This window comes from Cornus florida, unplaced genomic scaffold (assembly GCF_030987335.1).
Source record: "Cornus florida cultivar Cherokee Brave unplaced genomic scaffold, ASM3098733v1 CherokeeBrave_3.0.0_Hap2_Chr11, whole genome shotgun sequence".
Lineage (NCBI taxonomy): Eukaryota > Viridiplantae > Streptophyta > Magnoliopsida > Cornales > Cornaceae > Cornus > Cornus florida.
In genome coordinates this window covers 137,153,891-137,213,769 of record NW_026775581.1, presented here as the reverse complement: position 1 = coordinate 137,213,769, position 59,879 = coordinate 137,153,891, and the positions used below count along the sequence as shown (strand labels likewise).

Sequence of the window (59,879 nt, the reverse complement as noted above, 5' to 3'; positions counted from 1 at the left end):
TTTTTTTCCCTCCACAGGTGGGTTTCTGTTTTGAATTTCTAGATCCAATATAATATAGTTTTGGGCTGGGTTGCTTCTAAGTTCTAAGAAATTCCAGTTTTGCATTCTTCTTGTCTGGAAAATTGGATTTTAATGAATCTAGTTGTGCTATTCTTGATTCTACAACATCAGTCGTTGGATCAATGAAGGCCCACAGATCCAATGGCTGATATTGTGCAATTTAGCATTTCCTAATCCATTTTCACTTGTTTATTGTGTGGGCCATCCTCCATGGATCTAGTTGTATGGACTTTTGGGTATCAAAGGGCTTGGCTCTGATTTGGATATGGTGGGCTTGGGCCATTTTCTAAGGCCATCAACAAAGGAAGGCAGATGAGAAGGGCAATTCTGTCAACTAATTCAAAATACACCTACATAAACACCATGTCTCCCACACATCTACGGTACTATTCCTTATCCTATCTTCTCGCACCCCTTTCCCTTCCCTCCCTCCCTCCCTCCGTCTCTCAAGATGGCCTCAACAACTCTCAGTCTCACTACGCTCACCCTTCGTTCACCGTCTTATCCTACATCCTCCTCTGCTTATCCTGCGTGCCCCACTGTCACTTTCCCCAAACAAACCCTAGAATTCCCACTCCGAACCACCAAACTCTCCGGCCGAGCCACCTTCCTCCGCCCTGTCGCCGCCGTCGACGCGCCGGAGAAGGTTGTTGAGCTCGGGGATCAAATCTCTAACCTAACCCTCTCAGACGCCCAAAAACTTGTCGAATACCTTCAAGACAAGCTCGGTGTCTCCGCTGCCTCCTTCGCTCCCGTCGCCGCAGCAGCCGCGCCTGGTGCGGTCGCGGACGCTCCGGCGGCCCCCGAGGAGAAGACGGAGTTCGACGTCATGATAGAGGACGTGCCGAGCAATGCGAGGATTGCGACGATTAAGGCGGTTAGGGCATTGACGAGCTTGGCTTTGAAGGAGGCCAAAGAGTTGATTGAGGGTTTGCCGAAGAAATTTAAGGAGGGAGTGTCCAAGGAGGAGGCCGAAGACGCCAAGAAGCAACTGGAAGCAGCCGGAGCAAAATGTGCCATTGTTTAGAAACTGCTAATGATTGAATTGTGGTAAATTATTTTTCTGATTTTTGTTTTTGTTTTTGTTTTTTTTTTTGTTTTTTTGTTTTTGGGAGAAAATGAATGTATCTGTTGTGTTGGTAGTTCAACTGTTAGTTCAGTATAGCTTGTACTTATGCTTTGAATTATAATGATTTGAAACCAAAAAGTCTTTTTGAATCTCAATTCTCAATGTTCTGTTCATACATATTGTGTGCATGATAAATTTGGGAAATTAGTCTGGCAATTAGTGAATCATTTTGAATACATGTTTGGCGATGAAATCTATAAAATTAGTACTTAAGTTTTGTTTTATCCTTTTTTTTTTTTTTTTTTACTACATGTGTTTTGCAACCTTTGTGATCAAATATGTAAGCCTTATCATTACTGTGATTAGAAGTGGATTATATACTCTCTAGGCATGAAAAGGGAAGGTCAAAATTTCTAATGGTCTCAATTAATTAGTATGGCTTTAAACTTAACAAGATGAGTTGAATTGTGGGTTGCTCACGTTCAGCTCAAAAAAGGAGCTACGAAATGAACCTTGGTTCATTCATCTCACTAGCAAGCTCAAACATGTTTCTGCTTGAGCTGATCATATTTGAGCCATAGTTGTTTGGTTATCTTTAGTCCTAGACTGTTTCTCTGCTTTCGAAGCTAAGCTCAACTAATTTAAATGAGCTTCAAATGTAATTGAATTCTGCTCATGATATCGGATAATATTTCCTAGCCAATCTCAAGCAAAAATATGAGTAGCTTTGTTTGTCTTACTTCCCTATTGACCAGAACTTGTTCTGGATCATTGCGTTTATCTCAAACAAAATTTGTTCCATTATCCTGTGTACCTTGTATTTTATTTTATTTTACCAGGATAAACTGATGGTAGTTGTATTAGGATAAACTGAGTCATGTTTGAGCTTGTTTGGTATGTTTTCTTTCACAATGTAAGTATCAATTGATAACTGCACAATGACAATTGGGAACCTGAAAACTTCCATCTCTATTTCTTTGGCATGTGTTCATCTTGTTTAAACTAAAATATTTGTTCGTTCTATGTTACTTATAAAATTTATATATACATTATTTGTTCTATGTTATTTTGATGTTATGAAAATGGAAATGTAATTGCAGTCGTGATAAAATATTTTTTGAAAATATCAAATGGTATTTCTCATTCTTCCTGGTGAAGTTTATTCCTTTTTGGGCCCTTTCCGTGGCACTCGAAATTGATTGCACTTATCAAGGATTTTGAGTTGCAAGTAAGAGGTAAGTTGAATTAGGATTTGTTCATGAACCTGCTGAGTTTGTTATATAGACCATGTAAGACATAATTCTACATCAAGTCTTAAAACTTTCTAAAACAACCATTGTAACTTAGTGATATAAAAATGTAATGCACTAAAAATTCTTGCTTAATTACTCTCGCATACAGGTTTTATGTAGGATTGCATAACTGTAATTATGTGATACGTACTCGAATTAGTTAAGAGCCTAATCGAGCTTAGCCTAGTATTGTTGAAATTTGATTATTTAAGCAAATGAGATGGTATTGTATGTTCAAACTTGGTTCATGGGATTGGTAATTGAATTTGATAAGAGTGCCTTAATGAGCTGACCCTGAGACATTCATCAATGGATGAGTTAGTTTGTAGCCACAACAATATGGACTTGATGAAAGGTACTGTTCAAAATGGTAATTGAATTTTCTTTCTTTTTTGAGACCTTGTTCCTTTTATACCTTTAAATTTAGAGACACGAAAAGCCAGTGGAACTGAAAAAACTGGAGGTTTCGGTTCCAAAATCATGGAACAGTTACATTACTTGTGTGTGCATAATGTGTGTGTGTGTGTGTGTGTGTATATATATATATTATAATTCCCCTAGAAATTTCTTCTCATTTCTAATTTCAGTTCTCACGCAACTTCTCAATATTCAACAACAGATTCATCATCATTCAGAGTTTCAGTGAGATTCAAGACTTCTCAATATTTCAGCTCTTTCCCCTCTTTCCTCATCCTCTCTCTTTCTTTATCTTTCTCTGTGTGTGTGTGTGTATAAACATAGTCTCAGCTCTCTCTCTCTCTCTCTCTCTCTCTCGAAAATCTGAGCCCAAAGTTGCACATTATTTATTTGCTTTGTTTCCTTAATTTACATAATCTGCGAGTAATGAGTATAAATCTTTTTCTTTTTTGTCTTCATTGTTGCTTTATGTGTACTTCTTTGTTATTTGTGTTGGGATTTATATGCCCTAGCATAGCAAATTCCTGTTTGGATTAAAGTGATATATGTTCCTGATGTTTCTGAAATATTTATGTTTTATACAATTGGTGAATTCAATGTATTATATTTCGATTCATTATAGAATTGATAGTGTTCATTTGATTACAAGATATATATATATATATATATATATATATATGTACGTGATGGCAATCAATGCAAGATATATAAATAGTAATCATAAATGGTTCATAGTCGGTAATTATGGATGGACTCATAATTAATTAAGATTTGAACTGGATCCGCGTTAGGTTGAGATATATTGCGAGAGCCGTCGTATGCAATTGCTCCCTATCACCGTCATGGCATTTGACTCTTAAGCATGAGAAAATTATAGACTTTTTTATTAATTAATAATTACTTTGATTTGTTCGGCGGATTCTTCGGAATCCTTATACCGACACTTTGGGTAGTTATGTAATTAATAATTAGAGGGTTATATTTTCAATATTTGCATCATTGCTATTTGTATTGATTATGGTTGATCACAAAGTAAATTTGAAGGCCTATGTTTTTAGACAAAATGATTTATTATATATTTATTTATTTAAATTATTATTTTTTGTCAAACAAATGTTTTATTGTGATCAAGGCAGAAATAATCAAAGGTACCAAAATAAATATATTAATTAAGTAGTCAGATTGATGGCATTATTTATCCAATAACTAATTATGCATAGAGGGGTCAAAGTGCAATATTGACTTATAAGTTATTTATTATTTAATTGGAGTTCAATTAATTTCTTTTAGTGGAGTAGAAATTAATTTATGAATTAATTTAATTGGGTCCATGGACCGGGCCAATTATTAATTCATTGTAGCCAATAAAAATAATAAACCCAAAGTATTCTCACTCATAGCCCAACTTGATATTGGAATCATATTAGATTTGAAATATGTGAATTAGAGATTGAGAAGGATTTATAGTTTCCTTTTCCTTATCTTTATGTTGCCTATATATATACATGGTCTATGTATATTTTGGGGGTGATTTTTATGAGAAGGAAAAAGGAATAAATTTTCTCTCTCTAGAAAATTAGGGTTAGTGTTCTCATCTAATGGAGGCTCCCACAAGTCTAGTTTTCCAAGGTCATTCATGGAGGCTTATGAGTGATTCCTAAAGGCAAAACAATTACCAAGAAGATGGAGATCCAAGGAGAAGGCATCTTGTTAAGGGATCTACAATAAGTGAGAACATTCACTTTATAGGAAAGATTTAAAGGTTTACTCAGACCTTTGATGTAAGTAGTCAATCCATTAATTGAATGATACATCATATTTTTATTTTTGCATAAAACTTATATCTATGTGATGAATCAAGATTTATGAATCAAAATCCCTCGAAAAGTTTTTAAAACTTGCACGTTTCCCAACAGTGGTATCAGAGCATGGTTTGATTCATTATTAGAGATCATGATTTTATGAAAATCATCATTCATGGATCCAAATTTTTATATGCATATGTATATATTTTTATATGATCATGATGTATGTATATTTGTGATTGGATGTATGTTGATGAATGTTTGGGCCATGGATGAAGCTCATAGGTTATTGGAATGTAATTTTATCTTTGGATGAATGTAATTAAGGCTTTGATTTAGCCGTTTGAAAGTTCAATGATGTAATTTAATTTTTTCCATTGTATTTCAAATTGTAAATTTATTTAAAGCCATGTAATCTTCATCAAAGGATGCTATGAAGCTTCAAGAAGGTCCAAGAGGGTTAAATTAGGCTTCAGGAATTTTCTGGAATTTTTCAGAATTTTTCTGAAATTTTTTTGGTTTAATTTATATTTTCTGGAATTTTTAAAATATTTTCTTGAATTTTCGGCGTTTTTCCGGTGACCGGAAAATTGCCGGCGGCGAGGTATTGGCCGGAGATAGAAGGACTGATGATCACATGCTTCGCGGAACACAATTATATGGTGCAACTGGGATCTGAGCTTTTGGATGATGGGAAGTTATCCCATGCGGCACAAGGAAGTGCACCTGGCACGTGTGGAACACGCGCCAGGAGGTGGACATGGGCTGGCGCGTGGATCTCACGCGCCAGCCAAGGGAAATTGTTTCCACGCGCCTGGAGGCGCGTGGGGGCTCGTCCCACGCGCTACAGGCGTGTCCCAGCGCGTGGGGGCGTGTGGGAGCGCGTGCCATTACCTGGTGCATGCCCCAGGCGCATGTGAGCACGTGTGGGGCCCTCCGGGCGCATTCCAAGTACTGTTTTGCCTCCGTAAGCGCGTACCAGCTCCCTACAGGTGTTTACAAGCTGTTGGAGGACACCTGTACAATACTTAGAGTAATTAAATGTTAAAAGTTGAATCCATTGGCCATTTAAATTGCTTCTGTCTGTAGTTTGATTATTTATGTGATGCATGGGATAGATAATTGTTGATTAATTACTATTCATGCATTGGATCTATGATATTTAATTAAATGACTTGATTTATATTAATTAAATTATGAAAATTAATTGGATTTGATTACTAATAAATTTGAGGGCACTTATTGGGAAATGAAAATTTATTTTTGTAAATTATTTTTAAAGTGTGCCTCAAATTAAATATTAGTGAATCATTTAAGTCCAAATATTTTCTAAATTTAATTGGATTAAAATCAAGACGTTTTGTATGCATTATATCATGTAAATAAATAAATTCAAAACCCTAATTAGGAATGATTAAAAATTGAGTGGGAGCGGAGATTTTTATACATTGCCCCATGGCCTTCGTTATTAACACCATTGTAATTAGATCTTCAAAAATAAGGCCCCACGCATGATTTGAAAAGTCTTAATATTACAAGAATGGTTATCTCATGAAAATAATAATATTAAATGTTCATTGTAATTAGATCTTTAAAAATAAGGCCCTACGCATGATTTAAAGAGTCTAGATTATAATGACAAGATATTTAATATTTAATTTTTTATTAGAGCTTTAATAACGTTATACACTCAATCTAAAATCAATAGTGTTAGCTCCCTAACGGAGTGATTTACACTAGGTGATTTTAGAAAGGTTAAACATAATCGGGAATCATTTCATATAGATAGACAAGGCATTGTCTTAAGAGATATGGAGATGATGGGATTTGCCCGCCAATAGCAATAATGAATTTCGCCAACCGAATAAGTTATTGGCGTATTGGTTATCCGATTTTTCATGCAGTGGTTAAGGGACCCACATACTATTTTAATGGAAGTGCTCACCTAATAGTAAATGAATATCAACAATAGTAATAATGAACTCCTCCAACAGGATAAGTTATTGACATATTAATTGGTTGATTTATTATGCTACAGAGTTGAGGGACCCACATTAATTAAAAGGGATTGTTCACCAATAATAATAATGATCTTTTGTTCGATTGAGATTTATTATATTATGTGGTTAACAAACTCATTTTAATTTTAAATATACATGACATTATTAATAATTCATCTTGCATATTGTATGAATGCATTTATATTCAGACTAATTATGTCTAATCCATTTTATCCGCTTGCTAATTTCAATGTATGTGGACCTCATTTATAATGACTAGAAAAGGAATTTAGATATTTTATTCACAACGTGGTGGTACAAATGTATTTACTACTCCTAAAAGCTAATCCTTTTACTTTAAGATACCCAAGAGAACATTAATACTTTGAATAAGTGAAATAAGGCAAATGAGATGAATTAGTGCAATATTCTAGAGTTTACCTCGAATACGCTCCAAAGCTAACATTTACATTATTTTATTTTCTTCAAGCATCATGTTAAATGTCAATAAGATATTTTGGTGAGATTAGATAGAGAGTATGCCAAAGTACTATATCAGACTTGAATAGCATCAAGATAGCCTAAGGAACTCCAGTATGAAATCGAATTTTGGAAAATAATTGTTTATTATTTAAAAATTAACTGGAAATCAATAGGGCTGACTTAGGTGGTAAGTTTCAAGGTAAGTTTCAAGTTGACATGATTATTGCCTTGTTACCAAACTCGTTTGACTCTTTTAGAGTGAACTAAATAAGGAATCAGTTTGAGTTCATACTCGCTAATATTCTTATAGAATTGGTAACAGATGAAGGGATAATCAAGAGTATGGCCGTTCCTATCAATCTAACCTAGTCTATACCATCTTCTTCTAGGCCCAAGTGGACGGGCAAAACAAAGAAGAAGGATGATCATAGGACTAGGCTAGCACAAAATATGGGTATCCAAAAGGTTAAAGGGAATAAGGCAGTGTATGTTGAGGGCAAATTAAATAGTTTCTTTTGCTGCTAACGAAGACACTAAAGGACGAACTGTCTAAGCAATGACGTGGCATAGGAAAATATATATTTAATCATTGAGCCATGTTATGTGATTGTATCTATTAATTCCTGATGGATAGATTCTGGAGCCACTAAACATTTTGTGATTCGTTGTAAGGATTTCAGGAATCCAGAAGTCTCGATGATATGGAATATATTTGTACTTGACCTGATGTCAAGGTTGTAGCTAAGTTAGTGGGAGTATTACATCTGAAATTAGAGAGTATGAGGATATTAGTATTAGAGAACTATCTTTATGCACAGAAGTTAGACGCTATCTAATTCTTGTTTCACTTGTGGTTCATAAAAACTGTGTTGTTATTTTGTAAAATTGAATAGATATGCGATTGCTTCTGGTGCATTGAAAGATGGTTAATATACTATAATCACAAACTCTTAAGATTTGCAGGATGTAGAAATTAATGTTGCATCTTCTAGATTGAATGTTAAGAGAAAAATTGTTATTCTTGACTCATTGTATTTTTAATGTCTATTTTTGGGTTGTTATCAATCAAAATGAGATTCAAAGATTGGTCAAAGAAGGTTAATTACCTAGTGAGGCAGGGGAGCCTAAACCAAACTTGTGAACCCTGTTTTGAAGGATAGATAACTCTTAGGGCTTAATCAACCAGATGAAATAGACATAAAGGACAATTGGAGTAGGTACACACAGACACGTGTGGTCTTATGAACATCCAAGCAAGATTACTCACGTTTTGGATAAATTTACTTGTTACGACACAAGTCTTATACTTTTGGTATATTCCGAGAGTGTCAAGATTGATGTGAAGCACAAATTAGGTAAACTTATCAAAACACTTCGATCTGATCGTGTATATGAGTATTTCTTGGGAAAGTGCAAAGACTATATGGTCAATGAGGGTGTTGTGTACCAGTTTTCCGCAATTGACGCTCAATGGATTGAGGTGTCAAATAGGAATAACAGAATTCCACTTAACATGGTTAGATCTATGAATAGTTATGCTACATTATCTCTTTCATTTAAGAGTTTAGCGTTAATGATGTCGATGTGTATTATGAACTGCATTCCATCTTAGTCTGTCTCAAGGATACTGTTTGAGCTGTGTTTTTGACTAAATATTAGTTTGAATCATATGCACATATGGGGTAGTCTTGCATATGTGCGCTTGATATAGACAAGTAAGTTGGAAGCAGATTATAGGCATGCTAGATTTGATAGCTACTCAAAAGTCACTAGGATGGATTATTTTATGATCTCAAAGACAAAAGTTGATTGTTTACACTCACTGTTTATCTATAGGAGAATCATATTATGAATCACTTACCTAGTAGCATAATGTTAGAGAATTTGGTATGAGTACCAGATGTACCACATGTGAACACACTTATTATAGAGATTGAGAATAATATATGAATTCCCTATTGATGCGTTAGCATCATCTACTACACAGATTCTTGCATCGGTACATTAATGTAGTGGGAGGATTATCATCCAACCAACAGAATCATGTTTTTAGGTGAAACCATTATGGACATCCATGTTAAACATGAGTTGGACCCAGTAAGCTACACGGAAGCGTGAACCGATATGGATACAGATTGTTTTGGCGAGTTACTATGAAATCAGAGTTGGAATCTATGTATTCTAATAAATTCTAGGATCTTGTAGAACTTTCTAGTAAGGTGATACCTATGGAAGGCAAGTTAATCTACAAAAAGATACCAGAAGATTTCTTAGCGAATAAATCATGAGTGTACAAGAGAATGTCATTATTTTTCTTAATTCTATATATTGATGACAGCCTACTCATTTATAATGACGTGGAAGTTTTGTCATCAATAAAAAGGTAGTTGTTCAATTACTTTTAAATGAAGGATTTTCAAGATATAAGCTATATTCCTAGGATCAAGCTTTTGCAAGATTAGGTTAAAAGGAAAATAGGCTTATCTTAATAATCCTACATTGATAAAATTTTGACCAGGTTTGGTATGCATAACTCAAAGAATGAGTTCTTACTTTATTGATATGGATTGCTCTCTCTAGTAAGTAGTTTTTCAAGACTATCAAAGGAGATTGAGCAAATGAGACTGGAACAATATGCTTCGGCATATGAGAGTCTCATATATGCTATAGTTTATACCAAACAGGACATCCGCTACATTGTAGGGATAGTCGGATGATATCAGTCCAATCCTGGACTTAATAACTGGTCTGTTGTGAAAAATATCATAAAGTACCTAAGGAGAATCAATGATATCATACTCATTTATGGATGTGATGATATGGTTCTAGTCAGGTATGCTAGTTCTGATTTTCAATCAGAAGTAGATACTATGAGGTTCATGACTTAGTATATGTTCACTTAATGGAAGGGAAATCAGTTGGTAGATTGTTAAGCAGATTTCAACTGCTGACTCAAACCTGCAGGTGGAATACATTGCAGCCTTAAAGGCGGCAAAGGAAGCCTATTGGTTTGATCTCACTGATTTAGAGGTTGTGGAGTATACTAGCCTACCTATTGAACTATGTTGCGACAATAGTGCAGAAGTAGTTCAAACCAATGACCCAAGGTTCTATAGAGAAACAAGATACACTGAGAGGAAGTATCATGTTCTACATGATATTGTCTGGCAAGAAAATGTACTTGTAGCTAGAACATTGCATTGGAATATAACTTTGTTGATTCATTATCAAAGGTGTCATTGATCAATAGTTTTGATCGTCATCTGGATAACATTGGAGTTAGGTGCAATTTGAATTGGCTATGAGGGCAAGTGGGAGCTGTTGGGATTTATATGCCCTAGCATAGCAAATTCTTGTTTGGATTAAAGTGATATATGTTCCTGATGTTTCTGAAATATTTATGTTTTATACAATTGGTGAATTCAATGTATTATATTTCGATTCATTATAGAATTGATAGTGTCCATTTGATTACAAGAGATATTTATATATATGTACGTGATGGCAATCAATACAAGATATATAAATAGTAATCATAAATGGTTCATAGTCGGTAATTATGGATGGACTCATAATTAATTAAGATTTGAACTGGATCCGCGTTAGGTTGAGATATATTGCGAGAGCCGTCGTATGCAATTGCTCCCTATCACCGTCATGGCATTTGACTCTTAAGCATGAGAAAATTATAGACTCTTTTATTAATTAATAATTACTTTGATTTGTTCGGCGGATTCTTCGGAATCCTTATACCGACACTTTGGGTAATTATGTAATTAATAATTAGAGGGTTATATTTTCAATATTTGCATCATTGCTATTTGTATTTATTTTGTATTGATTATGGTTGATCACAAAGTAAATTTGAAGGCCTTCGTATGTTTTTAGACAAAATGATTTATTATATATTTATTTATTTAAATTATTATTTTTTGTCAAACAAATGTTTTATTGTGATCAAGGCAGAAATAATCAAAGGTACCAAAATAAATATATTAATTAAGTAGTCGGATTGATGGCATTATTTATCCAATAACTAATTATGCATAGAGGGGTCAAAGTGCAATATTGACTTAGAGGTTATTTATTATTTAATTGGAGTTCAATTAATTTCTTTTAGTGGAGTAGAAATTAATTTATGAATTAATTTAATTGGGTCCATGGATCGGGCCAATTATTAATTCATTGTAGCCAATAAAAATAATAAGCCCAAAACATTCTCACTCATAGCCCAACTTGATATTGGAATCATATTAGATTTGAGATATGTGAATTAGAGATTGAGAAGGATTTATAGTTTCCTTTTCCTTATCTTTATGTTACCTATATATATACATGGTCTATGTATATTTTGGGGGTGATTTTTATGAGAAGGGAAAAGGAATAAATTTTCTCTCTCTAGAAAATTAGGGTTAGTGTTCTCATCTAATGGAGGCTCTCCCACAAGCCTAGTTTTCCAAGGTCATTCATGGAGGCTTATGAGTGATTCCTAAAGGCAAAACAATTACCAAGAAGATGGAGATCCAAGGAGAAGGCATCTTGTTAAGGGATCTACAATAAGTGAGAACATTCACTTTAGAGGAAAGATTTAAAGGTTTACTCAGACCTTTGATGTAAGTATTCAATCCATTAATTGAATGATACATCATATTTTTATTTTTATATAAAACTTGTCTCTATGTGATGAATCAAGATTTATGAATCAAAATCCCTCGAAAAGTTTTTAAAACTTGCACGTTTCCCAACAATTTGTTGCCTTCCTAATATATTATGGAGTTAGGGTTAAGCTTGTGTGACATTTGGTTTGAAAGCAGGTAATAATAGTTTTTGGACTCAATTATCTTCGCATGTTCCTAAGAGTTCAGTTTGGTTCGATTGGTCCTCACGGTCCTATTTGGTTCTAATTTTTGTGAATCAGTTCGGAATGATTTGGTTTTAAAATACTTTCAAACCTGTCCGAACTGAAGGGTGTGTACAAAGGATAATTTATTGATAATGTTCTTTGTAGTATTGCATGGACTATAACATACTATATCCTTCACAAATAACTCAAGAAAGTTGAGAAATCATTCACAAATTTATTTTGAAATAATTATACTTACCTCACAAATTTTAGCTTTACTGTACATCCATCTCAACATTTGCATTTTTGGCATACTCACTCAAGTTGTTTCCAACCCATCTAACAATCGATACCATAAACCATGATTGGTCTAATAGAATTCTCCTTTTAAATAACTCAAATTCTTTTTTGTTCGTATGGAGTTGAACCTTTAATCTTTTTCTTTAAATATAGATGACCATTTTCAAAAGAAAAGGTCCATAATTACGATGTTAAGAAATCAACTAAAAGATAGTGGAGTATGAGATGATGAACAATACTCTCTCCTTCTCTTTCGTTGTGATAAAGTTAGACAATTGGAGCACCTCTCTTTTGAAAATTAACTATGCAAGTTTTTTTTTTTTTTTTTACACTAAACTTGAGAATTATGAGAGTATTACCTATTTCAGTTCATTTTTTGGTCAAGATGTTGGGTTGGGGTTCAACAATTAGAAGAATGGCATGAAACTCTTTTAATAATTTTATTTTATTTTATCGGCAATGGTGATGGGTTGAGAGTAAAAAAAACTTAATTCTCACCGTCTGTTTGAAGCAATGATACGTATCATTAACTTATTAAATATTTCTATATAATACTGTAATACTTTAACTTATGTTACATTACATGATATAATTGGTTGATAACATATATAATAAAGTCTTACAGTAAAATGCAACCGTTAAGCTTTTGAAGATTAAGCGACAACCAACATGAATTAAAGGTAATGGATATATTAACTTAATTGAAATTTCTTGCATAATCTTTCAAAATTATGTCTCTATCGCTGGAAGGGTATCCTTGGACACGTGTTTACGCCTTATATACACAAACCTGTAAAAGGCTTGTTTGGTTGGTAATAAGCGGTAGCTAAACACACAAAGTTTATTGGACTTCGCTTTACAAATTGCAAATCATTTTGCACTTCTAAGAATTTTCCCTCAACCCAAAATGACTTCATTAAGTTAAAAAATTAACTGAAATAAAAATGAAATACTATCAAAAAAAAAAAAAAAAATTCCCTCACTTCCTTTCTACAACCAAAGAGAGTAAAATTTACACGGTAAATGTTTGTGGGGGTATTTTTTTTACTAACAGGGTACAAAAAGCAGGATGGTGGTATATGGTTGAGCAAGTGCAGGACAGCTGTGGACCACCATGACGTATCCGTTTCTTTTCGGCAAATTGTATTATTATTAATTTATTTATTATGGAATTATCCGCTTCGATTTCTGTATCAACAATAAATATCTCAAATCAGCGGTCTTCACAAGTCGCAGGTCTTGCCCAGTAAATTCACAGTCGCGCTGGACAACACTAAAAAGCCAACACGCACACGTGGCAATTAAATGAAGCGAGTATGTCATTTGTCCACACTATAGCCGTATCGGGAGACCGATTTGACAAGCAGTATCACGGACAATTAAATTACCAACAGGTGGTCACCGACTGTTAATCTCCGTCCTACTGTAGTAATTTTTTTTTTCAAATTTCCGAATCTCGCACAGCCAAATTCGGTACTAAACTACTACTCTCTCTCTCTCTCTCTCTCTCTCTCTCTCTCTAAAGATCATACACACAAGAACTGTTTACAGAAAATGGTGTATTATATAGTGGAGAATATTGTTCTTCAGGTATTCCTTCTATTTTATGTTTTTCATTTTGATTTATGTATATAGATATGTATGATTTGTTTTCTCTCTGTTGCTTTTTTTTTTTAAGAATTAATTTTATTTTTTGTTGTTGTTAATTGTTCTTTTATTATAGTTTCAATCTCTTACACGAACAGGAGGATAGGCAAAAACCCTAGAAGGTGTTGTTTGACGTGTACTTACTTTCCTTTGTTTTTATATACTATTTCTGTTACAGTTATGAAATCTTGAAGTAGTTGGGAAATTTGCGTTGAAATTTTTACTAGTGTCTGCCGAAAAAGGGTTGTTTGAAACGATGGCAACCAAAACACTAGCTGAGGATGATGCTTCTCTCTCATCCGAACCACCTAAATCTCAAACCCTAATGCCCGGTTCAAGGTCCGAACATCAAGATTCAACTGTTGGAGCTCAAGAAAATGGGGTAAGGGTTTGTGCTACCGACAACGATCGTCTTGTACTTGTTTCAAATCAAGTTGCTGAGACCGAAATTTTGGGGGTGACGAATTTTGGGAACCCAAATAATAGAGGTGTTTGGGGTGGGTTTGCTGAAGTAGGAGGGGGTTTATCTTCCTCAGAAAATGGAAAACAAGATGGGGCTGTTGACCATGGTGGTGGAAATGAGACTGTAAAAGATTTGGACTCTGTTTTTGGAGTTGAGAATAATGGGGAAAATGGCGGTGAGAAGATTGGTTCTGGAGTTAATTCAACTGTGTTGATTGAGGATGGGTCGTCTCGTAAGGAGGGGCTGTTTGATGAGAATGGTATTTCACTTGTTGTTGAAGTTCATGGTTGTTTGGATGTGAGTGAGGAGAAGAAAGATGGTCATGAAGTCCAGAAAGTTTCTTTGGCTGAATATGGGGGAAAGAAAGAAATGGGAAAAAATGGTACTGCAGAAGAGAATGGGGAGGATATAGAAGCTGTTGGTGAGGATAACAGGGATGTGGATGGTCCAGAATATGAGTATTCTGTTGGTGACTTTGTGTGGGGTAAGATTAGGAGTCATCCTTGGTGGCCAGGACAGGTATATGATGTTTCAGATGCATCTGAGCAAGCAATAACGATGTATAAGGAGAGGGACCGCTTCCTCGTGGCATACTTCGGTGACGGCTCTTTTTCTTGGTGTTCTCCATCTCAATTGCAACATTTTGTGGAGAATTTTGAAGAAAAGTCAAAGCAAAGTAGTGCTAAGAGCTTTGTTAATGCTGTACAGAATGCTCTGGGTGAGATTGGTAGACTTGTTGAGTTGCAGATGACTTGCCTTTGTATACCTGAAGATAATCGGATTGGGCTCGCTAGACCTTTGGCAATGAATGCTGGAATTAAGGAAGGTGTCCTTGTGCCTGAAGGAGGGATTCGAGAACTTGCAATTACTCAGCAAGAATCGACAGAAATACTTGCAACTTTGAGAGAGATTGCGCGGGTGGTTTCTATTAGCAGTATGCTTGAGCTCACTGTGTTGAAGAGTTGGCTGTCAGCTTTCTGTCGTGCAAAAGGGGGCTATCAATTAGCTATGTTCCGGGAACCGCAGCAAATTGAAGGCCTAGAAGACAAGAAGAGAAGCGGGTTAGTGGACATAACTGATGTCATTGATCAGGTGGAGGTCCCAATCGAAGGTTCATATGAAGAAGACTGGCTTTCTTCACCAGTGGCAGTAGGTGTTGGATTTGACACAACCACTCGATCACAGTTGCAGAAGTGCCCAGTGATCTCTCCGGACAAGCTGTATCAAAGAAGGAAACAGAAAAGTGTGGCTGAACTTATGGGAGAGGACATGGATGTTGAGCCCCCCCAAAGTCCAAATGGGGGTACAGTCGAAGTAACACTTTCTGGCAAATTGGCATCCACGTCTGGGAAGAAAAAGATGAAGAGCATTGATAAAGCTGACAGTCAGGGTGCTAGTGATTTGGTTTCTCCATCAACTAGGAAGAGAGGGAGGAGGAAGAAGGATGAGATTTTAGGATCTCCTTCATCCGCTGAGAACAAGGCTATGAGTGTTGACAATGGTTACAAAGAGGGAAAAGTAGAAACTAACAAGGGCACTGCATCAAGGGAAGGGAAGAAGAAGAAGAATAACAGTTTTTCTAGCATTGAAGATGATGTTAGTAAGGCCAACGAAGGTAACAGAAAGGTCTCTACGTCAAGGGAAAGGAAGAAGAGCAAATACTTGTCTCCTCCCTTCACAAGTCCAAAATGGAAGGGGAAAGATTCAAGTCCTAAGTACATGGAAACAGATTTTGTGAAAGTTGCCAAGGTTGCTCGGATGGGGGAACGAATGACCAGAGCTGCCGGCCTGCTTATTGGTTCACCTCCAATTGTGAAGTGTAGTGGTGAAACGTTTAAGAAGAAGCACTCTAAACAACATGATACTGGAGATAAGGCATCTGCTATCTCAAGTCTTCAGACACCAAAAGAAGATCAGAAGATTATTGACCCCGTGAAAATCCATGCATCTGCAAATGAAGTGCTTAATGAAGTCAGGTTGGCAGCTCTTAATCCTTTATATCTGAGGGAGAACAAAACTCTTGATACGGTCAGGGGATTTGTCTCCGTGTTCAGAAGTTCAATCTATTTAACCGGCTCTAATTACAAAATGTACCACAAACGTAAACCTGGTAGGAAGAGGAAGTCTTTGAACTCTGACCCAGTGTCCCTAGGCAAGGACCTGTATCAAACTGACCTTGAGTCGCCAGAATATAAATTGCGGGCAAAAAAAGAGAAGAGTGGACATGCAAAGTCGAATATGCCAAAACTTCAGTCTTCTGCTAGTGGTAATGCATCTTCACCTGTAGCCCTTATTGTGACGTTTCCCCCTGAGTTCTCTTTGCCAACTAAGCATGATCTTATTACAATATTCAGCAAGTTTGGGGCTATAAATGAGGTGGAAACAGATGTGTTATTCAATTCTTACAGTGCTCGGGTTGTCTTTCTAAGGAGTTCTGATGCGGAACAAGCCTTCAGCGTATCAGTAGGCAATAGCCCCTTCAGCGCATCCAATGTTAATTACCAGCTCCAATATTCTTCATCTGCTTCCAAGACTCGCAAAGTTAATGGGAAAGTTTCCGCTTCACCCAAGGAGGGAAGCAAGACCTTGAAGAATCTTTCTTCTTCAAATTCATCAGTGGATGAACTCCTCTTCATAAGGCAGAAACTTGAGATGATGACATCGATGCTTGAAAAGTCCGAAATGTCACCTGAAATGAAATCGGACTTGGAGGCTGAGATGAAAGGACTCTTGGAAAAGGTAAGCACAATGGCGGAGTCTGCTTCGTCTTAAATGGTTTTATTAAAGACATAGAGCTTCTTGTTTGACAGGTTTCACAATTACTTTTTTGCAAAGAGCTAGATGTGGATGCTTTGTATTTAGAACGTCTATGAATGTAGGAAGAGTTAATTTGATTAATATACTACTTGTAGCCAATTTGGAATTGCTCTCTTTATTATACTGATCAGTAACTCTCTCTCTATCTCCCCCCTTCAGTTCTTATTATTGCTCAGTGGGAACAATAGAAAAGTGCAAATTTTATTGACAGGTTCTATCCGACCAATATCATAGTTCTGCAGTTTTCAGAATCTTAAAACATAGAATTTTACTAATTTTCTACACATCTTTTCCCATTTTTAAGACATTAATCTTATCCGTGTCCATTATTCCGTGTCACTTTGATTGTTAATGCTGAATTTTATTGAAGTAGTCCAAATTAGCATTATTCTGGAAATGGGGCAACTGGGTTTTTGCCTAAATGTTTTGTATTTGAATATCACCTGGTTGTGCTGTGTTTGATTAATCTTTTGGTTTTTTTATAACCTTGCAGAGCGTCCACCTCCGGGTGCTGAGGCGGCCAGCCTTGTGTTATTGCAGGGTTGATTTTCTTCTGCAGTTTTGCGGAATAAGTGTTTTTAACTTTTGAGTTACCATTGCATTTGAAATGCCAACTAATTTCAAATGAAAGTAAATTTTTAGAATGCATGCATTACAGCCGAGATCCCATAAGGGCTGCAAATCGGATAAGCTGATTGCACTGTGTTGAGTGTGTCTCTGCTTTTGTCTCTTTACAAATAGTGACAGATGAGAAAGGTACGACACTTGTTTTAACGATAGAGGGAAAAACCTAGTGGTGAGATTGAGAAAGATGGATCGTGCTTGGGCTACATAGGCTACATATTTATTATATATATGTGTGTGTATTATATAATCTGGCAATAAGATCAAATTGTGGCTATATAGTTGTGGTGGGGATGGCTAACAGTAGTGACAAGTAGCCATGTTGGGTGTTGGTGGTGATGCTGACTTGTGGATTGGGTGTGGGACATGGTAAGATGGGTTAGGCAGCATTCACATCACATGGGAACGTATTATATATTGCTTATACAACAATAATTTCTCTCTTTTTTTTAATGTATCAATTGAAGCGCGTTGCACCAACAATTTACTCGTAAGTAAGTCGTATCATATCACGTATGTAAGGACAAATAAGCCCTTCACAAGCTAACGGGTATTGTAAGCCAGCATTCTCAGCCAATACCATCATTCTTATCACATTGTTAATTTGAGAAAAAGCTTCTGCAAACTACATTATGTTTTGAGTCTTTGGTTACTATATCTCTCTTGCAAATGTCACTTATTGTATAATCACTGAACTTTTTACATAAAAAAACACTTTGTCAGGAAGGGTCGGCTTCAAATTTCAATCAAATGAATGAGTTATCAGCACTTTAACCAAAAAAATCCATAAAAAACAAAGAAAATGAAGATAAATTAAACAAGAGAAAAAAAGAAGGTAAATTTAACCACATGAAATCTAAAGAAGGGAGTAATATATAATGTAAAAGTGTAAAAGACTGATTAATTAACTTCATAAACAACAACATTCCCTAATTGCCCTTACCTTTGAGATTGAATTCCAGTGAAGGACACCCTCCCAAAACCCAAATGACCCAACTGATACAACTCCAACCAAACCCTATCTGCCTCAAAATTGTCCTCTTGCTCTTCATCTACTTCCAACCCTCTTAAAATTTCCCATGTTCCATCCTCTACCCTTCCCTTCCTACAATTTCCATATCTATCCTCCTCGCACTCACTATCACTTCTCTCTTCACATTTTCTCTTCCTTTCCATCCCCTGACGTTTCTTTTTCCCGAGACCCAAACACCTCCTCCCCATCATCCACGGAGCCTTGATGAATGCAAGAGCCAAAAAGTTGACAACAGCGAAGGGACAGCAACAGATAGCCACACAGTCAGCAACCATCCCGGCGGTGCATGATCGGCAACACTTGCCGGAACACTTGATAGAATCTCCGGTTTCGTCCACTGGGCAATGGTGGTGCTTTCTTGATGAGGCTTTGTGGGGTCCATCATTATGTTGAACTCCAGATGGGTTTTGCTCCATTTGATCTCCTCCTAATGATGATGATCAGTGAAACCTGCAAAAGATCAAACACCATAACACTTTTTATTTCTCTCCAACCATATATATATATATATATATATGTATATATATATATCTTTCAATCTATATGTATTCGAAACATATACTAGCTTTGGAGTAAGGTTCTCATTGTCATCACTTTCAAAATTTGAAGTAGTAGAGTTTTAGTCCATAATATTTGGAGTGCTATAAATTCCATATATATATATATATATATATATATTAGAGTGGTCAATGCATATACCAGAAATGAAGTAGAAAGAAACCAGAACTTCCCTATTTTTGACAATTTGACAGCAAATGAAGGAACTTAATGACAAGAATACCCTTGATGTCATGTGCCTGATTAAGATGTAAAGCAATTTTTACCTTCTCTATCATGCTGCTTTAATGTGAAAATCTAGAACTTTTCTTTAGTTTAGAAAAGTGAATATTTCGAAATAAATCATCTCCAATAATATTTCTCTCCAATTGTGATCGCATCTACTATTTCATGTACTGATATATATGGAACCAAATATTATCTAATTTTGAATTCATAAACTAAAATAGTTTAAGTTGCACGAAAAACAGTGAATAGTTTTTAATCTAGTAGAATCACACTCAATTTATAAAAAAAATAATAATAATAAAAAAATAAAAATCAAACACTAAGATAACATTTATGGAGTAGAAAATTATTAATCCAAGGATCTGGAGATTTGATATTGGTTAGTACCTAGGTTTTATCGTCCCCACATTCCTGTACTTAACACCTAATTAATTATGTAACATCTTTAAAATTGTAAGATAAAACTAATTGTTTAGCTGTAATAAACAGGGGATGAGTTTTTTAAAATCCTATGCGATCAGCATTCATGAACAAACTATGTCACATCCACTTTATAGATTTGCAGATTAGGAAAATACGACTTAAGCTTTTGAGATGATAAATTGGTTAATTACAAATAACATACATGTACATGCAACACATTATCAATGCATATAAAGAATCAGAGTGATTCTTACAAAAATTTAAAAAATTTCGAAATGCCAGTTCAATTTGACAATGAACAATGTATGTAATAACACAATCAGATATAAATATATGGAAGTAATGGAAATATGAAACTTTGATTATTGATTTGTAATGAAAAGGAAAAGAGAAAGAAGAAGTTACCTCCTATATATATGTCACTAAAAAAATCCAAGCTTCTTCAATAAGGCTTTGAGTCTCAGTGCATGCTTTAGTTGTTTTACTAATTTGTAGTCGCTAACAAAGCCGCTATCAAAACTCCAAACTTGACATTGAGGGAGTCCCTCTTTTCTAATGGATAACAGACAACAGTTGGATCTGATCTGAAATGCCCACATATATATATATATAACTCATGCATGCTTTTGTAGCATTTCTATGCTTTATGCACTCACTCTCTCCCTCTCACTGTGTGTGTGAGACTGATGACTGATCAGTGAGTGTACCTTCATGTATTCTTTTTTAATAACAGATCATCTTATTTACTTACAGCCAAGCATCTTCTAATATCTTATATAAAACACATGAAATCTGCCCATTCCCATATTTATATTTATATATATATATATATATATAAATGTGTATAAAATATTATATATATGGTTATTAGAGAGAGAGAGAGAAAGAGAGAGAGAGAGATGGAGCACAGAAGGCCATGGTATTAATTTCATGTTTCCCAATGACAGCGAATATAGGAAATTGTCGCTCTTTTTCCACTTCTTCTCTTGACTGCATGACTTTTGCACGTGACGGACATGCCCTTTACCGATAACACGCGTTGGTCTGCTCTTTCACCCTCGCCGCACAAACCATATTTAGTGACTAAACCCCTGTGGAGGGAAATTTCCTCCAATACGAATGAGGCACGTCACCATTATACAAATTTTCAGTTAGGAGATCTCATAAACCCATCCAGATCAAGCCCAAGTTACGTTGTGCTTTAACCCATTATTATTTATGTTGGGCCTCCAAAGCCAAACAAAAGTACTGATTAGCCTAACATCACCGCTGATGAAATTTTAATCCATTAGTCAAGTCACTTAGACCAAACCGCATCCGGCCCAAGTATAATTAAATATGGCTTAGTCCTATTTAACAAAGGAGTCAACTCGGATGGAAAGTTTTTATATAAAGCAAATTCTACATAGGAAATATCATACAATGGAAATAACTCTATTTATAAAGAAAGTCATATATGGAAAGAATTGGAAGACAAGTAACGCGAGTCCTACCATAATTCTACCAACTTTTGTGTAAAATAGAGGCCTAGACCTCCAATAAAGGGCAAGCAATTCAATTCTTCAATAGACACTGTTCTTGTTTATTCTTATTGTTCGTTGAGTGTGTTGTATTATTTTCTCTCGATTGTAATTGTTTGAGCGAAATTTTATCCCTACACTTTGGCGCCGTCTGTGGGAAACGTGTGCAAATATATTCCCACTCTTGTTTCACAGGTGAATCCTGCAACTACCATCTAGAATGTCAAACGAAGGATCTTCAACGGATCAACAGACGGAATTGATGCAGAAGATGCGTGAAGAGTTTCTACACCAGTTTGACGTACTTCGTCAGGCAAACGAAGCAAGCGTGGCTCAGATCGCCTTGCTTCAACAGCAGAATAACACTCTGCAAACGGCGATGGCTCAGTTGGTACCACCGCCACCAGTGGGTGACACAGCAGCACCCCCTAATCAGAATATTCCTCTGATTGCCAGACTTCCACCTAATGGGGCTCTACCTACTGGGGCATGACCCAATGAGGCTCAGTCGAATGAGGTTCAGCAACAATGGAGGGCAAGATCCGAGGCAGCGGCTTCAGACAACGTCCCTCGTCGCACACAGGATGAGCAAGTCGAATCCAGCCATAAGCTCACGGTGTGGTCCAATGGAATCCCAGATGGTGCAGGTGTCCAGGATGCCTTTGACGAGAAAAGACTCCTGAAGATTCAGACGCTTGCTGAGATGGCTAGAGAACACAAAAATTCCTTGGTCAAAACTCCTTTCACTGACAATGTGTATCTGGTTGAGAGGCCCAAGAAATTTACCATGCCTTCTTTCACCCAGTTTGATGAAACGGGGGATCCTTCTCGGCACCTAGATCATTACGCTCAAAAGATGGCTTTGGATGATCGTAATGACCCTTGGATGTGCAGAGTTTTTCCTACCAGCTTGATAGGAGCAGCACTAGAGTGGTTCAGGAATAGACCGCATAAGTCCATCCCGGATTACGTAACTCTGTGCACTATGTTCCTGGCACAGTATTGGGGAAATAAGATGCAAAAGAAGAGCATTGCCAGCCTTTTCACCGTAAGGCAAAAGAAGGAGGAAACATTGCAGGATTTCTTATCAAGATTCAATATGGAAGCCTCAGAAATAGCAGATTGTTATCCCACGACTGCTATAGAGACATTTAAACTTGCGATGATTCAGGGGACAAAGTTCCACACTTCCTTGGTCAAATATTCTCCTCCCGACATGCAGACTCTCAATGCCAGGGCCCAGATCTACATTCGGCTCGAAGAAAATATAGCCCACCGAGCGCAGCACGCCACCCTCGTAACGGTGTAGAACAAGCCTCGAGAAAGAATTTCAACTTCAAAGATTCAGAAAAGCCAACGTTCCTTAACGCCGATTACCCAGGCACCTGAGAAGAGGTAAAGAGTAGAGGAAGGATTTACACCTCTCCGAACTACCTTGGCTCGGCTCTTCCAAGAGAATAAGATGAAGTTCACAACTCCACAGCCAATAAAGCAACCCCTGGAGCAAAGGGACAAAAGCAAGCATTGCGTTTATCATCGAGATTATGGGCATTCAACCAATAATTACAGATTCCTTAGGCGACAGGTGGAGAATATGATCTCCAGAGGTGAGTTGGCGGATTACCTCATGACAAAGGAGTACGCAAAGCCCCGTGAGGTCTATCCCGGCAAAGTGGAAGGTACGCAGCAAGTAAAAGTCATTCATGCAATACATGGCAGGTCTAAAGATGATCAAGAGTTTGAGGGGGTATACAGATCCAGATTGAGGGTAGCCCACAAGCTCAGGAAGATATCCTCAATCAATGGTAGCATTAGTATTGGATTTGGAGATGGCGACCTATCTAGAGTTCAACTCCCCCACGAGGATCCATTGGTCATCAGTCTTTTAGTGGGCAATTGTATGATCAAGAGGGTTTTGATAGATCCAGGAAGTAGCGCCAACATTATCATAAAGACGGTCTTTGAGCAGCTAGAGATCCCGTCATCATCTATTCGACCTACCTCCAGCCCGTTGATGGGATTCGATGGCACAAGGGTAGATCCCCTGGGAGTAATAGACTTGTCCGTGACTGTGGCGAAGAGGACTCTGAAGGAGAACTTTGTTTTAACAGAGATTCATCCTTCTTCTAATCTCATCATGGGAAGAGGCTGGATATACCGGATGAGAGGAGTTTCGTCCACCCTTCACCAGGTAATGCGGTGTTTATCACCGGACGGAAATGAAGTGATTAATCTATAAGGCGATCAAGTCGCTGTGAAGGAATGCTATATGTTGACACAGGCTGAAGCAAAGAAGGTGTCTACTCAGCAACAATCAGGTGTGGCTTCCAAAAATATACCCAAATAGCAATTACAGAGTCCTCTGCCCAAGTATCTCTGGGTAGAGGAGGAAGAGGAAATTGCGAAGCCCACCGTGGAAACCCTTGAAGCCGTGGAAGTTATCCTCGGCGACCCTCAGAAGGTCACTTATTTAGGCTCTTCCTCTACGTCCGAAGAAAAGAAGGCGTTAATTGATGTTATCCGGAGCAATGCAGATGCTTTTGCATGGGATCACTCGGACATGGTAGGGATCGATTCTTTAGTTTTCTGCCATAATTTGAAGGTGGATCCGGAGTTCAAACCGGTTAAGCAGAAACACCGAAGGTTTGCCCCCGAACGCAATCACATTATAGCTGAAGAAGTGAACAAATTATTGCAAGCACGTTTCATTCGAGAAGTGCAATATCCACAGTGGCTGTCAAACGTGGTGGTCGTACAGAAGAAGAATGGAAAGTGGAGGGTTTGTGTAGACTATACCAATCTTAATAAAGCCTGCCCTAAAGATAGCTTCCCTCTGCCCAAAATAGATCAGATGGTTGATGCTACCACCGGCTACGAGAGGCTGACATTCCTTGATGCATACTCGGGATACAATCAAATTCCTATGAACCCTCAAGATGAAGAAAAAACGGCTTTCATAACATAAAAGGGGACTTATTGTTACAGGGTCATGCCCTTCGGACTGAAAAACGCTGGAGCTACTTATCAACGTCTTGTCAACAAGGTCTTTGATAATCTGTTGGGAAAGACAGTTGAAGCATATATAGATGACATGGTGGTCAAAAATGTGAAGAAGGAAGACCATCCAAAGCATCTTTAGGAAGTTTTCGATACCTTGAAGAAGTACAACATGAAGCTGAATCCATCTAAGTGCTCATTTGCGGTATCATCAGGTCAATTCCTCGGCCACATAGTAAATAAAAGAGGGATAGAGGTAAGTCCGGCTCAGGCTAAGGCCCTCATCCAGAATCAGGAACCAAAAAATCGCAGGGAGGTACAAGTTCTTACAGGTCGGATCGCAGCCCTCAGCCGGTTTATATCCCGATTGTCAGATAAGTGCAAACCATTCTTCGATACTATAAGATCTAAGAATAAAGATATATGGGGACCTCAGCAGCAGGAGGCCCTCAATCAGTTGAAAAGTTACATGGCCGAACCACCAATTCTATCCGCTCCAAAACCCGGGGAGGTTCTTATTATGTACTTAGCAATTTCTAGTATAGCGATAAGTGCAACATTGATTAGAAAGGAAGGAAAGAGGCAATATCCAGTCTTCTACACAAGTAAGACAATGACGGATGCGAAGACACGATATAGCAAAGCAGAGAAAATTATCTTAGCCTTGGTCTATGCCAAGAGGAAACTTCGGCATTATTTTGAATCTCACAGCATTGTGGTACTCACCAATTATCCTAGACGGGGTATACTCTCTAAGCCCGATCTATCTGAGAGAATTACCAAATGGGCTATCGAGCTCAGTTCCTTCGACATAACTTATGAGCCGAAGGTGTCGCACAAGGGACAAGCCGTAATAAACTTTCTTCTCGAATATGAAGACACTCTCGAAGAGCCGGAACCCCCTAAACCACAGTGGGAGCTTCGGGTCGATGGTTCCTCGAATCAAACAAGTGCAGGGGTAGGGGTGGTTATGTCAACACCCGAAGGCACCAAATTGCAGCAGTCTATTTGCTTAAAATTCCCTGCTACGAACAATGAGGCCGAGTACGAGGCGTTACTTGCTGGTTTTCGATTGGCCAGCAGTCTCCAGATACGTTGTTTAAAAGTTTTTAGTGACTCACAGCTTGTTATAAATCAAGTGACAGGTCAGTACCAGCCCAAAGAGGAAAGAATGAAAGCATATAAAGAAGGTGTAGAGAATGTTACACGGGGATTCAATTGGCCACAGCAGCGTCATCCTCAACAAGAAGTAATGGTGATTCCAGTTATTCCTCGAGAACCATGCTGGATTGATCCATTGGAAGCCTACCTCAAACATGGAATTCTTCCAAACTAAAAGCTCGAAGCACGGAAGCTCCGACTCACCGCAGCTAAATATGCCATCATCAACAACCAGTTATACCGGAAGTCATTCTCAGGTCCTTACCTGAAATGTTTAAGCCCTACTGAGTCTCTTGTGGTGTTGAAACAAATCCACGATGGAGATTGTGGCAACCATTCTGGGGGTAAATCCCTAGCACATAAAGTTCTAACTCAAGGCTACTTCTGGCGCGTACTTGGTCCGGAATGCAGAAGAGTATACTCGAAGATGCAACAAATGTCAACGCCACGGTTCCATGAAACATCAACCTGCCGAAGATTTGCATGCAATGGCAAATCCATGGCCATTCGCACAATGGGGGATTGATATGGTGGGCCCTTTACCCAAGACTGTGGAACAAAAGGAGTACGTGCTACTGGCTACAGATTATTTCACTAAATGGGTAGAAGCCGAGGCCTACTCAAGTGTGACCCATGAGTAGGTAAAAAGTTTCCTTTGGAACAACATCATTTGCCGGTTTGGGGTCCCAAAAGTCATTATGATGGACAATAGTAAGAACCTCAACAATAAAAGTATAAGAAATTTCTTCGCTGAGAATGGAATTGTACAAAAGTTAGCTACAGTCAGTCATCCACAAGGGAATGGACAGGCTGAAATAACTAATCGAACCATTTTCAGTTATTTAAAGAAGAAGCTGGAGAAGCTCAAAGCAAAATGGTACGAGAATCTCCCTCAGGTGCTTTAGGGGTACCGAACCACACCACGGCGGCCCACGGGGGAGAGTCCCTTTGCCATGGCTTATGGATCCGAAGCTGTGATCCCAACCGAAGCGGCAGTTCCAACCCTTCGGACATCCTTGTTGCTTGAAGGAGGCAATAGTCAGCAGCTCGAGCATAGTCTCGATCTCCTGGATGAAAAAAGGGATGCTGCAGCAAATTAGGCTCGCTTCATATCAGCAGCAGCTGCGCAACAATTATAACAAACGCGTTAGATTCAGGAGCTTTGCGATAGGCGATTGGGTTCTGAAGTAAAAGACAGCTCACGTAAAGAAACTGGAACCTAATTGGACCGGACCCTAAAGGGTTACCGAAGTAGTGGGGAAGGGAGCATATCGTTTGGCCGAAGCTGACGGACATCCCATTGCGCGTCCTTGGAATGCAATACACCTTAGAAGGTATTTCCATTAAATAAGTTTGTCAATTTTATTAAGAATTCTTCACAAATAAGGCTGCGTAAGCCCGCAGTCAGCCAATCTTTTCTTTATTTTGCTTCTATTTCATTTGTTTCTTTCCATAAAAATGGGGGCCATACCATCATTCTATGATTATGCAATTTTGCGTCGCATTATGCATTAGCAATTTTTATGCAAAGAAATTTTCAGTTTTTACGTAAAGAAATTTTCATACTACACTGTGATTATGCAATGTTACGCTTTTAGGCAAAGCAATGTTGGAAGCAAGTTATTAAAAAGCATGCGTTTTGACCTACGGTTAAAACTCTCTGTCCCACATCGACAAAAAAGAATGAGTTACATTTTGTTATATATGGGAATATTTAAATAGTTGATTACGGTGTAAGGAAGGCCTACTGTTATTAAAGGTTGTCAATACCAGATGCATTCCTTACACCGACCTTTTTGACAAAATTTAGTTTATGTCCCACATCGAATAAAAATAGTAAAGCAATGTGGTTAATATATGCGTAGTCCATTACATTTGGTTGCCAAGAAGGGAGTATCAATGGAAGAAAGTCTCCAAAGTAAACAAATAGGAAACTTCCAAGCCATTGTTACTCGCTTTCTTGGCCTCCTATCATTTTTGAGTCCTCGGCGTCATGATAAGTTGTTTGAAAAAAAAAAAAAAAAAAAAAAAAAAGAGGGAAGAATATATATATATATATATATATATATACAAACGTTTCCTCAGGCCCAACGCCGAGGAGAAACCAACCCGCCTTGGACCCTAAGTGTCCGGCTCGGCAAAACCTCCCTCAGGCTCAGCGCTGGGGAGTAATTCATTCACCTCTGATAAGTGCTGAAATGTTGCACATTTCAGCACCTAAGCTAGGGTATTTTAGTCTTTGCATCTATCTTAATTTCATGTTTTAGTCATAATTTATGTTTATGTGTATTTCAGGGCAATAAAGTTAAAATGAGCTAAGAACGGTCCATTAAAGCCTTTTTGGAGTCAAGCAAAGATATTCAGAAAACCTCAGAAAATGGCAAAAAGGAGGTCGCAGCCCATTGCTCGTATAGTGTATTTATTCTTCAAAAGCGGTCAATCTCAGGCCTTTGATGATGTTCCCAAAGATGAAGAAGCAAACTAATGAGCTCGGGGCAAAAATGGAGCTAAATAGGGATTAAAGGAAATTTCCAACTCTGGGGTGATCGATCCCCCAGGACTTGGCAACATTACAGATTTTTTTTTTATTGTTTGGGCTTATTTTGTGAACTATTGGGCTTTAATAGGGTTGTTACTTAAGGCCCAGTGAGCCATTAGATTAGGGTTAGTATTTATTTTATTTAGGTGGATATTATTAGAATTATTAAGTTTTATTTTTTTTCTGTACGGAGATATCACGTTCTCTCGAGAGAACAGGCTAGGGTGAGAAGAGAGGGAAGAGTGGAGGCACAAGTTTGGAAGAATATCTACACACTCATCTCTCTTGAGTATCAAAAAAGAAGAAGAAAGAGCAAAGCATGGAGGTGGATCTTGTTGACACCTTGACTACCATAACCATGATGGGCTAGCTCTCCACTTAGGGCTTGGTTAAGCCCTAAGTCTCTTGTAATCTAAACCTTTGCAATTTCTATTTCTGGGGAGATTAATATATTGTTGTAGTTGATGTTGTGGTCTTGTGATTTTATACTTGGATGTTCCAAGATTTATGTTAATTAATCCTTCCATTATTTCTTTATCTTTGGTTGCATATCTATGTGTGATCAATCTAGGGTTTATACTCATGATTAGATGTTAAAGATTAATTCTTTCATTAATTCTCTATGTTAATTTCATGTCTATGTGTTATTAATTGAGAATTATACTTGAAGACCATGACATGGTATTTAATAGATGCAATTGTTAACTAGTTTGATTGTTTATACTTTATTTTTGATGGGTTATGTTATGATTAGACAATTCATACTTGAAATTGATATTCCACACTTATTATATGCAATTTGTATCATCTTCTTGATTGTAGATTATATGTAAATGGTTAATGGATTTGTTTGGTTATGGTTTTGTCTTGATAGGTTGTACTACACCCTAGTTTACTTGTCATTAGGTAAACAATCTAAACTTGATTAATCAATCCATCATCATGATTGAAATTTGTGTTATCACATTGATGTGTGCTCTCATTGGATGCATTTGTGGATTGGTGAGATAGGTTAAGCCTCAAGATTGGTGTGTTGTCCTACACGTAGTTTACTTGTTGGTTAGGTAGGCAATGCATTACAAATGAATTGGATGATCATGCTTACATATGCAAATTTTGCCATTGATTGTAGCTACATTTTAATTACAACAATGTTCTCCCCATTAATGGAAAGCGAGTGGTTAATTGCATGAGCTTAGTGGTGCTTCCAATAAACCCTAAGAATTTTCTTCTATCTCTTAAACCCCTAACTCTAACTTAGTTTATTTTCATTGCATTTTAATTTAATTGTTCACTAGCTTAATCAACCAACCATCTATTTTATTCTCTCTTTATCTCTCTTATGGTAATCACTTGTTAAAACCAACTATCTTATTTGAATCCAAGCCAAAGGTCTCTTGGGTTCGATCCCTTCTCACTTCATACTGCATAGTATAAGTGTCTAGCGGTTTATAAATGTAAACTATGATGCCCGTTTGATACCATTTCCAAAACCAAAGTGTTGTGCATTATTTTGTGCACACGCTCGGGTCGCATCAACCTCGGACCCTAAGTGTCCGACTCGGCAAAACCTCCTTCTGGCTCAGCGCCGGGGAGTAATTCATTCGCCTCGGACCCTAAGTGTCCGGCTCGACAAACCTCCCTCAGGCTCAGCGCCGGGGAATAATTTACTCGCTTCGGACTCGAAGGATACGGCTTAGAAAACCTCCCCTCAGGCTCAGCGCCAGGGAGTAATTCACTCGCCTCGGACCCTAAGTGTCCGGCTCGGCAAAACCTCTATCAGGTTCAGCACCGGGGAGTAATTCTTTCGCCTCGGACCCTAAGTGTCCGGCTCGGCAAAACCTCCCTCAGGCTCAGCACCGGGGATTAATTCATTCGCCTCAGACCCTAAGTGTCCGGCTCGGCAAAACCTCCCTCGGGCTCAGCGCTGGGGATTAATTCATTCGCCTCGAACCCTAAGTGTCCGGCTCGGCAAAACCTCCCTCAGGCTCAGCGCCGGGGAGTAATTCATTCACCCCGGACCTTAAGTGTCAGGCTCGGCAAAACCTTCCTCAGGCTCAGCACCGGGGATTAATTCATTCGCCTCGGACCCTAAGTGTCCGACTCAGCAAAACTTTCCCTCAGGCTCAGTGCCGGGGAGTAATTTACTCTCTTCGGACTCAAAGGATTCGGCTTAGAAAACCTCCCCTCAGGCTCAGCGCCGTGGAGTAATTCATTCGCCTCGGACCTAAAGTGTCCAGCTCAACAAACCTTACTCTCACGCTCATATTCACTGATTCTAAGTTCGGTAATATAAGCCACGAGGCTGTCCCGCATAAAAAAACTACAAGAAGAAACAAGTATAAATGTACTTGCTTCACACAAATCCATTTCAAGAAGGGTTCCCTCGACGGTTAAAACACCAAAGGAAAAGGCAATCATCTATTATCAGATAAACCGTTAGAAGAGATTTCTTTTTCACATCTTATTTATTTTGCTTCGGACTAAAACAGATAAGGAACCTTCAGGCAGGGTACTTTCCTTTAAAAAAAAAAAAAAAAAAAAAAAAAAAATCTCATCCAATAGGGTGTGTGCAATATTAGAAGCATACAAGCATACTCAGTCGAAGTAGAATAAAAGTAACACAGTTTAAGAAACAAGGTTATATCATTCATGTTTATCATTCTCAATGTTATTTCATTACAAAAGAAAAAAGGAAAAAAGTCACTCGATCCTACTTCCTCTTCGGATCAAACGGGGCAGATTCGAAAGCATCTACCACAGCTGGACTTGCAGGTGGAGGAATTGAAGGAGCAGGAGTTACAGGAGTTGATGAGCTTGGAGGATCTTCCGGGTGAGCCTTCACCATTTCAGCAAAAAACACCTCAGCCTCCTGAGCCTTCAAACCCTCGCTGTAAGGGAAAGACACCCCCATGTTCACATCAAAGGCATCAGGATCCATCGTTTTGGGGCCTGAGCCTTGATTGTAGCCGGACCGGTAAGCTTTTGCACTCGACAAGCGCACCAAATTGGAGTAACGACCTTGCATCTGCCTCCCGGCAATGATGCTGGTGCTAAGGGTATCATTCAAACGCTGGACTTCAGCCTCCAACGACTCAACTCTTGCATCAGAAGCAGCCAAACACTTCTTATAAACATCCCGAGCCTCATATGCAATTTGTGCATTGGCAATGGCATGGGATGCCTTCTTCTCAGAATTGCTGAGGTCTTTCTCCAACTTCTTAAGAGAAAGAGACTGAGCCTCAGCAGTGGCACAGAGGGCCATAGTGTGATACAAGCCCTGCATCATGAGACAATAACAATGTAAGAAAATTTGTAAGACAATTATGACAATGGAAACGAAGGAAGAAGCCAAACCTTTATGGCTCGAACAGGGGCAGATGGAAGTAGCTGTTCCAACCCTATTCTGCCAATAATTTCTTCATCCTTGGGGAGCCACATTCCCTGAGCGACGGCCAGCGCTGCAGATGAGTCAGTGATCATAGAATCACCAACATGGAGAATGGACTTGTCAGCCCTCGAGAAAGAAGGAGTCCAAGGTGCTCCAGCCTCAGCAAGGACATAAGCACTGACCTCATCTTCGGGGTTAATCTCTTCAGCTTTCTTCCCTTTGCTTTTTGGGTTGGAAGCACCCTTGGGTTTCGTGGTTGAAGAAGGGTTCAGCTTCGCCTTTTTGTTCAAGGAGACTTCGTTAATCTCTTTCTCCTGTTCATTTGAGCGCAATATAGTCAACGGGGCACTCTCTGTAGCCTTCCTCTTCAAGGCTTCAGCCCTCTGTTTTTCTTCATAGAAGTGAGAGGTCAATGAGATCAGCGGCTACAGCTCTGGAAGCAACTGCTTTAAGATTTGCATAAGTAAGCAAGTTCTCAACCGAAGGAGGGTCGTTCCAAACCTGCCCTTCTAGGAAGGAAAACCTCTTCTTGGCAGCCGAAGAAGGAAATGTCGCTGAAAAAACACCAAGAAACTCGTAAATATATCGAAAGAATAAGACTCGACGTGGGAAACAGTCAGAACAATTTTCATGAAGAAAGGGGGGATGTTCTATACCTAACTTCCCGAACTTGCGAGGGATTGGGAGTTTGCTCGATTGGGGCACGACCCATCTCCCTTTAACGATTATCATCCTCTCTTTCCACTTCTTCTTAGAAGTAGGGAGGTCTGTACATATCCTTTGGTGCAAGGGGAAGGTGAAAAAGAAACGACCAGGTTCGGTCCCGTGCTTAGAAATGGAATAAGCAATCAGCAAGTCAGCCAGAGTCAGATTAAGAGTCTCCAGCCATCGGCGGATGAGAAGTGCCGAGATTACACGAAGGAAGTTAGGGTTTACTTGTAGGAGTGCAATCCCTAATTTGTTAAAGACTAGGTGGTAGAAAAGATAAAGGGGGAACCTAAGAGCGTTGAGACGCCCAATAGAGAGGAGCAACTCGACCTCTCCGACGCCCTCGCCGGCGCAAAAATCGGCGCCTTTGGGGTATTCCGTAATTTTAACCCCCTTGGGAATCTCAAACTCTTCCATTACGGATTCAATGGAAAACGGGATACGACGAATGGATAAAATTGCATTCCTTTCTTCCTTAGTGAAGATATTGTCTGACCCAGAGGTGGATGTTTCAGCCTGGATCGTGGAAGCATCCGGCTGATTAACCGAGTCATTTGCAGGTTTAGGGAAGTTCGAAACCCTAGGAGGGGGAACCCTAATGGGATTAGGGGAAGACGAGGGTGTGGACTCAGAATCTACGATCTCTATACGCTCAGGAGTAGTTGAAGTACTCATAATGTAAGATTGGAAGAAGGGAAAGAAGAACTAACCTGGAGCTATGAGAGTATGAAGAACGCAGTAGACAGAATGAGCACACTGAGAACAAAAGCGAGTCTTGAAGAAGCCTTTGAGTCAGAATAACAATAGACGCAAATGGAAACACCTCGTGCAAGAATGGCAATTACACGATTTCAATTCCCCTTTAATTAGGAGCCGTAACCCAATTAAAGTGGAATTGAGGGCAAAGTGTGGAGGGAAAAATTTTCCTCCAATAAGAATGAGACACGTCACCATTATACAAATCTGCAGTTAGGAGATCTCATAAGCCCATCCAGATCAAGCCCAACTTACGTTGTGCTTTAACCCATTATCATTTATGTTGGGCCTCCAAAGTCAGACAAAAGTACTGATCAGGCCAACATCACCGCTGCTGAAGTTTTGACCCATTAGTCAAGTCACTTACACCAAACCGCATCGGCCCAAGTATAATTAAATATGGCTCAGTCCTATTTAACAAAGGAGTCAACTCGGATGGAAAGTTTTTATACAAAACAAATTCTACATCGGAAATATCATACAATGGAAAGAACTCTATTTATAAAGAAAGTCATAAATGGAAAGAATTGGAGGACAAGCAACGCGAGTCCTACCATAATTCTACCAACTTTTGTGTATAAATAGAGGTCTAGACCTCCAATAAAGGGCAAACAATTCAATTCTTCAATAGACACTGTTCTTGTTTATTCTTATTGTTCGTTGAGTGTGTTATATCATTTTCTCTCGATTGTAATTGGTTGAGCGAAATTTTACACCTACAACCCCCTACTTCCTTCTTTTATACTAATATTAGAGATAATTTCTTTAAAAAAACAAATTATTTTAAGAAGGTAAGTTCCTCATAGATCTTTTATTTACATGATTTTCTATGAATCCAACATTTTATCTCTATTTTCACACATAAGTTTTAACTATATTTTTCAATTTATGTTTAGAAATTGGAATTTTTAAAGGGACATGCCTATGATAAACTTACCTTCATAATTTGAAAAACATGGTAGTTTTGTTTTAACACCCAGTTAATCAACCACCATCAAATGGACAACTTTTGTTAACCTACTCCTTGTATCACAGCATCTTGATTACATTTCCAGTACATAATTGGTTCTCATATGCTACAAAATTTAGATTATGTTCCTTCAAATGTCAATCCCTTGCATCATTTCTTTACACCTACAGATTTTGTTACAGAAATATCATTTCAAGAAGCCCAATTATGAATCACTTAAAATGTTGATCACGACATTAATTTCATCAATAGAAGACAAAACGTGTCACCTTAATTAGACAAATGGAACTCTAAAAGCTAATATAGGCAAGGATGACATATTTAGTGTGAGTGAATGGAATCAAATGAAGTTGGAACGAAATGTTTTTGTTTTCATTTTTTTGTTTAGCGTGTCACATTAAAAGTAGAATGACCATTCCAAAGCATTCACAGGGAATACCCATTCCTCTTCTTGAGGAGTGAAATGACCATTCTATTCCCACCAAGAATTAATAAAGTAATTTAAAAACAAAAAATACCATTTGCCTTGTGTTAACACAGACTCTCACCATCTCTCATTTCAAGCATACACACACTATTTAATATATATAATATGTATCTATATGCAGTATGTTCCCTCTCTCCGATTTACACAAGGATGAGACAAGAACAGTATAATTGAACTTCTATGAGCTTATGCAACTTTCTTAGTAATTGTCTAGCAATAATTATTTATTTATTTATTATTTTTTAGTCTCTAATGTTATGATAATTATGGTTTTCATCTGTTGGAGAAAAATGAAATGTCATGTGTATGTTGTTTCAGGAATCCAATTCCATCACTGGAGAAATTTGGCAATCTCCTTGTCCTTTTGGAATGAGTTAAAGGCATTGGGTTATTACTTTTTTGGGTGTGCAGAAAATAGACAATTTTATAAAAGAATTTATAAAACAACATACACATGACATGAATTATCCAGTGATGAAACGAACTGAAATGGCAGCAACTATGAATAATCTGGACCAATTTACTAAAAGTCATCGGAGAATGTCGCCGGAGAAGATGATCGGAAAATGATCTCTCCCTTTTATTTTTTTGCAGCCGTAGAGGAGCCATCTATTTCTTTTTTCTCATCTATATTCTTTCTCTATCTTGAAGCCCTCTATTTCTTTTTTCTCGTCTATTTTCTCTTTATCTCGTTTATTTTCTCTCTCTATTGTCTCTTTTCCTTTTATTTTTATAGATTAATTTTTTTAGTTAATTTTTTTTTTTTTACTAATAATAAAACGTAATTTAAAGAAACAATATAAATTCATTCCATTCCAACTTTCTTACCAAACACAGAAATGAGAATGAGCATTCCATTTGTACACATTCCATGTTTGCAACCAAACGGTTGAATAAGAATTATCATTCCCATTCCATTCTCTTCTCATTCCATTCCCACCTCAATTCCCATTCCATTCCAATTCATTCCACCACACCAAACATGCCCTTATGGTTTACCCCAAAAACAAAAATCATATTACTCTTTTTCATCTCTTTCGTTCCAAAGCTGACAATAGGCTACACAAGTGGGGTAGCCCTCCCTAATTCAAAATAACTTCTCACCTGGAGTGGACATATATATTAAGAACTTTTGTGCATGCGTACATGGCATGCAAAACGCGAGGGGGGTAGAGATCAAATTGAAGTACAATACTGTAAAAGCGCCATAATTACAATATCAAATCATTAAATTACAACAAGAAAGAGCGGTTGTGAGACTCCGAAATAGAATCTCAAAACTTTGGGTGCCTGCCTTAATTCACACATATGGTACACTAAAATACAATGCACCTAATCCTTGGCGAATACCTTGCAGATGGTCATGAGGTGTTTGCCCACTTGAGAGGCGAAGGATATCACCATGCATTCTAATCATTTTATTTCAACTTCTCTCCTCTTTCTTCACCAAAGCATTCATTTTCTTTTCCAGCTGCAAAGCATAAAAAGGTAAAAGACACCCCAATCAGAATGCTACTACAACTACCAAGTGCCAAAACCAATGCAAGGCTGAAAGGTAATCCAGAAATCAGTTCCGTACAACTGAACACATTCAAACCAGTCTAACACTATCATATCACATAACAAATTTCAGTATAAAGTTAACGTACCATTTGTAGAACCTAAAACCTTTAAAACTTGACAAACTTGAACATATATCTATTTTGCTAGGCAAGATTCAAATGGTTTACCAATCCCACTCCACTTTTCTAATACATATTTGTGTTACAAAAACCTATTCATGTGCCACAACCTCCAAGAATGACCAAGGTATCAAAACAAAAGTGAACATATTTTTCTGTCTCCCCCACCCCACCCCACCCCATCATGCAGCCAGTAAGTCCATGACATGGCAATAACACAACCTTTTATTTCTTTAACGACAAATAGATACAGACCTGAGCATTTTTCATCTTCTGTCTCTGCAATTCTTCAACTAGACTCCCAACACTGAGATTTCAAACTAGTTCAGTTAAAAATCGAAAGACCACGTGCAATAAGAAAACACCAGATACAATTTAATACCTTTGTTGCAATTGAATCAGCTGAGACTGCAGCTCCCTCTCCCTAGCAGGAACTGAAGCTATCTGAAATATCCAAATTTAACATTTATCTAATAGAACAGTGGGGAATTGTTGTCTGAACACACAACAAGAAGTAACTGTTCTCTGCAGGAGTTGGATTGTCAAATTTGTTCCCAAAAAGAGAATGATGATTGGCAGGAAAATAAAAGAAAAGAGAGACATGAAAAAGAAAGGCAGGTTCAAAAATGCAAGCCACATCATACATTTTTCACAAATGCAAAGGCAGGTTCAAAAATGCAAGCCACATCATACATTTTTCACAAATGCACAAAGTGGCTGCTATATTGTAATATTTTCATTTTTCTGTGGGTCTCATATAGTTGGTATATATTTATTTGTGTGGTGTAAAGAAAATGAAAAGAGATAAAAAGAAAATAAAAGAAAATGGTGGAGCCCACATGCCTTTTAAAAATAAGGCCAAGAGGCCATTTTGATCACACAATCTCTCTCTCTTTTCTCTCTCCCGTAACCCTTTTCCTCTCTTTCCTTTTCTATATATATATATATATTTTTTTTTGGGGACCAAGGATGTTTTAGGGAAAGGGAATGGGGAAAAGTAACGATGTTGAACTTGGGGTATGGAGTTTTCTTGTTTGGATGCGTAGATCACTTAGAAAGAGTGGTTTGATGTTGTCAGTTAAGCGTTAATGATTGATGGCATCGTTGATGGTATTGAGGTGACTGGAAAGCTTTTAGGTTGATTGATGATTGTGGTATTGGCGTTGTGTTACTTTTAACTTGTTATGATTAAAGTATGATTGGAATTTTTATAATAGGTATGTGACTATATAACCGTTGTGGTTGCGTAGAGAGATGAATTGATAGTAAATGAATCTCATGGTTGTTGAGGTTACGTATAGTGATGGATGGATAGTGAGTGGATCTCATTGTTAATTTGTGTACTGTGTAAGATTGTACTCGAGGTCTGGACCTGAGGACAGGAACAACGTCTGTGTTGAGATTGGATCGATGACGAGAATGGCTTGGCCAACCATTTTTTTCTGAATCAGTCCCTCTTTAACATGATGTCGAGTCAAAGGTCCATGATTGTTTTGGTTGTTAGGGACAATGAGAGTACGGTATTGCGGGTTGTGTCGGCGTGACAGTGTGGATTCAGGTGGTCTGTCTTGGGTGATGAGGTGTGTTAGGTGGAACCAAGTGTCCAATTTGTTTGGTTATTGAAGATCTTGTTTTGAGGATTTTGTCCTGAGTACAAGATAGTGGGCTTTACTGATTTGGTGACTAATGTTTATGCAGGCATTGGGAGATTCATTATTTTGTCGTTTTGAGGTTGTTAAGTGTAATGGTTGCAGAATGGTGCGGTTGATGGTTACTTGTACTGATATATAATGGTGTAGTTATATGTTAGATAGCGAGTGTTTGGTCTGATGGAGATGTATAAATTGAGATTTTGTGCGTTCTTTAAAGGGTGAGTTGAGGTTGGATGTTGTCTTTTTTGGTGGTCTGATGACTGTTCTTTTTTTTTTTGGCATTGGAGCCTTTCGCAGCAGTGTAGAGTGGACCGATGTCCGTTTTGAGTCAGGCGTAAGGTCTTGTAGTCTTTTGTTTTGATGAGTACCCTCATAGGGTGGTGAGCATCGGTTTTATGGGAATGGGTTCTGATTTGCCTGGTGACGTCCGGTGTCAAAAGTGATGATGTTGGTGAGTCCATGGTTTTGGAATTTAGTGAGCTGTTCTTGAGAAGGTGTGTGGCTGTGGGTCTCCTTCTTTAAGATTGCGAGGACGAAATCTCTTTAAGGAGGGTAGATTGTAATATTTTTATTTTTATGTGGGTCTCATATAGTTGGTATATATTTATTTGTGTGGTGTAAAGAAAATGAAAAGAGATAAAAAGAAAATAAAAGAAAATGGTGGGGCCCACATGCCTTTTAAAAATAAGGCCAAGAGGCCATTTTGATCACACAATCTCTCTCTCTCTTTTCTCTCCCCCGTAACTCTTTTCCTCTCTTTCCTTTTCTAGATTTCTTTTTTCTTTTTGTCTCAAACTTCCAAATTTGATTTGTCTTTTAATTTTGAGTGCCGTTTGCGGCAAATTGAAGCTCACGACGAGATCTATAAGTTGATCGGAGCAATTTCTAGTTTGGTACACTCCTTGATTTTCGAAATTTAGGGCATCAATTTGGGAGTTTTGCATAATCTTGAGGTAGGGGTTCTTAATTCCCAATTTCTTGTTCCCTTGTGAATTTCCTTTAATTATTTGTTATCAAGCATGCTTTATTTGAATTGATTGCTTGAAAAATGATATAGAGTTGTTGTATTTGAAGTTTATGCTTATATGTGTTGATAAAATTATGTGAAAAGCATGCTTAGATGTTAATTTCCATGCCTACGGTGTTTATTAATTCTCTAGACATTGCTATAAAGGAGCATGTTAAATTGTGTAGTGTGAAATTTTCTTATTCTCATATTATTGAAAAAAAATAATAATAATAAAAATAAAAATAAAAATATGTGACATGCATTCATAGCATTGGGCATGAATGAAAAGGGCAAAGTGTTTTGAAATAAAAGTGAAAGGGATTTTTGGGAAAAGTTTTGATTAAAGTGGTCTTGTGAAAACTCGACCGCCTAGGAGTTGCCTAAGGACCGTGGGGTTAACGTGACCTAGAGGAAACTAGGGAAACTGTTCTAGCGTGGTTGAGTTAACTGGCCCCAAATGACGCCCTGGAGTTGCCTTGTGGTCAGGGACAGTTAGCCAATCCTTCTCTCGTGCCGCCATGGAGTTGCCATGGGACAGTTGCATTAACGGTTTGGAAATGATGGCAGAAATGTTTTTGTAAAATGGGGAGTGACATTGCATCCCATTGCACAGCATAATTTAATTATGACTTGGATTGTCAAATTTGTTGCTATGTTTACCCCAGTGTGGTATGATCCCGCTTCTTTATTTTTTCTATTCATTGTGTGGATTCATGAGGTCACAAGAGGTGTGTCTTAGGCACCACCTACTAAGCAATTTGCTCACCCCTTATATTTAATATTTTTCAGGACATGGAAGGGAAGTGGCAGACGATGCTCCTCCACTGGGTTCGATGGGTTAGTAGACCGTTTTGGCATACTTTGTAGCTATGATTTCATTTTATTATTTATTCATTCATTTATTATTATTATTTTTTTATAAACCTTGGGATGACACATATATTATGTATTGACATAGGAAATGATAGTAGTGCCCTTAGTTGACCTCAGGTTCAGGTAAGGACCCGGTTAGCGATTTTGAACCATCGGGTTCGGGTCGTTACATATATCATAAAAATAAAAATACTGGCCAAGTCTTGGGAACATCAAGCTAAAACGTACCTCTTAAAGAATACACATTAATCTTTTCTCGACTATAAAGCATCATTAATTCATAATGGCCAATTATTAACTCAAAAAGTAAAATAATAGACTTACACTTGATATATGACAAATATATATAGCTAGCAGAATTCAAAAGATTCTTTAATATTAAATAATAAAAAAGATTCTTTAATGAATATGTACTCTAATACCTGTTGAAGGCCATTAGTTCCCGCCTCAGAGAAGTCCATGGAATTTGCTGTACCAAGAAATGCAAGTCAGATACAACAGATATGTTTTCACCAATAAGATGGTATACACGTTAATGATCAAAGACGAAAGGAATTACCAGAGGTTTGCTCCACATACTTGATAAGTTTAACTATTTCTTCCTTTCAACATCAATGAAGAATAATTCAGAAACAGTCAATGTCATGTATGCATAAAAGTTGAGAAAAATATTAGATGCATACCCTTTGCATGGTGTTCTGCTGCAAAATGCATTGCAATGATGGCAGAACTGAAGTAGCTGAAATGCTTGAGCTTGTCGGACTGGTAAAACCTCCAGAAACTGGATTTAAGTAGCAGTTTGTAGGACCCTGTATTTGAGATAATAAAGGCAATGGTTATAAAGCCATTGCCTAAAAAGATAAATTACCAAGTTCCACCCTTATCATTAATAAAGACAAACAGCATAACAAAAGACAATCCAAGAACAATGAAAGCGAAGACAAAAACCTCAAAGGACAACTAGCAATGACCCAATAGCAACAACATTCAAATCAAACTCAGTATTGCAGCATTGTTGCTGGAAGGTCAACTCTTGTGATATGGAAAACTAAGTTATAACAGGTGCAAGGCAGTTTAACAAGACAGTGGAAACTTCCGAAAAAGACACCATGGTATATGATGTATCAAAAGGAAGACATCTTAATGTTTTCCTAAAAGCTTTTTGCACAGCTTCGTTCTACTGAACATCAAACCGTGTAACGCAAGGAAATCACCTTGTTACTAATTTTCAACAATATATCATTATATCTAAAAAAATCCAGACAAATGCAACAGAATAGACTAGTGATCTAATTTGGTTAGCATTTAATAAAAGTAGAGGTTCCTAAATTTAAGCAGAAGAGGATTAAATATGTAAGTGTACTGCAGAAAAAGGTTTAACTACACCAAACCGGCGAAGTCGTGGAATGAGTACCAAAAGGAATCACAAATGGAAAACTTCAGGACAGGAAAGCAGCACAGTCGTCAAGTAAATTAGAAGCTGAAACGGACTGACTTGACCAATGCCATTACCTAAAGTTGAACCCACATTACAGGGTGCTGGGATATGTGGGTTGATTTGAGTACCTGACTATTATAATAACATCTTACTGCAAACATACCTTAGGACTCAACTCTGCTGAAGCTGAAGTGACACTAAAGCGTCCCTTGCGCTGGACAACTGCTCCTTCTGAAGCATCATCCGCTGCATAAACAGATGGCACAAGCAAAAGAGACTTGTCATAAATTGGACAAAAAAAAAAAAAAAAAAAAAGGACCCTGTTTTATAGTAATCCACATGAACAAATTAAGAAACCAGAGAAATTACCAGATGCAAGGTTATTGGCATCTTTCTTTTGACGATGCAATGGGCCACTATAATTTCGCTCATATCTTGGTTGCAAATGTTCCCTTCAGATTATTTTAAAAATATGTTACTATGATCTAAAACACAGTCTTTCTCATAAGTGCACATCATCCAAACAAATCAAAGCCAAAACACAGAATATCAACAGTCAAACCACTGAGGCACAATCCAAATACAATGCAACCCAATAATCCAACAACTCATACGGGGTTCTGCGGTTGCTTGTCAACTTTCATGGTCATTTAATTTATTGTAGTAGTAAAAGATGGGAGGGAGAGGCTCTAAGACTTCAAATCTTTTATCTTCTAACAAATCTAAAGTTTCAAATTAAGATAAGAGTACATGAGAATTAAAGTTGAATGTTGTGGCTTTACTCTAGGGATAAAATTATTTCTAGTTTTGCATTGTATGTAGAGCAACCATATTGTTCATTTTCTAGAACAAAACGTAGGAACTTCCGATTTTTTAGAAATTGAACGTTAGTCGTTGAATAAGTGACTCACTTGGACAAGTTCCAAGATAAGAGAAGTTAAGAAACCCACATCCTTCTATCAAGAAATATTGGGTATATCCTCCCAATCACTGGTACGACGCTACTATAATTTAGACACTTCTCAAGAAGTAACGACTTTAATTTGCACTATATTGGTTTGAGAATAAATCAGTAAAATCATTACAACCAAATCTCATTAATTAAATAAATAAATAATGGAAAGAAAAAAGGAGAAAGATATCATTCACTAAACATGATAAACATCCAATCTTCACATCCAACAGTTGCATGATTCCAGTTTTATAAGGAAAAAAAACAAATGGCATTAATGTTTTCAACAAATCATATCTTTTAGAACTTCGAACATTGCATTTGGACAGGTCGAACTGCAGTCTTAGAAACCCTACCATACTAACCCATTATCATTCCTCAAGATACACAAGTTTACTTTTGAACAATTAAGTTGTCATAGAGCCACATTGCAACAGTAAAGTCTGAATTTGACATCCTGAATTTACAAGATGGCAGGAAATGAGATACATTTAAGACTTTCTCCAATCCTCTCGCAAGAGCTAAAACTTATCCACAAAACAAGATAGTTCATTCAAAGGAAAATATTTAGAACAATAAAAAGCTAATATCCTCCAAAAATTTCCTGCAATCTTGCAGTTCATCTTCTTGTAATTATACCTCTAGAAATGAAAATATATTTGAAGAGCAAATAATGGAAACACCATTACAAGAACGTATGATAATTACATTGCAGATGAAATAATCCCTGATAGATAATACATTTACATTATCTCGTTTTTACTTCAAAATATATCGATTTCCATCAAAACTGATCAGCTAAATTCAACATAAAAGACCAAAAACGAAAAAACAATATGTTTCCCATTTAAGAGTTGAACGGGAAATCAAGGATAAATTTAACACCAGAAAAGTATAAATTTACCTGTCCCCATCACCAATAACCTTCTTAGGCGAAATAAAGTTGTCCTGTAATATTGAACCGCTCAAGAATTTTTCCCGTCCAGGAACTAAAGAACGTGATAAAGAACTATTTTGTCCCAATTTTTCACCATCATCTCTTACAGCTTCTTGGTGCTCAGCTTTTTGTATTCGACTCTGCTGTTCAAACTCTGAATGAAAATCATCTTTCCAAGTTGGACTGCAAGCAGCTGCATCGTCCTCACAAACATCAAAACAACCTCTGCATTGAAATACACAGTTGCATAAATAGAGAAATCAAAAGGTACTTAAGATATTTGATTTTCTTTCTTTTCTTTTTTTTTTCACTGGAAGTAGGAGCCATTGCATTGTGCTGCAGTAAGACCTTGTGCTGCCAGGTGTGAGAATGCGGATTTGAGTCTTAGGCAGCCACTTTATTATCCCTCTTAGCTCCCTCTATTAAGAGGGGCAAAGCTTCCTGGAAGTGGTGCATGCACAACACAAATGATACAAACCCATGCAAAGTGGCAGTTTATATTGTTTGGAATTACAATTTACTATTACATTTATTTATCTTTTAATGTTGAAGCATGTCAAATGAGTATTTCAAAGCTTTCTATTCTGTAATAATCTATTTATGTATTTACTTTATATTTGCATTTACAGCATAAACCAAAAAAGGCATTACCCAATGCTGCTACCGCCTTCGTGTAGTAGTAGATGGAAAAGTTTGGAAATAGAACTAACCTAGCAGGCTAGCACGGATATGCCTAAAAGGTCAAGAGGTCCGTGTCGGACATGGACATGCGTTGGACACGAACTAAGCTTGCCGTGTGATATGGACATGCTGCACACATGCCAACAAGCTGTTGACATGCCGTGGACACGCGCCTGATTAAAATGGGTTTTAGAAAAAAGATCATTAAGGGAAAATGTCGAATCTTGCACTCTTTTGCAACCAAGCTTTGAACTTGTAACGGATCAACAAAGCTTGACTGTCAGTGAGCCTCCTCCTTCAATGAATCCTCTCTGTGTATTTTTTTCTTTCCTTTTTATCCTCTTTCTTCCTATCACAAACCCTTCGTACTCTACGGGTTATTTCTTTTATTATCGATAAAGCTCTATTCTTTCTCAACAAAACCTTAATCTTCCTTATTTCTTTTATTTTTTTCTCTTAACAGTGTTTCTCTCTCTCTCTCCGCTCTAAAATTCTATTTCCTTCTCTTAGAAAAGGTTCAGAAATTCTACTTCATTCTATTCTCTCTCTTTTTTTCCATTTTCCATTCATTCTCTATACAACTACTCTGTCTGTCCCAAAAAAGTCACAGTTCCCCAAAAGGGACATTTTTTAGGGACAGGGGGAGTATAATCTATTGTTTAGTTGTGGCTATAGGTACAAGAAGTTTTATGAAGGGAGTTCAGAAATTATAACCCAGCCCATTCTCTCTTCTTTTTTCTCTTCTTCAATGAGAGAATCGTAGTTGTAGTTTAGTTACTGTGATATATGATAAGTAATATTAGTCTAATAATATATTGTCACATGTATAAAAGTATATATTTAATATTTGTGTTCCCAACATGTCCGTGACTTAATTTTTTAGGATTTGCTGTGTTGCCGGGTACATGTCGTGTCGTATCCGTATCTGGGCTTCTTAGCCTATGGCACTATTATGCAAAGTGAATACTGTCAGACTCAAAACTGCATCCTCACACTTGTTAGGCTGAGCTTTTATCATTGCATCAATAAATAGTCCCTTCATATATATACTCCTAAACTAACATAAAAGAATATGCATGTTGCTTCTATATGTACATTACATTAATTAGAATCCATGATTACATCGACACACGTGTAGATATAGATGACATCGTGTTCATGAAAAATGCAAAAGACTAGTAGCAAAGAATAGGAAATATAAATTGGATTGCATGAAAGGAACTTTTGAGTTAAAATAAATATTTTTAAATAAATGGCAATTGAAAGTGTTCCCAACAGTAATAAATAAATACGATTTTCTCAGCAAGGAAAACCCGAGACATAACAAGAAAATAAAGTCGTACTTTAGTGCCTGAAGAGGCTGAACAGGAAATGCAAGTAGTGAACTCTCCAAATTGTAAATATCATTGAGCCCATCCTGAAAAGTGAAGACATGGAAGGTGGATATTACGTATTTTAAGGAGTGAAAGCTCAAAAGATTACGTAAACAAATTACATATACAAATACACACGACCCAGAAAATAAAAAAGGAAAACAACAGAGACTTCATTTTAACTTCGTTATAATTGATACCTCCGTATGAAGTGCAGCATCTGAATGATTGGCCCTCACGGAGGACATTCTATCTGCTGGATAACCAACATCTTCACGTCTGTCTTGCTTACTACACCCGATAGGATCCTCTATGTTTGAAATGCCATCATAATCCCGGATCTGCAAGCAACACATTGACAGTAAAAGGGTAGAAAACCAATGGCAATTCTCTCTCAAATGAAATCATTTTCCTAGGTGATCACTGGACTAACTACATACAAGGGCAGCTTGATTCTTCAAATCCTCCAGATTAAAATTCCAGGCACTGATACCTCTAATGTACTCTTGCTGCAAGGTAAAAAGATCTCAGTTTAGGGTATATAGGAAATGCAAGCACCGTTATCTGCAGAAGAAGCTTTCTTTAAATTTAAGCATGTACCATTATCACAATTATGCACGTTATATATAATTACTACAGAATAACCCACATCCCAATTGAGATTTCTACCTTGAATCTAAATTTTCTTTTCCTTTATTTTCTAAATTATTCTATTAAAAAATTAATAAATAAAATAAAATTGGCAACAAAATATGCACTTAATATCTTGATGCTCCATAACTACAATGTAGGCAACGCAAAAATCAAAAGGACAGGACCTCATTATGACACTAGAACCAATTATGTGATACCAACTACATATGTGCTTGTATAAATCTTGACCAATAGGAAGTATGAACTCGACGACAAAATTTTCTATTCACCAAAAAATGGCAGATGAATTTGAATGACAATTAAGATAATCAGATAACGAGAGAATGAATCTATTGGTTAAGATTAAAACTGATGGTATCTGATACTCTTAGGAGCTTCCTGTGAGCAAACAATTTGATGCCATCCATCTTCCACTCTTTATATGAAATTGGACAGCAGCAAATCTTCAAGACCCTCTAAGGAAACTGATGATGAAACCATAGATATCCCCAAGAACAGAATAAACTTAAATTTAGTGAGTGCTTCATAGGCAAACCCATCAATGTTGGGACTGGTGGGATTTTAGCAACAAAGAAAATAGAAGTATTTACAACTTTTCGTCACCTTATGGAAGTAATGATGCTATCAGTATGGAGCTTGGTGCTTTTCCATTTGGTATCTGGTAAAGTGGTTCAAGAATTTCCTAGTTGAGTGGAGGTTCCTCTATGACTACAGTCATCACTAGGGGGCTTCAAGCACCCATGGTAGTAGGATGTATTAGCAGTACTTGACATTCGCATAAACATCAAGTTCAATTTGATAGGGATCATTGTTCTGGCAATGAAGGAACTCAGTTTTCTTGTCTACCATGGAAGAAACTACTGTTCCATCAAATGCCCCTTCCCACGCGAAAAAAAGAAGAAGTTAGTTTATTGTTGGTTTAAGAACATCACTAATTCAAACCCACATTGGTGGCAATTGAAGCCCCCATCTTGTAAAGAAATTCCCTTAGGATAGAACATGAGCTGGTGATGTTTTCCCATTTTTGTCTTTTGTCCTTCGAAAGACTCCTTGTCCTTCCTTTGGATCAACTTTTATTCCTCTACTACCTTTTTACCAGAGAAAAATAAAATAAAAATAAAAAATCCACTAAAACAATGTTGTTTCAAACTATCCCTAAAAGAAACTAGAAAAATAAATCATGAGATAAAAAGAGCTTGTAATTGACCACAAGCGGGTCAATATTCTCAAATGTACTAAAAAAAATGTAACTGCTAAGACAGTAATGAATCTCACATGCAGACCTATGACTAGATACATATACGAGTGCATATAGGACCACCTGAGGCATTTCGATTTAAAATTGAAAATACAACCATAATGAACTCTTTATCAGGATAAATGGCTAAAGTATAAAATTATGCTTCCAAAAATCAACCTCACTATTAGCTAAGAAACATGAGCAGTTCTAAGGAGAAGTCCATCCCTCCGGACACATATCAGCAACTGAAACTTCTTGGATGCTTCTGGACATGAATACAACACACATTCCACACTAAATGGTGATTTAACTTCCGTTCTCGCATCCCTTAAGCCGCTCACCGATCAATTTCAGAAAATTTTAGATTAAAAAATTCTCAAATATTGGCATATGAGTGATACTTTCTTAAATACTAACCAATATAAATTCTTTATAAAATTTCACACTAAATATGATTTTTTTAGTATAAACAAACAAATTAATTATAAGAAAACCAAATTGAAATTTATATAAAATTCCCAAAAAGGGATGACCATATTTTAAACAAGTGTAGAAAAGATTTATTATAGATGCGCGTACTGGTGAAGGAGAGAATACTAATTTATGTGCACATATACATATACATATACAATTCTACAAACACAAACAATAATGAGGGTAGTTACGATTATATAATTTATATAAAATATTTTAGATCAAATCATAATGAAATAATGTTTGTCATATACCATATGATTTCAACATAACAAATGTTTTCACTACCATGCCCTTGTCGCATTCGGTTCTAATTTTTTTTAGATTTGCTTTGTGGTCATATCTAATTCAAATGAAATAATGTCTGTCATATACTATATAATTTCAACATGAAAAAATGTTTTTACTACCATGCCCTTGTCATATTCGTGTTTTACTTTTTCTTAGATTTGTTTTGTGGTCATATCTATATTGTGTTTTCTCATACCCTTACCTTGTATCCATTCCATGCTTCCTGAACTATTAATTATTTTACTGTGTGGCACTTCACTAAGCCAAGAGATTCGTAATTACAGAGTGCACTTCTGAAAAATCCAAAGTTGGAAGTTCTTGTAATGTATTTCAAAACTTTTTCTGTTGCAAAAAGTCTATGACAAAAAAGGTCTAGATACAATATCCAACCCTCAAATTAAAAAAATTGTATGGAGGACCACAAGATCCACTTTTCAAATCTAATCAATTAATTATTACATGCTCATAAAGGCGAGATAAACCCTACCATCTGCGAACACTTAATAATGCTACCAGCATGGATTCAGGCAAAAAAATAATTGTATTGGGCTAGAAAAGTAAGGTTGTAGTACTGCAGATTATATACAGAACACTAGTTTAAAATCAAAAGTCAGAAACACTGTGCTCGCCTGTGATAAATGCTCCTTGTCCCCATATAATGCCTTGTTATGTACAAGCAAGTCGGCTTCTTTTGCCTGAAACAACAAGTCAAAGTAAGATAAGTTGTAACTGGAGTCATACCATCTATTTAAAAGAATTCACAAACTAAAATGACACAGATTAGAGTGTTGCAAGAGACCTTTAGCATTCTAAAACGATCGCCCAGAGGGGAAAGGCCATCAAGGATAGTACGAGCTAGATAATCATATGACCGTGCATGTTTAAAGAAATGGTGCTTCAGAAGCTTCTCTGAAGAGGGACGCTTCTTTGGATCCTTCACTAAGCAAGTAGCTACCAACTCTTTGAAAGACTACAAAGGCAACAGATAGTCAGAAAAATAATAAAAATGCTAAAAGCATTTGTCTAACCATATAAACCTTTGAAAATCTCTTGTCCCTTTCATAGTCAAGACCTGGTGGCGCATTTTGCAAAGTCATCAGCAGAACCTACAATTAAAAAGACAAGGGGAGAAGCATCATGCTGTATAACTGATCCTCAAAAGAATTAGGGTTTATTTGTAGAATGCATACAGATTGTAACTCTAAAATATATATAATCAACCTTCATAGGCGGATACTTAGAAAATGGGGCATGGCCATGAGCAAGTTCAAGTGCTGTTATTCCAAATGACCAGATGTCTGCTCTGTTTACACAAAACTGATCTTAGATGAACTTAAAATTAACAGAAAATAGCTTTGACATATATATCGGACAGCAAAAGTAAAAGGGGAAAATTTTAAAAGGAAATAGAAAAACATAGGTCAGACGTATCACTGACTCACTTAAAGTCATATCCATGCAATTGCTGCATAACTTCGGGAGCCATCCTGAGCAAACAATGCAAAAATAACAAATAATTGGTTCAAATCAACAACATATAACTGTTCCACCATGGATAAATTAATGGTAGACAATAGGACAATGACGGCCTGAAGGGGAATTTGTACCAGCATGGAGTTCCAACAAAAGTATTCCTTGAATGTTGCCTATCCCCAGTATCAAACATGCATGCAGATACTCCAAAGTCCGCTAACTTGACAGCACCATTAGAGTCAATTAATATATTCCCAGCCTGCAAAAATAGATTAAGAGTGTAATACAGTACACAACTAATATCCTAGCTGATATAGTCACCACAGGAAGAACACATAAAAACCTTGACTGACATGCTTAACAAATATGACAGAGAAATTGGAGACATGATGTCATGTAGCCTGTAGGCATAGTGATTAATTTCTTCTAGGGAAATGACAATGCAATCAGATACGATGTTAAAAGTAATTAGAGAAAATGTAAAATTACCCTAAATACTTTTCACATGATTTGGCATCATAGGCCATATTTGTCAGTGAAGGCAATTGAAAAAAAATAATGCATCTGAACATGAGAACAAAATCAACAAAAACCAATTGGACAAGTTAAAAAATTGAAGGAGACAATAATACCTTCACATCTCTGTGAATGTGCCCATGGGCATGAAGATAAACAAGAGCTTTAAGAACCTCACGTAATAACGTAGCAATAACAGGCTCTTCAAAACCTTCTGGATGAGAAGACTTCATTATATGAAGACATGATCCCCCAGCCATGTATGGCATCACGACCCAAAGGTTGTGGCCTGTAGTGAATGAGCAATGTGCTCGTAATAAATTTGGATGATCAATCAATGTCATTGTCTGTACCTCTCGTCGTATACCATCCTGGATAATTTACACAGAAAAAACACTCAATATGACAGAACGTAAGGAATATAATAATTAACACAGAACTCTTGATGGATTATTTTAAAGTTTGGACAAGCATCAACAGCACATGCGCACACACTTTTGCCCTAATATGGAATAAAGAGATGTATTATTAATTTCTTGGTCATGTCATTTGAAGTGAGCAAGACAAATTTCCCCGGAAACAATTTTCTTGCAAGAGGTAAACATCGTACACAAGCACAGATTATGTTTGAACAAATAGTAATGTATGGTTTATATGCTTGCAAAAGGTAATTGAGAATAAGTGGGTGTGTGAGTACCAACTAGAAAAAAAAACTGAGAATAAGTTAACAATAATGCATAGAGCAGTATAACATATTAACAAATAACATGAAGAACAATAGAGAAAGCCAACGACCAAATGTATTAATAAATGTATATATCTGGCAGCTAAAGAGAAACCAACATACCAGGTCATTATTACACTTTTCCAGATCAAGAACCTTGATAGCAACTATCTCATTAAGTGGAATGCAGAGAGCCCTATAAACAGAGGCACTGACGCCTTCTCCAACTTCTTCATACAACTTGTAATCGCTTGCATTAACAGGAAATCTTTTCTCTGAGACCTGTTCCATATTTTCTTCTTATATCATACCACTAACACATTCTTTTCTCTCAAATGCTCCGGAAAACAAGAATAAAATGTGTACTGAGAAGGTGATAATCAAATTACTGGGAGGTTTTTTCCAATATGGTAACATCTTCCATCTGTTCAACACAAAATTCCACTTAACCCCTGTGACTTCATTAAGGAGCCTTTTTACCAAAAACTTTCTAGCAAGTAGACCATTTAAACTTAAAAGGTCCAACTGACCTTGAGAATCCTACGACAACAGCAGATAACAGTCCCGGTACACAGAGAAATTATCATATCCAGCTCTATTCATCGAGTAGATACACAAAGAACCATGAAATAAAGTATAAGCCCAGAAGTACTACAGTCTGCCTAAGCACTTCATATTATTACTCTGCTCTGACAGTGAATAGAAACTTGGGGCAAATCAGACCTGCCCACAAGCGAAAATTTCACACCAAGATTATCTGACTTTGAACTACCAATTCTACTCTGGAACTTCAACAAAAAGTTTAAGGACCAATACTCCTGGACAACAATAGCTGAAGAACCAACACGCCTGGGCAAACAAAAACAAATAATTATTAGGAAATGAACAAAGTAGGCAATAACCAATGTACTAGGAAGGTAATAAACAAAACAAACCATTTCACCAAGCTGATTTATAACTTAACATAAAAAGAAACTACATAGAATTTGCAACAGGAAATAAAATTCCTCTAATTCATATCAATAGCAATTGATACTAGGATTTGAGAAAAGCAAACTATTCCAACTACTTCAGTGATTACAATGATGACATTACTGGACAAGACTACAATGGTCTAAGATTCTGAGTGGCATTAATAGATGTCCATTCTCATAAGTCAATATTAAAAGAATCACGAGTGAATCCAAATGGGTTTCTCAATCTCCAACCACCAAAGGAGGTGCTTTGTAAATGCTGCAGCAGCAGCAGCCCCAGGAGATTGTGGAGCTTCAACCAATGGCAAATAGACATCCACCCATGTAAAGAGGAAAATGAGGATGCCAATTATGAGAATGCAAATGAATTTTACTATTTTTTACAAGTTCAAGATGTTTGTGAATTTTAATATTTCATTTTGTTCGCTATAATAAGTAAAATATAATCAAATGGTTATTCACTATGTCCTCTAATTTAGCATGGAACTGTGAAAGTATCCTTAAAATTTTCAAATCGCAAATACATTGCCAAACACATAAACAACAATAAGAAAACCAGAATATTTGTGAAATGCTATCATTAAAAATAAATTATCATTATAACCTTATCTAAAGATAATTGACTTATGGGGCAAGTAGAACCTTAGTTGAACAGACATTGTATCTCTTTTGTGTTACAATGTCAACACCAAACAATAAAAACTAAATTGAGGAAAGGGAACCTTAAAACTCTAACTACTGACAGCATTTTAGTATGTTATGTCCAAAGAATCAATCATCATTCAATAATCTTAGCAATTATACACTGATATGTTGGAATTGGGATGGTGTGAAGGCACCTATTGTTGCCAAATTCAGAAGCTTTCTTAAACAAAATTGCCACTGAAATCTGTACTGTCAATGCCACATTCAAAAATTGCTTCAGCCCAATACAGCTAAATTACAAAACCCTAGAAAGCTATCCGGTAAGAAAAATGACTTACAGTAACACTTTGTATTAAAAAAATAAAAATTAAATAAGAATTAGATATTATTGTGGAACATCATATGGTGAAACACATCACAATCATTATGATAAAAGGTTAGAAAATTGAGGAGTACGAAAATCTTGAAAATGAAAATTAATCTCCTAAAATGCATCATTAGTTTCTAATGGTAAGAACTTGCCATGGTCCCAGCTTATGCAAAATTCTCCTATGAACATTATTAGTTGATATAGTAATTGAAATCAGCCAGTGAACCAACGTGATCAATTACACATACCACAAACAAAACAAAACAAAACCCAGACTACAATGAGCCAATTGAAGTTATTTTAATCCACCAAACAAAAACGATGTAATCATCAAATTTTAACCTCAAAAAAACCGATAAAATACTTATGAATCCCAAAAAAAAAATGCAGTGAATTGGAGAATATTAATTACACATATAGTGACTAACTAACGAATCCAATATAAATGAATATATATATATATATATACACACACTCGAATATATAACGATGTTTAATCATTTTACCGGTTGAATTACAGATTTATCGATGAAAGTACCGAACTAGGGTTTCGCTACCAGGACCTGAACAATAACTGAATCTAACTTCGCTCAGATAAAAGATAAACCCCTGTAACGACTCTGCAGATGATAATCTTCGGCTAGTCCGCCATATACGATGTAAAGATGGGAAGATAATCACATATATAGTTCATCCAACACTTCTTGTCTACAGTTTTTGCGATCGAATCTTCACCGTTAAAAACATACCACCACGATGACAAAGAAAGGGAGAGAAAAAAAAACAAAAACAAAAAAATGAAATACCTTTTTTCTTTTTTCTTTTTTCTTTTTTCTTTCACAGTACCTGCTTGGTAGCAGAGAATATTGGGAAAAATATAATGAAAGTTATAACTTATGAGGTAACAAGAGAGAGAGGGGGACTGGGGGAGGGGGGAACAACAGCGATGCAATTTGTAGTGGGACCGGCATGAGGACGAGCTTAGTAGGTGAATCAAAACGGTGTCGTGTGATCAGATTGTATTATCGATATTTTATTACTCCGAAAAGCTATCATCACACGAGACTATGAGAGGGATCAATCATTGGTCAACTATCAAAATATGATTCGAAAATGAGAGTAAATTATAAAAAATCTTCCACCGGTAGGTAACTCATAAAACAATCTTTAAGAATTCAGAAATTATAAAACTATTTTTAACAATGTTAAAAACAAGTATATCATAAAAATAGCAGAATTTTTATATAATTTTTTTAGTTTTCTAAATGACAAAACTATATAGAGAAAATGAATTTGAGAGAGTCTATGTTTTATAAATTCAGTGGATTAGGGGTTGGAATCATATTTGAAAATTTTCAAAGTAGAAAATGCAAGACAATCAAATGTTGTAAGGAAGCAATATACGAAATACGAATATAATGTCATACAGGTTTAGAGATATGACAAATTTCAAACAGGATACAAAAAAATTAGATTTATATATGTAATGTATTTTTGGTCAAATTTTTTAAAATATTATTATTTCCAATGCATATTAAATATGAATTTGTTTCAAAAAATATAAAATAAGTATCCTTAATGATATATTTTAAATTTTTCTTAATAATTATACCACAATATTATTGCTCAAAAAATTACATTTTAAGTTTAAAACTTGTTTAAAGTATGTTTTGAATTATCTGAAAAATATCAAATACTTGGTCAAAGTATTGAGAAAGATCGAATACATTGAAGTATACGAGAAGTATCGAATACATCGAAGTATACGTGCTAAAAATTTAAATATATAATTTAAAGTTATGAATACGTTTAAAAAATATTAATATCATATATATATTCACAAGTATTCAATAAGTGTGAATATTCAATATATACATAATATGAATACATCAATCTTGTAAAAATATCCATACTTCATAGGACTTTTATCTAATGGTTATATTCCACGGCTCACTAATAGAAGGGTGCGAGTGAAAAACAGTTGATGGTAGAAGGAGGTATATGTCCAAAAAATTGGTAGATGAAATGATAGGTAAAAAAATAGTTGTAGTTGAGGATTTTTTTTTTTTTTTTTTTTTTTCGCAATAAAAGGACTAGGTTCCTCTCAATGAAAGGTGTGGTGTTGTACTTTTAAGTGCATCAAAACCGCACTTCAACACCAGCACCGCTTGAGGATGAAATACTAGAACATCATTGCAATGACAACACAAATAAGAAAAATAAGAAGTACCACTCCTATTATAATAAGTTTTATTATTATTATTTACAAGTTTTAGAACTACTAGGAGGAATTAGTAAAATGACGCGAGGAAAGAATGAAATGAAATGGAATGATTCATATTCTCTCATTTGATTATACATGACTTAAAAAAGAAAATTATCTATATATGTAAAACAATTAAATATATATATTTATATATGCGTAACTATATATATATATATTTTTTCTTCTTCTATTTCTTTTCAGGAATATCAAGAGAAGTTGCCTTTTTATTATCAACATATGTTAAACGTAAATTGTAAAATTTTCTACAACTATTACATAATATATATATATTTGGTTATGCATGGTTTAAAAAAGAAAACTATCTATATATGTAAAACAAATAAATATATATTTATATACGCGTAAATATTATATACGCGTAAATATATATATTTTTATTATCACCGTCAATGGATGCAAATCGCTGGCTTATTAGTCGTCGATCAACTTCAATGGATGCAAATCGCCCGTTGATATCAGATTAGTAGTCGATTGATTTCAATGGATCAAATCACAGGCTAATATCATATCCGTCAATTGACTTTAATAGCTAATTTTGGGCTGATTTCGGATTGACTGTTGACCGCCTTCAATAGTTGATCTGGTCTTCAATGTTATTTAACATTGATGGCCTTTAATGTCTTATTCATAATGCAAAACTGATGGGGCTTGACCTCTTGGGTTGTTCGAAAAATATGTTTGCAATTATATCGTTCAAACAAAAAGATTTTTAATATTATTTTTACTCCATATTTTTTAAGTGGGAATGGATTGTCCATTTATCTTGTTGGGAAATGGAATGATTTTGATAGAATGATCATCCTCCAAGAAAGGTAAAAAATGGACATTTCATTTTTTAAATTACTTTCCAAACTAAAGAATGAAATTAAAATCACTTTATTTCATTTCATTCTCACTTACCAAACTAGCCCCAAGTAGAATACATACATATATAGGAGTATTATACATGCACCAAATGTTACATGTCTCAGTGGTCTCACAAAATGGGTTACGTTGTGTTTGAAATATACCTGTCTAGTGCTTTACCCAAAACTCGGTTCCTATTGAACACGGCTTCATTTTAGAAGGGCCTGCTTGTTGAGTACTGTAGGCTCGGACCCACAAACATATACAGAAGTGAAGAACATGCCCGTTGGGACCGGACACATTGGTCCTGCTGTTTCGTTAAGTGACCCGTCTGTGTGGACTGTGGACTGTGGACTATATACTAAACCAACAAGCCCACGTTTTGTCCATTGTAACTTCTGCTACTCACATACTTGTGTTTTTCTAAGTAATCTTATCCAAAAATGTCGGTAGTTCAGTATGTAATCACTCCGCCCCTATAACTATAATACTTAAAATATATATATATATACATATTTCTTCTTTCTTTTGGATAACTTATTTTGTTCCAATGTTTTAACATGAATTTACTATTAAAAGTGACGATAGAGATGAGATGAGTTGGACAAATTCAATTGATTTGATGTGAATAGGGGTTGACGTGTCAAAAAAATAGCAAAATGTTTTTTTTTTTTTTTTTTTTTGGGAGAAAAGTACAATCACACACACCTAAGCTTCAACCGGGACCTTCCTTTAAAAAGTTGAAGTTGGTACCTGGGACACTTGGTCATTTGGTAGTAGAATTTTTTGTTGAATATTAAAAAGTTATTTTCTTTCTTATTTGGAACATAGTGTGTGTATATATATATATATATATATTAACATGTTTATATATATAAATATATTGTAACCTTTAGGTTCTACAACTGGATTACTTTATATGTTATGATAATAGTATAATTGAAATTTGTTTGGCTTTACCGATGTATATATAAATGACAAGGATGCACATATTTTCTCCTTGTGCCCTTTAAGGTTAAGGTCTCATGAATCATGATCATCGACTAGGTAGGTATTCGCTTAGGAATAGATGCATTATATAGGAGTTGAGTCAGAATTTGATTCTTATGATCGAGATGTTAGTGTATATATCATCATCAATAAGGTATTGTTTGGAGATTCTTATGATGAGTCAGAAATCGATTCTTAGAATTAAAGTTGAATTTATAGTGACCATGTTGGCCTGTTAAACCATAACAACCCTGCACCTCATAAGAAATCGATTCTTAGAATTAAAGTTGAATTTATAGTGACCATGTTGGCCTGCTAAACCATAACAACCCTGCACCTATTCCAACAACCACCACTTTCTCTCAAAAAACAAGACTAGTTTTTTCTCATTTGGCATCATAAAACGACTCTAACCTCAGACGAAATACACTAGCATCTCCCTCTATATATACACACATATATATGTTATATCCATAATTTAAAATGCCAATCATTTTCATGTTTGCAGGTTACTTCTTTATATCCTCCACAAATTTTGTCAAACGTTTTACATGTGAAGAGAAACTGCAAAAACTTTTAAAAGAATCTTCAAAAAAGCGTTTTGTTTTTACATGAAATAAATTCAGCAACTGCTATTAAAAGTCTAAAGAAGATTAAATGTACCAATCTTATATTTTCATACCAAAAAAAAAAAAAAAATTTGAAGTAATTTTCCATTTCAATCCCGTAGACTTTAAAGTGTTTAGAGGGAATTAAAAACTGTCCTACATTCCAATATTACAAGCACTCAATTTTACCTTTGGTGAATTTGCTAAGAATAAAACACATGCCAAATATATATATATATATATATATATATATATATATATATATATATATATATATATATATATAATATACACGCACAAATATATGGGCACACATACGAAATGTATAGCAATTGCCATGAAATTTCCTATGGGCAATCAAGTGCACAATGTATTGGGATTCCTCAGTTGAACTCACTTGAAACACATGGATTACCTTTCACGTTCTTATTCCAAGTTTTAACTTCCCACTATCTAATAGATAAACATACATGTAATAAAATATTATATATGCTTTTGAAAGACCAGGAAAAAGGATTTAAATCTTTTTGAGGTTGTATAAATATAAAATAAAATCCGAACATTCTCTTCAAAATGGTTGACTAAGGCCGCCAGTTTTGAAGATACCCAGTATCATAACAGTGGAAACCATATATGGTGGTGGTTGGTGATCGCATGCAAATATAATTGTACAATGAAGAAGAAGGGCATAATTTCTAAGTCGACCCTGTTTGGTGGGGGAGAGAAAAAAAGAAAAGAAAAGTGAATAGAGGTGTGCATGTATCGATCTCGTATGTACAAAATTCTCTTCCACCCAAAAGTTAAAATATATCTTGGAAAAAAGAGAATGTTGAAGTGAAATATTAATATCATGTTTATTATCACTAATGTCTCAAATTTGTTATATAATGATTAAATAATCTATCCTACTTTTGCCGTTTCTTTATAACTCAATAATACATGAAAAAGATTCATCCCTTTCTGTAGGGGTACTTAGTAGACCTCTCTACTTTGTTTCAAATTTGCTTTGAAGTAAAAGGAATGAAAGAAAGGCCTGTTGTTACTTTCAGCTTTCTAAATACATTTCTTAAACATTCAAAAAAACATAGAAAAATGTTTTTACATAGATAATTATAAGATTTGTTTTGTAAAAAATAAATAGAAAACATTTTTCTAAAAAGTGTTAACCAAACTATTTTTTGTATAATTTTTAGGTCTTTGTTGAAGAATTGAATAAATTTCTAATACCAATTATAAGGTATGAGTGTTTCGTGACTATACCTAAAAATTTAAGTTATTAACTTCTAATCGAATTTGATGTGAGACACATCCTTTTATAACAGGCTGCTTCTACAATATATATATATATATATATACATATACACACACACATCGGTTTGAATTGCATTGCATTTATTAAGCAAACTGTTTTCCTACGTAATTGATTGTATTCATTTCCTAATTTTGTGGACAATAAATGGCCATAAACTTCAATTTGTAGGAGAAAAATCAACCAACTCTACAAGGACTTTACTGCCAAACCACTTGTAGGAGAAAAATCATTGATGGCGGCCGTACTTCAATAAGCACAAAATTTAGACGAATAACCTAGACCACATTTATCATTACTTTCTGAATAATCAAATGGGTTGGAAAATTTTCCAAAACTTATTTGATTTGATGATATAGCTATGGTATGTCTTGCGTTGAGTTGCGTAGGTTAGGGCTGCGGATATTGTAGGACAGAAAATGGAAATAATAATTTGTAATATACTTTTTCTTTCTTTCTCACATTATTTTGAAAGAGGAGGAGCCAAAAAAAAAAAAAAATTCAACCAGGAGTATACCAATTTCCATAGAGATTGAAAAATTAGCTATTATCAATTCATATATGCATAATTACTTCTTCATTCAAATCCAATAAAACAAGATTTCTTCGCATTACCTCTATAAATACTAAATAGTATAACAGTTAACATTTTATTTTAAAAGGTAAACAACTACAATCTTTACTAGCAACACTTTCATTCTAAATCACTGCCCACAAAATTTGAAAAAAAAATGTCATTAAAACTTAATAGGTGAGATGAGGAGTTTTACTAAATTATTAAATGATTCTGTTCATTGAATGAGTTAATTGCGACATTATTAGGTGTGTAATCCATGGTCCCCCTTAAGTCAGTTTCAAGACTTGATAGGTTTCTATCTCCATCCACGTCACGCGTTGCTATTGTTATTCCTATGGGGGATAGCCCTCTAGAAGGTCCACGGTTAAACGGTCCATAAAAGATAAACTCGCCTTAATTTCCAGTTCTTGGTGGACTTGCAGCTGAACGAGAGTCACCACAGACCATTCTTTTTCAGTCAATCCATCCAAGACAACGAAAGGTAACCCATGGAGCGTGACAGATCCGGATTCTCGTGAAACCAATCCCATGGAGTCGGCCTCACCCACTTATTAATGGAAGAACCGTGTTAATGTTCTAATGACCGACAATTTAGTTGAATTGTTGCTTCATGTGGTATGTGACAACTGTTTTCAAGTTGTATAATGACATTTTTTTTATTAAATAAAATTTTTAATTTATTTTTTCGACAATAACAGTGGTGGACCATCTAT

The 59,879-nt window shown here is 36.2% G+C and overlaps 5 protein-coding genes across 5 annotated transcripts; 3 read left to right on the top strand and 2 right to left on the bottom strand.

Moving 5' to 3' along the window:
• The first annotated feature begins 455 nt into the window (after positions 1 to 455).
• On the top strand, positions 456 to 1,284 carry LOC132284529 (large ribosomal subunit protein bL12c-like). Its single transcript, XM_059786636.1, has one exon. It carries the CDS (start codon positions 512 to 514, stop codon positions 1,085 to 1,087), a length of 576 nt encoding a protein of 191 aa, XP_059642619.1. The 5' UTR covers positions 456 to 511; the 3' UTR covers positions 1,088 to 1,284.
• Positions 1,285 to 13,714: 12,430 nt separating this feature from the next.
• LOC132281365 (PWWP domain-containing protein 3) lies at positions 13,715 to 18,475 on the top strand. The gene is made up of 3 exons (XM_059783076.1): positions 13,715 to 13,859; positions 14,095 to 17,118; positions 17,690 to 18,475. Exons 2-3 carry the CDS (start codon positions 14,173 to 14,175, stop codon positions 17,783 to 17,785), a joined length of 3,042 nt encoding a protein of 1,013 aa, XP_059639059.1. The 5' UTR covers positions 13,715 to 13,859; positions 14,095 to 14,172; the 3' UTR covers positions 17,786 to 18,475.
• A 217-nt stretch (positions 18,476 to 18,692) lies between these two features.
• LOC132281366 (uncharacterized) lies at positions 18,693 to 19,470 on the bottom strand. Its single transcript, XM_059783077.1, has one exon. The coding sequence runs from the start codon at positions 19,267 to 19,269 to the stop codon at positions 18,760 to 18,762; it is 510 nt and encodes a 169-aa protein (XP_059639060.1). The 5' UTR covers positions 19,270 to 19,470; the 3' UTR covers positions 18,693 to 18,759.
• A 2,332-nt stretch (positions 19,471 to 21,802) lies between these two features.
• LOC132282233 (uncharacterized) lies at positions 21,803 to 22,891 on the top strand. The gene is made up of 2 exons (XM_059783840.1): positions 21,803 to 21,988; positions 22,091 to 22,891. Exons 1-2 carry the CDS (start codon positions 21,803 to 21,805, stop codon positions 22,889 to 22,891), a joined length of 987 nt encoding a protein of 328 aa, XP_059639823.1.
• A 12,694-nt stretch (positions 22,892 to 35,585) lies between these two features.
• On the bottom strand, positions 35,586 to 53,319 carry LOC132284547 (uncharacterized). The gene is made up of 21 exons (XM_059786658.1): positions 53,056 to 53,319; positions 50,684 to 51,409; positions 49,953 to 50,207; positions 49,455 to 49,579; positions 49,290 to 49,334; positions 49,069 to 49,150; positions 48,885 to 48,953; positions 48,647 to 48,817; positions 48,477 to 48,542; positions 45,629 to 45,697; positions 45,389 to 45,529; positions 45,159 to 45,232; positions 43,102 to 43,359; positions 41,615 to 41,697; positions 41,409 to 41,491; positions 40,491 to 40,616; positions 40,367 to 40,409; positions 40,230 to 40,276; positions 36,656 to 36,717; positions 36,529 to 36,580; positions 35,586 to 36,062 (listed from the first exon to the last, which is right to left on the bottom strand). Exons 2-21 carry the CDS (start codon positions 50,849 to 50,851, stop codon positions 36,015 to 36,017), a joined length of 2,067 nt encoding a protein of 688 aa, XP_059642641.1. The 5' UTR covers positions 50,852 to 51,409; positions 53,056 to 53,319; the 3' UTR covers positions 35,586 to 36,014.
• Between the last annotated feature and the right edge of the window lie 6,560 nt (positions 53,320 to 59,879).

Bases quoted from the DNA above. Each gene is read 5' to 3' on its own strand.
- LOC132281366 (XM_059783077.1), bottom strand. From the start codon at position 19,269: ATGGAGCAAAACCCATCTGGAGTTCAACATAATGATGGACCCCACAAA.
- LOC132281365 (XM_059783076.1), top strand. From the start codon at position 14,173: ATGGCAACCAAAACACTAGCTGAGGATGATGCTTCTCTCTCATCCGAA. The intron at 17,119-17,689 runs GTAAGCACAATG...ATAACCTTGCAG, and splicing joins TGAAAGGACTCTTGGAAAAG to AGCGTCCACCTCCGGGTGCT.
- LOC132284529 (XM_059786636.1), top strand. From the start codon at position 512: ATGGCCTCAACAACTCTCAGTCTCACTACGCTCACCCTTCGTTCACCG.
- LOC132282233 (XM_059783840.1), top strand. From the start codon at position 21,803: ATGTCAAACGAAGGATCTTCAACGGATCAACAGACGGAATTGATGCAG. The intron at 21,989-22,090 runs GTGGGTGACACA...AATGAGGCTCAG, and splicing joins AGTTGGTACCACCGCCACCA to TCGAATGAGGTTCAGCAACA.
- LOC132284547 (XM_059786658.1), bottom strand. From the start codon at position 50,851: ATGGAACAGGTCTCAGAGAAAAGATTTCCTGTTAATGCAAGCGATTAC. The intron at 45,698-48,476 runs GCGAGCACAGTG...TTTACCTTGCAG, and splicing joins ACAAGGAGCATTTATCACAG to CAAGAGTACATTAGAGGTAT. The intron at 45,530-45,628 runs GTATGTAGTTAG...TGTTGCTTGCAG, and splicing joins TGAAGAATCAAGCTGCCCTT to ATCCGGGATTATGATGGCAT.